This window comes from Pleurodeles waltl, chromosome 1_2 (genome assembly GCF_031143425.1).
Source record: "Pleurodeles waltl isolate 20211129_DDA chromosome 1_2, aPleWal1.hap1.20221129, whole genome shotgun sequence".
Lineage (NCBI taxonomy): Eukaryota > Metazoa > Chordata > Amphibia > Caudata > Salamandridae > Pleurodeles > Pleurodeles waltl.
Window position 1 is genome coordinate 476539998 of NC_090437.1, and position 72089 is coordinate 476612086.

Consider the following 72089-nt stretch of genomic DNA (forward strand, 5'->3'; position numbering starts at 1 on the left):
GACTGGAGAGATGGAGAGGAGGTACAGAGAAAGACAAAGAGGGGGGGAAGGGGAATGGAAGGCAAAGGAGAGGAGGGTCACAGGAGAGGTGACAGGATGGGAACATAGGGTAGGGGAGAGGAGGAGAGGGAAGAAAGGAGAGGGAAAGGGAAAGAGGAGGGTGAGTAGGGTTTAGATGTGGAGGGAGGGGAGAAAAGATGGGAGGGGTAGACAAAGGAATGGTGGGGACAGGCACTGGAGGGGTGGCGAGGAGAGGGGTAAGGTGGGTGGGGTGATGAGTTTGAAAGGATAGGATTAGGAGGAAGGACGGAGAGAGGAGAGGAGATAGGAGCAGGAGGGGGACAGAGATGGAGTTGGGAAGGGAAGGAGAGGAGAGGAGAGGAGAGGGGAGGGGAAGAAAAGGAAGAGGACAAGAGGGTCAAAGGAGAGAAGAGGAACAGGGAGAAGGGACAGAAGGGGAGGGGGGTCGAGAAGAGAGGAGAGGGGAAGGGAATGAGAAGAGAGGGAGAACAAAGGGCAGGGAGAGGAAGAGAGGGAAGGAGAGATGGGGAGGAGAGAAAAGGGAGGAAAGACGGGAGGGCAGGGTCAGAATAGAGGGGATAGGGAGAGGGTGAGTGGGGAGGGATGGAGATCAAGAGTGGAAGGGACGGGAAAGTAGAGGAGGGCGATGGGAGAGCGGCAGGGACATTGAGAGGAGAAGGATGAAGAGGAAGGATGGAGAGAGGAGATAGGGAGTGGGAGAGGGAGAGGGACAGAGGAGAAGGTAGGGAGAGGAGAAGAGGGTCATGGGAGACAGAAGAGACAGGGAGAAGGAAGATGAGAGGATTAAGAGGAAGAACGGAGTGAGGAGAGGATAGGAGTGGGAGAGGGATGAAGAGTGAGTGGGGACCGTAAGAAGAAGGGAGGAAAATGGAGTAGAGAAGAGGGTCAAAGGAGAGACAACGGACAGGGGGGTGGATTAGGAGGAAGGATGGAGAGAGGAGAGGAGATAGGAGTGGGAGAGGGAGAGGGACAGAGATTGAGTGGGGAGGGAAGGAGAGGGGAAGGAAAGGAAGAGGATAAGAGGGTCACAGGAGAGAGGATGGACAGGGAGAAGGGACAGGAGGGGAGGGGGTACATGAGGAGAGGGGAGGGGGATGGGAAGAAGAGGAGAGGGAGAGCAGAGGAATCGTGGCCAGGGAGAGGAGGGGAGGTGGGGAGAGAGAAGGGAGGAAAGATAGGAGGGGAGGGTCTGAAGAGAGGGGATAGGTAGAGGGATGGAGATAGAGCGGGGAAGGGAACGGAAAGTAGAGGAGGGTGATGGGAGAGGGGAGGGACATTGGGAGGAGATGTGAGGAGAGGAGAAGGAGAAGGAAGAGGAGAAGAAGGAGAAGGATGAAGAGGAAGGATAAGGATAAGGAAGGAGATAGGAGTGGAAGAGGGCAGAGGGAGTAAAGAGGATCATGGGAGAGAAAAGGGACAGGGAGGAGGGAGAGGAGAGGATTAAGAGGAAGAACAGAGAGAGGTGAAGAGATAAGAGTGGGAGAGGGACAAAGAGGGAGAGGGGATTGTAAGAAGAGTGGAGGGAAATGGAGAGGAGAAGAGGGTCACAGTAGAGAGGAGGGAAAGGGAGAATGGACAGGGAGGGGGTACGAGAGGAGAAGGAAAGGAGAGGAAAGGGAGAACAGAGGAATAGAGGGCAGGGAGGGGAGGTGAGGAGAGGAGAGATGGGGAGGAGAAGGGAGGAAAGATGGGAGGGGAGGGTCTGAAGAGATGGGATAGAGCGGGGAAGGGAAGGGAAGTAGAGGAGGGTGATGGGAGAGGGGACGGACGTTGGGAGGAGAGGTGAGGTGAGAGCTGGGAATGAAGGCAAAACCAGATGGGAGGAGGGAGGAGAGGCTCCCTTGGCAGGAACTTAGGGGCATATTTATACTCCGTTTGCGCCGATTGTGCGTCAAAAAATTTGACGCACAATCAGCGCAAACGTTGCCCCATATTTAAACTTTGAAGCCCGCGGACGTCAAAATTCCGCTGTGTGCGTCATTTCTTGGATGCGGCAACCCACCCTGCGTTAATGATATGCAGGGTAGGCGTTCCCGTCCAAAAAACGACGCAAACGGCCGTGCGTCATATTTATGCTTCCGGGCAAAAATGACTCTCGGCCGGGAGGCGGAGCAAAAAAATGACGCACAGCCCAATGTGTGTCAAAATTTAACGCCTGAGTCAGGGCAGGCGTTAAAATGGGGCAAACACACCTGTATTTAATCAGAACACACAGAACAAACAGCAGAGCAGCAACAGGGAGACATGGAGGTGATTCTTATCCAGCGTGCACGTAGACGCAGAGCCCAGCAGCAACAACATCGGCTACAACAACACCAGCAGGGACCCCAAAGGCAGCGCAGAAGGCAGGAGAGGATATTCCGCCCAAGAACAACCCTTCAGGGCCTCAGGGAACATGACATCATCCAGAGGTACCGGTTGAACTGGCAGGCCATCCAGCAGCTGCTGCGCAACATTGAACAGCAGTTGGCCCCCACTTTGGTGACACCCCGCACCATACCAACAGAAAAAAAGCCGCTTGCCGTACTTCACCTGCTGGCAAGTGGCTCATTTCAAACAACTGGTGCCCTGGTTGGTGGAATTTCACAACCATCATTCTCCGCATTTCTTCCAAAAGTACTGGATGCCATCATTCGCCTGACACCCCGCCACATCTGCTTCCCTAACACACTGCAGAAGCAGCAGGAAACTAAACAGGGGTTCTACGCAATCAGTGGCTTCCCACACGTCCTTGGTGCAATCGACTGCACACATGTACGCCTTGTGCCACCTGCTGCAACTGAACACCTCTACCGCAACAGGAAGCAAACACATTCAATCAATGTGCAGGCCATAGTTGATCACCAGGGATTGATCACCAACATCGTGGCTAAATATCCTGGGAGTGTCCATGACTCATTCATCTTCCGTCACTCTACCATCAACCAACACTTCCAGGATGGACGATATGGCAATGGACTACTTGTTGGTAAGTACAAAAACCGACTTATATACACACTGCACAGCAACCCTCTAGGACACACAACACATACACCACAACAGCAACATCTAGACAGGAACACACTGAGGTCCTGACATCACTAGCCATGTTTCTTAACTCACCATTGAACCTGTCACACATCGGAATTTACTGTACAGCCTAATGTGAAGACATTAATGAGTGTGGTTGCCTAAATGTCACCTTGCAAATTGTAAGTGTCACAATGACCTTTACATTAATACATTGCATAAGTCTAACGGTATGGGATGTCCAGGGTACTTTCATATGAACGTGTTAACAACACTTTCAATTTTAACTGTGCATGGAACTATCATCTCACCCTCAGTGAAGACACACGGACGCCTGTATCACAAGTCACAATGCTAGGGAGGGCACACTGTACTGAAAATCCCAAAACATACTGCTGACAAACGGTTAGCAGACAAACACTTGCTCAGCCAAGGAAACAACACAATGCAGATGGTATAGCCTACAAGTATAGGATGTCACAATAGTACACAAAAGAGTCACAGACAACACAAGACAACTACGGCCATTAAACGTCTTTCCAATAGTGCCAGCTACATCAACATGATCCCATTCTGTGTTTTTCTTTCAGCTGATCAGGGGTATGGCATCCAGCCATGGCTAATGACACCATTTGGGAACCCGAGTACTGCTGCAGAGCGGGCATACATCGACGCCCATAAGAGGACACGCAGCATTGTCGAGCGGACCTTCGGGATCCTCAAGTCAAGGTTCCGCTGCCTCGACATCACTGGCGGTAGCCTACTATATTCCCCCGAGATGGTCTGTAGGATCATACTCACATGTGCAATATTGCACAACATTTGTATAAAAAGGAACATTCCCCTCCTCGAACCAGACCCATACATGCCTGAAGACGAAGAAGAGGAGGAGGATGCTGGCCTGCAACAGGGGGGGGAACAACCAAACACGGCTGCTGGAGTGTGTAGGCGCCAACACATTGTAAATAATTTCTTTGCATAATTATCACCATCACCAATTAATAAACTATTGTAAATAAACACTGATAACAAACACCACATTATGGTTTGGACTATCCATTTCTGCCCACCTTTAGCTTTAAATATCTGAAGAAGAATGTTGTCTCATTGAGCAATAATGATATAACAATCATGACACAAAAAATGACACCACAAATGTAATGGCCACCATACAATGGTGACATACACACACAATGTAAATGACAGACATCCTGTACAGTTCACCTTTGAAGGGCAATAGCTGAGGACCACACATATGACACACATACATGTAGTAAACATGGATCATCGCAGCAGATGGCACACAACTAAAACACCATCACTCAACTAGGGGAAAACAGGCCTCATACATCAGGCAGTTCACATGCTAATGCTTCAGGAACAGGAATGTAGTACTAGACTCTTGCCAACAGTAATTCCAAGTACTTACTATCTTTGCAATGACTATCTGTCACTAGAGTTACACATAAGCAGAACAAACCCAGCACAAGTGCTACACCTATGACAAGCATCCAGCACATCACATCCCATCTACATGTCAGCCCTTTTCTAAAAACATTACACACACTTGCAGCTGGTCACACCCCACCTGTCTGAAGAGGTCCCTGGAATGCTGATTTGTGTACACTGAGATTCCCTCATCTACACACACACACACTCACAAGAGTCATCCAGGGTGCCACACCCTTTCCTATGCCTACCATTGTCATAGTACCATCTCACTGCATGGAACTCAGCTCATATAATAAACTGGCTTGGAGTTTTTAAGGCCTGGTATCACCTGTAGATTGGTTCTTCTGTGAAAGTACTGTAGGCTAATTTTCAGCAAATCCCATCTGACAGGACTAGTGAGACACTGATGGAGGCCACACCAGTGATCCCCTCCATGCACACCACCCAAATGTACATGCCCCGTCCCTGCTGATGCCTCCTACTGCATACATGTTGGAATTTGAGCTATTACATCATTAAGCATTGCTACTAATGTTGCAGTAGAACACTTTATCAGGGTTCATGTGTCACCTTCAAAACAACACAGGACATACACAGTGTGATATGTCAACTGTCTACTGCTCCCTCTGACCAGTCCTAGTCAGAACACTGATCATGTAATTACTGAAAGAACTTGTTCCTGATTGACCCAGCATCCTGTCAGCCTGACTGGCACCTGTCCGTGGGTCACTCTAAAGATACCTGGGTTCCATCTATGGACCACACGTGCTGTCCAAAACCTCTTGTACCTCAGACACTAATTTGTCATTAGCCTCATCAAAGTATACTCAAATACATAGTATTGCATCATCTGACTGTTATTTGTATCAGATTTGTGACAGTGCCCTTGAATAGCTAAATCTTGGCCCTTCCGTTGTCTGGCCCTCATTAATGCCTAAACTACAAAGTGTGACAGTGGACCTGGACCATAGTGTTTGATGGTGTAAGTGGCCTCCATACAAACCAGCAACCTCAGATAATGTCCATGAAAAGTCAACACATATGAGGACCCTGACTGTTCAAACGCTGAGTAACATTGTTCAAATAATAAAGATGAGTCGTGTGTGTTGAATACCAGCCATTTACTTCTGCACAGAGGCTATGATGTTTCCTGATACATTACCATCCACAGAGGCCAACTGGAGTACAAATGTTGCAATGACACATGCCGGATCCAGACACCTGAGACATTCTCTCACTCAGCACACCAAGGTTGCCCAGTTGAAAGTCTCATTACACATTTTCAGTGACAGGGTGGGACCATCCATGTGTAGGTGACCATGTCCTCAATGGCTTTTCTCAAATTTTGCTACAAACGATACCCAATAGAAACAAGATTAGCTGCCACTAACTCATGAGGAGACCTGGACGTTACAGTGACAACATACACCCTGACAGTTGATACTGGATCAATATTGGACCACACACATGTACATGTACCATCCAATCAACAAAATGTTTGCAAGCAGCCAATCACAGTAGTGTCCCAGTTGTAACCTAGCAGGAAGAATGAAACATGCCACTAAACCAGGTAATGCATAAAGGGCCACATACATCAACAACCTATTTGCTATCATGACATGAGGAACGTTGAGATTTTGCAAACAAATCAATGCAAAATGGTATGTCAGAATTCTCCAAAGAATCAATAGGGCAAACGTAAAATGGGCAAATGGGATTACAGAATAGACAGAATAGCAAACAGTGAATCATACCCTATTTGCTTCCATGGGCCTGCTGCTGAAGGTTTAGCATTTGGGAAACCCTTGAATAAAATTGCAAGTCTGGAAGAGCAAACCCTAGGGTGCTGGGGGCCTACGTCCACCTCTGCTGCCCCCCAAATATACATTATTTATGCACATGTGAAGCACACACATGCGTAAGGCGCATGTGTGCCCTACATGTCAAAAGTAAAACACATTTTAGATACATTAACTCGTAACTAGGACATGGTTACCCCCCAAAAAAATTAGGCGACAATTGCACTACCTATTTGGCCTTTATATAATTTTGATTAGCTTGATAAATGTGGACACATTTTTGCTAAGGAATACATCCTGGTATCCCATTCATATTTTGAAAATAGCCATCAGCAATTACCTACATATGTGTACAATTATGAGTAATATCCATTCTGGCCAATCATTACCATTGCACTGTGAATACCTTCTATACATCCTATAAGGGACATTTGCCATAGCTATCCCCAAATGTGTATCACTTAGCACCGTTTGGTCATGGCAAAATTCATTTCTCAATTTGACAAATGAAAGACATATTTGTCATAATGCGTCATATTTCCACGCATACAGCTTGTGCGTCATAATTTTTGACGCACAGGAGTGCAGATAATGCAGAGTCAAAAATTTATTTAAAAAATAGATATCATAATATCCTGCATAACATGGCCTCCATTTTTTTGCATTATGCGTCATATTTCCACGCATACAGCTTGTGCGTCATAATTTTTGACGCACAGGAGTGCAGATAATGCAGAGTCAAAAATAATTTTCATATTTAGATATCATATTTTCCAGCGGCTTAATATTCAACTCTAGAACTGTAAAATATTCCTCAAACAAATATATTCGACCAATGAAGATAATTTTTTTGACTCTGCATTATTTGCACTCCTATGCGTCAAAAAATATGACACACAAGCTGTATGCGTGAAAAAATGACGCATAGCATAAAAAAAACGGCGGCCATTTTATGCAGGATGTGATGTAATAGGATATCCTGTTTACAGAATCTGTACAGTGGGTGTACTTTCACTTTCACTTTGCAGTCTCAGATTATTCTAGACTGTGTGGCTGTGTGCAAAGTGTTGTCCTGTGTATTAGTGCTTTTGTGTCCAGTGTACCATCTCAATTGTGCTTTTGTCATCATTGTCTTGTTGTTGAATACTGTCTGAGTCTGTGTTGTATTATTTTGTCAAGTCCAGTGTTTTATTTATTGTCTGTGGGAGTCTGTTGTGGGTACTGTAATATAGGGGATAGTTGGGCTCTTCTTCTTAAGTTTTCTTTGTATTTTACCACTCTACCTTTCCCCATTTCCCCCTTTTCCTTTTTCTACAACTTTTTCCCCTTTGTCAGTGCTGACATGTCTGGTAGGCCACGGCTTTCCAGGATGGGTGAGGAGGGATTGGGGGGTTTATATGGCTTGTTTGCCATTTCCTCCCACTCATGCTGGAGGCTGGGGGTAGGGTGATACAGGGGTATCACACAGAGGCCCGTAAAGTCCGGTGGGGGAAGGTGCGCCATCACTTGGTCCATCTATATGGTAGCCAAAGGAATGACCATCAATTGAAGCACCGCTGGGCTGATCTGATATCCAGGGAGCAGGATCTGCTGGACCACCTGGGAATCAGGATTGGTGGCCATGTTGGTGAGTACAGATTAATTACATGTGCACAATTTAAAGCTGTGTGGTGACATGTGATGATTGTTACCCAATCTGCCAGATAATTAGCTGACTGTGTGTAATGCTAGGGAAACCTACTGGGTAATTGATGCACAATGTGAAGGAAGACAAATGCTAGCAGTCAGGTAGCTCATGTTTTCTACACATACCAGTTGCCTGTAGCAGAATGTAATGTAGTGCTGCCTTTGTGTCAGACAAGTGACACATTAATGACGCAATTAGGACTCTACAGGTCACAATAGCCAGTGAAAAGTGGATGTTGAAACATCATACCTACATATGTAGACGCCATAGCTAGACTGACATTTGTAAACCCTACATGATGCTGAAAATGAGTGCTGCCTTCACGGCAATTGAAGTTAGCAATGTTGTCCACACATATGTCACATGTATGTCTGGTTGGTGTATAAGGAAAATGTTCATGGAAATGCCATGCCTTGTTGTGATAAATGTGCTCCTTCACATCTAATTGTTACATGCCTGATCTGAGCATGAACCATATTTGTTAAGGACTCAGGTGCCCTCAGCTAACATATTAGACTGGTATTTATTGACACTTGTGCCCAAATCAGAATAGGGATTGCAGTCCAAAGGTATGGACTAGGGTACAAACATCTATGTTTGGTGCCAATCACTATTGTTAGGAAACATCAATGTATGAAACTGTAACAACATGAGGTATTGCCAAAGTACCTGGCCCTCTGTACCATGTACCTATCAGTCACATATGTGTCATGACCACATAGGCTGTTTGAGTTTGAGAGGTCAGGCAGTCCTCAAGTAACCAGCTTTTGGATGTCTCGCTTGGATGCACATGCTGAGATGAATGCACCCCTATATTGTTGCAGCATACTAATGGGGGTGCATCTTTGCCGCCACATGACTGTCCAGGCCACTGCATGTGTGTAGTAGGGTGTGTAACTGTAGCAGGAGACTCATCCGATGTAAATGTTGCGCATGAATAATTCCATGCAGTATGAGCATGTGTGAAAGGGTTTCATTACTCATGTCATATTCTCACATTGTCTTTGTAATTGCAATTGTTCGTCAGTGCACGGATTCTCAGTAAATTCTTCCTTCCATGCTTTACAGGTGGACCTGCACCGTACACAGTGGGAGAGGTGGCTCGTTTTGAGGACCCCGACACCTACAGTGACTGTTGCATGTGTGGTATTTTTATTGTTTGCTGGTGATGCATGATGGACTACTGTGTGTTCAACAGATTTCAAGGTTTGATGCGCTGCCCATTCATTAGTATTGTTCCATTATTGGGATTTCAGTTATCACTTCATTTTGAGTTGACCTATGCTTATCCATTTCTCTGATTTTGGGTCTGTAGGCCATTCCTGTAGGGCCCGCTATGGGGAATGGGGTGAGTCATGTGGAATACACTAGTTAATGTAAGAGTTGCTCTGGGACTTGTCTCGGACTGAGTATGCATTTCAGACTGACATTCTCCCAGATAGCTTCTGCAAATGGCTTGTCTGAAATCTGCTGCTTCCCTAGTTAACGATGGACTGAGTACACTGTAGGTTGGATCTTCCGGGGGCATGTACTTCCACAAGTTGTACTAGAAGTGTGTGGGACTAGAGTGCAACGGCCTAGGTGTACATGCTACTCATGATCATGGGTGTTCTTGCTCCTCTGTGTCTGTAGAAAAATATGCCTCACTGGTAGTATGTGATGTTGGCCTAAGTCAGTACATTTTGACATGTGTGGACCTTGGATAGGACAAGGTTTAGCTGACTCCGATTTGTTGATAGCCCTTCACTGGTGGTGTGTGTGTGGAGGCAAAAACATGTTCACCTTTCTATACACTCCTGGGTGTGCATTGATTATGGGATTGTTGGATGTTCTTCCCAACCCCCCCTCAAAGTCAGCCATGTGTTTGGGAATAGGGTACCTAGGACTGTAGCAACCAGTATGTTACACATACTTGTGACCATTTGAAACTTTGTTTTGAACCTAGTGTACACACTCGGTTATGGCACATGAGTTCTATACTAGCAAATCCAATTACAAATCGCAGATATTGAGGGTTGTGATTGTTATCACATACACTTACATATGTAGTCCAGGCAATAGGCGGAGGAGGTTTAGCCATAATGTCAACTGCATTAGTAATTTTTATGATGAGAAGTTTAGGCTGATGTCACCCATCATGTAGATAGTTGTATATGCTATGTGTGAGATGCCCTTTGTATGCAGGCTTCCCATGTACTTCCTCTGAGACTTTCAATGACCTATATGGTGATATGAGCTGTTACAACTACAGTAAAAGTAATTTCCAATTGACCCATTGTGCTATTCCACCCAATGCATTTCCTATGGTAAATAGTTGCCCTTTCTCTTCACAGCTGCAAACATGAGTGCCGCACAGAGGCATGAATTTGAGAGGCGGGCCATGAGGTACCGACACATCCTGCAGGTGCAGTCGGGGTTCCGACGGATGGCCCGAAAATACCAGGCGGATCAGGCCTCCGGAGCATGGTGGGCCTCACCACAGGGTGGCCCAACGTTGCCCACTACAGCCACCACCACCACAACCACCAGTTCTCCCCAAGTGGCCCCAGCAACGGCGGGGACAGTTGTCCCTGCCTCTGCAGCACGACCAGGACCCAGCAATATAAGAGCTGCAGGACAGTCCAGTGGACTACAATCAACTCCCACACAGAGCACCTTTGCCAGCACACAGACAGCAGCAGCACCTCCAATTGACCCTGCGGCATTCCAGGCTTCAGGCCGCAAAATGGACAAGTTCATTAGGAAGGTGGACAAGCTGAGCCAGGATGTGGCGTACATAAAGAAGCGGGTCAGGTCCATCAGGCGGACCCTACGGGGGGCCAACCTCTAGGACTTATATGGTCTATTTTAATTTATCCCTCCCCTCCCTCCTCTTTCCTTTTTATCATGATAGGTGGGTTTTGGGGATTAGTGTTAGGTTAGTATAGGTTGTTAGCTTAGTTAGTGTTAGGGAGGAGGGTGGGGGGTCCTTATTCTTTCTATTTTTCATTATTGAGTGTGTGGGTGGGTGGGTGGGTGGGGGTCAATGTTGGGGTTCCTGTCTGTTTAGAAAAAAAGAAAAAAGAAAAAAAACAAATATTAAAAAAAAAATACAAAAAAATATATGATTGTTTAGGATAGTATAGTATGTGTGTAGGTTAGTATGTGTTGTCCTGCATGTGTCCTGTCTCATAATGGTAGGTGGGGGTTGATGTTTAGATTGATTTGTTATATGTGTAGAGTAAGTTTAGCTTAGGTTAGTTAGGGACAGTTGTGGGTTAGGAGTAGTCAGGTTAGATTAGTGTAGGTATGACTTTTCCCTTAGTTGCCTCTGGTGTGAATACTTATGAATAAATATATAGTTAACCCTTTGCATTATGTGTTAACTGCTACTTGATCATGGCCTTGCCATCAGTGTAGGTGATTGTTGTTCTACGACATTTGTGTCCTATGATACAAACCAAAGAAATAAGAGGTTTAAAATGGCGCCTACCCCTGTGCTAACTTGGTAAGTATCCACCATTTGATAGAACCACCATTTGGAGTTTACATGGATCACAAAGGATATGTGTTGATGAGTATGTTTTCAACATCACATAGGGCCTGATTCTAACTTTGGAGGATGGTGTTAAACCGTCCCAAAAGTGGCAGATATACCACCTACCGTATTACGAGTTCCATAGGATATAATGGACTCGTAATACGGTAGGTGGTATATCCGCCACTTTTGGGACGGTTTAACACCGTCCTCCAAAGTTAGAATCAGGCCCATAGTGTGCTTCCAGACTTGGTATTGTGTGGAATTGTTTAGGTCGGACTGCAGTGTAATGTTCAGGGACATCTTTGTAGATGAGGTGTTGTTAACACTCTTGTCTTCTTGTCTTCATTACGGACATAGATCATGTGTGCAACAATTCAGCATGACTTCCCTTCTTGGAAGTTTACCCAGAAAGGGTAATTGATGCTGTATTTAGTTGTGTTTGCTTAGATTAGACTGCATAATTTAATGTTTTAGTATTGCATGGTGCCCACATTTATCAGCCACCACTAGTTGACTTTGATTGCTATTGATGAAGCATTATTCTGTCCAACACAGCATGATTGTGTGTGGTTTCTCGCTTCATCAGTTATTCTCCTCAGGATGGGCAGGCTATGATGCAATCCTGGCCACTGCACAGATGTATCTGACTACATGATGTCAGGACAGTTGTATTGAGAAGCTACATGGTTGTCACACAGGCACTTTTGAGTTATCTACTGCACAGTTGATGTGTCAAATTACACAGAGACATATTAGGTGTGCAAGTGCTATTTATTGATAGGTGCTGTAGTGCAAAATGTACATTGTCCATGTTTGCTGAGTCCGTTCTAGTGCAATCTTACATGGTGATCCTACAGAAGGGGTGTGGATGATGCTCCTGACATGCTGGGGTAATGTTACCAACAGTGCAGAGGGACAGGATTTGCCAATTAGTAGGAGAGAGACATTGACTGGCAATGCTGACAAGTCATACAGTGGTTAGCAGAACAGTCATTGAGTATAGTTGTAGTGAGACTGGCAATTGACAAAACGTAGGACCTTGGTCAAAGTAGGCCATGGTGCAGGGACTAGTGTTTCCGGGTACTCTTCCGTGTGAATGTGATCTGTTCCATGTCTTCTTCTTCTGATGTGTGTGTTGCCTGCTTTGTCCTTGTTGTTGTTGGTTGTGAAGGGGCAACACACACCTCAGTGTTAGAAGACGTGGAGTCAGACATCCCGGTCGCTGCTCCCTGTGAAGGTCTTAAGGGCAGTGCTGCAGCAAGGAGGGCCTGCTGGTTTTTGAGAATAGCAGCTACATCACGATGGTAGGCAGCCAGGTCGGCCCTGAGGAAGTCATGATTGCATTCGTGCATGCAGTGGAAAGTTTGGGGTGCGAGGTGTTGTGGCAACTCCCTTACTGCAGTGGTGAATTCCTTTACAGTTTCTTGTAGTCCTTGCAGTATGGATGTTAGGGCTTGCATAGCTGCTGCCTGATCTGCAGATGACATCATGCACGAGCACACCCCCTCAAGGCTGGCTGCCATATTTTGCATCCCCTCGCGCACCTCCTTGGCCAGCTCCCGCTGTACTCCAACTACGGTTCTTTCAAAGCTGGTGCCAGTGTTGTCAGAGTCCTCAGCTGTGTAGGAGCTGGCAGGTCTTGCAATTGGGGTGGTGGGTGGTTCTTCTGTGATAGCTGCTTGTTCTGTGCTACTCCTTGTGACTGAAGGTGGGGTCTGGAGGGTTTCAAGGACCTTTTGAATGGTCTCCTGGGGAATGTTTATGGGCTCGTCATCCATGTCATCAGGGAAATCAGGGACAGGCATATCGGCAGGAGATCCATGTTCCTCTGCAATGAAACAGGATACAATTAGTGTGTCTGTGTTGTGACAATTTTTACGTAACATGCCAGCCTTTTGATTAATTTACTTTGTGATCTTGTTTGGTATTGGTATCTGCTGTCCTTCAAATGGGCATTGTTATAGGCCTATGGCCCACCTGTGTGTCACATGTATGATATTGAGTTATCAGACTTGTCTGCCTAATCGCCTCTAGGTGTTGCTTTGTATCAAATAGGGAATAGCCATCTTTTTGTCCTACTCAACCCTCCGTGTATATCCATTCTTATGGTGAGACCTTTCACTGGCTGTGGGTGTTCTGACTGCCCTGGCAGCACACTTGCCTCTCAGGACCTGCCCCAATCCCTGATTGTCCACATTGACTTTAATGTAATTGACATGTGGCATATCCTATGCATGGCAATGTTATGATGTGATATGGATGTAGACATTGTTAATGTGTCTTGCTGATGTTGGGTAATGTGTGTTACATTGGATTGCCCTGATTATCGTATCAATGTCCTATTTGGTCCTCTGACTGTGCAGGTGTATTTAAGTGACCAGTTCCATGTGTCCCCTCCTCAATGCTGTTGTCTGAGCAGTATGACATTTGTGATGTTGCCTTGTTAGCCAGGCACGGGAAGGACCCTGACATATGCAGCATGTGTGTGTCCTTAGTGCTGTGTCGCTCCTATTGCTGTTTACTTTGGCTGATGTATGTGACAACTATGGGCATTGACATATAAGTGTACTGGGGCCTTTGTCTTGTTTCAGGAGATTGTTGCAGATGTCATCCTCACCCCCTAATTTAGGTATGTATGTTCCATGGGGAGGTTACTGCCATTGGCTACTATAGCTGCACAGAGATCAGAGGTCAACTGTCAACTGTTGTTGCAGTTACATTGCAGTTGTTGTTTTGGCTAGAGGATTGCTGATAGGGCCCTAGTTAATGTAGAAGATATTTTGGCTGACGAGTGCCAGGATGTAAGTTTGACGTAGTGGCCTTCCCTCCTGTCGAGACTTTCCCTTTGCTCCATTGTTGTCATGACAGGATGCCCCCATGGGACTGTTGTTGGTGTTGTGTTATGTTGTGCCCCAGCTTCTGTATGTGCAGGGCATGCCCCGCTGCCATACCCCTTTACCCTTGCCACTCCATGTATATGATGACTTACATGCAATGTGTAGTAGGTATTTCCCCCCCTGCTTACAGTCAACATTATTGTATTTTAAATCCCCATGTAACTTACCCTGCATGTGCATTGTCTCGTGGTAGTCTGCACTGTCCTGTCCTTGAATCCCTGTGACGATCTCCTCGGGGATGACGGCTGTGACCATCTCCTCCATGTGGTCCAGGGCCTCCTGGTGTGATGGACTCCCACCTCCTGTCTGCAGTGCTGCCTTCCTGTTCCTAGCCATTTTTTCCTTTGTCCCACGTTTGCAGTCATACCAGCGTTTCTTGCACTCGGTGACTGTTCTACGTACTTCAGCCACACTGTTGATCTTGTCAACAATTTGTTGCCATATGGCCTCTCTCCTACTAATTGGCAACTTAGAGGTGATGAACAGTTGGTGCTGGTGTTTTGTCACCTCTTTAACCAGGATTTCCTGCTCCTCTGCACTGAAGCAACACTTTCTTTTTTTTCTATATATGTCCTGGTTCTTGTATGGATCATCCTGGCTGGTTCCCGGTCTGCTGTCATCTTCCTGGGGTCTGTAGTGGCAACTGGGATCCATTTTGGCTCTCCTCTGCTGAAAGGGCAGTGTTCGCGGGTATTTTTGACTTTATTGCGTCAAAAAAAACGGCTCATATCCGGGTTGCAGTGTCGTAAATCGACCCACAGTCATTTACGTCGCGTTAACGTCGTTTTCCTTTACGACTTGACGCCACGATGTGCGTAAAAAAAATGACTCCCACCTGTTGATTGCGCCGCTGTGCGTCAAAGTATAAATTTGACACCCACACGGCGCATCGAAATGGCGTTAGCCGGCGGTAAAAAAAATTACGCAAAACTGCGGCGGCGCAGTTTTGCGTCAAAAAGTATAAATATGGCCCTAAGCACGCAAAGGAGGGATGTTTAACACAATGCACCAATAAAAGTGAAGCATTTAAAACATGCACAACAAAGACCGAATGGCATAGCGGACGTGGTAAAAGTCTGTATTGAATACAACACGTCTTGCAGAAGCTCAACCTAAAAAGAGGAAGAGAGAGGGAAAGAGCAAGGGAAGGCAAAGGAGAGGAGGGTCACAGGAGAGAGGAAGATCAGGGAGAGGAGAGACGAGGGGATCATAGAGGGAGAGGAGGGACAGCCGAGGAGCTTCATGGGAAAGAGAGGATGAATGGGAAGAGGAGCCTGGATGAGAACAAAGAAGAGGAGACTGGAGAGATGGAGAGGAGATACAGAGAAAGACAGAGGGGGGGAAGGGGAATGGAAGGCAAAGGAGAGGAGGGTCACAGGAGAGACGAGACAGGATGGGAACATAGGGGAGAGGAGAGGGACGAAATGAGAGGGAAAGGGAAAGAGGAGGGTGAGTAGGGTTTAGATGTGGAGGGAGGGGAGAGAAGATGGGAGGGGTAGACAAAGGAATGGTGTGGACAGGCACTGGAGGGGTGGCGAGGAGAGGGGTAAGGTGGGTGGGGTGATGAGTTTGAAAGGATAGGATTAGGAGGAAGGATGGAGAGCGGAGAGGAGATAGGAGCAGGAGAGGGACAGAGATGGAGTTGGGAAGGGAAGAAGAGGACAGGGGAAGAAAAGGAAGAGGACAAGAGGGTCAAAGGAGAGAAGAGGAACAGGGAGAAGGGACAGGAGGGGAGGGGGGTCGAGAAGAGAGGAGAGGGAAAGGGAAGGAGAAGAAAGGGAGAACAAAGGTCAGGGAGAGGAAGAGAGGAGAGGGGAAGGGAAGGAGAAGAGAGGGAGAACAAAGGGCAGGGAGAGGAAGAGAGGGAAGGAGAGATGGGCTAGGAGAGAAAAGGGAGGAAAGACAGGAGGGCAGGGTCAGAATAGAGGGATAGGGAGAGGGTGAGAGGGGAGGGATGGAGATCGAGAGTGGAAGGGACGGAAAAGTAGAGGAGGGTGATGGGAGAGCGGAGGGACATTGAGAGGAGAGGAGAAGGAGAAGGATGAAGAGGAAGGATGGAGAGAGGAGATAGGGAGTGGGAGAGGGAGAGGGACAGAGGAGAAGGTAAGAAGAGGGTCAGGAAAGGGAGAGGAGAAGAGGGTCATGGGAGACAGAAGGGACAGGGAGAAGGAAGAGGAGAGGATTAAGAGAAAGAACGGAGTGAGGAGAGGATAGGAGTGGGAGAGGGATGAAGAGTGAGTGAGGACCGTAAAAAGAAGGGAGGGAAATGGAGTAGAGAAGAGGGTCAAAGGAGAGAAAACGGACAGGGGGAGTGGATTAGGAGGAAGGATGGAGAGAGGAGAGGAGATAGGAGTGGGAGAGGGAGAGGGACAGAGATTGAGTGGGGAGGGAAGGAGAGGGGAAGGAAAGGAAGAGAGGATAAGAGGGTCACAGGACAGAGGATGGACAGGGAGAAGGGACAGGAGGGGGGTACGTGAGAAGAGGTAAAGGGGATGGGAAGGAGAGGAGAGGAAGAGCAAAGGAATCGTGGGCAGGGAGAGGAGGGGAGGTGGGGAGAGAGAAGGGAGGAAAGATCGGAGGGGAGGGTCTGAAGAGAGGGGATACGGAGAGGGATGGGGATAGAGTGGGGAAGGGAACGGAAAGTAGAGGAGGGTGATGAGAGAGGGGAGGGACATTGGGAGGAGATGTGAGGAGAAGAGAAGGAGAAGGAAGAGGATAAGAAGGAGAAGGATGAAGAGGAAGGATGAGGAAGGAGATAGGAGTGGGAGAGGGCAGAGGGAGTAAAGACGGTCATGGGAGAGAGAAGGGACAGGGAGGAGGGAGAGGAGAGGATTAAGAGGAAGAACAGAGAGAGGTGCAGAGATAGGAGGGGGAGAGGGACAAAGAGGGAGAGGGGATTGTAAGAAGAGTGGAGGGAAATGGAGAGAAGAGGGTCACAGTAGAGAGGAGGGAAAGGGAGAATGGACAGGGAGGGGGTTCGAGAGGAGAAGGAAAGGAGAGGATAGGGAGAACAGAGGAATAGAGGGAAGGGAGGGGAGGTGAGGAGAGGAGAGATGGGGAGGAGAAGGGAGGAAAGATGGGAGGGGAGGGTCTGAAGAGAGGGGATAGAGCGGGGAAGGGAAGGGAAGTAGAGGAGGGTGGTGGGAGAGGGGACGGACGTTAGGAGGAGAGGTGAGGAAAAGAAGAAGGACAAGATGAAGAAGAAGGATGGAGAAAGGAGATAGGAGTGGGAGAGTGATGGAGAGAGGGGGAAGGTAAGAAGAGGGGAGGAAAATGGAGAGGAGAAGAGGGTCATGGGAGTAAAAAGGGACAGGAAGAAGGGACAGGAGGAGAGGAACAATAGAGAGGTGTGGAAATGGAGGAGAAGGGAGGAGAGAAAGAAAGGAGTGAAGGTGCGAGTGGAGCATCAGAAGAGGAGGTGAGAGAGGCTAGGGAGGTAGAGAGGAGAAGAGACAGGGAGTGGGAGAGGGAGAGAGACTGAGTGGGGAAGGAAGGACGGGAAGGGAATGAAGAGGGTCATAGGAGAGAGGAGGGACAGGATGGGAGCATAGGGGAGGAGAGGGTAAGGGAGGAGAGGGGAGGAGGAGAGCGTAAGCGAGGAAAGGAGAAGAAAGGAGAGGGGGAGGAGCATAGGAGATAGTGAGTGAGAGAGGGACAGAGAGGGAGTGGGGAAGCGAAGGAGAGGGGAAGGAAAGGGAGAGGAGAGGGTCACTGGAAAGGAGATCGGTGGAAGAGAAGGGAGGGAATGGGAAGGGAGGGTCAGAGGAAATGAGAGGAGGAGAGAGTGACAATGTGAGGGGAGGGTCAGAAGAGAGGTGTGTGGATAGTGAGAGAGAGTAGGAGAGGGAGGGAGAGGAAGGAAGACAGAGCAGAAGAGGGAGGAAGGAGAGGGCAGAGAGGGAAGGGTAGGGGGAGGAGAGAAGAGGAAACTAAAGTGACTGAGAGGAGATGAAACTGAAGGGATGAAGGTAAGAGAGGAATGAGAGGAGAGGGATGGGGAAAGAGGTGGGGAGGACAGAAAGAAAAGGGGGAAAATAGGAGGAGAGGGTCAGAGGGGAGGTGAAGGTATATGGAAAGGGAGAGAGAGAAGAAGCAGGGGGAGAGGGGCAAAGGGGGAAGGGCAGAGAAGGGTACGGGAAGAGGAGAGGAGATGAGAGGACAGGAGAGGGCAAGAGGGATGAGAGAGGGAAACAGTAGCAGAGGGAAAGGAAAAGAGATGGGAAGGGAGTCAATGGAGCAGACAAGGGAGAGGAGAGGAGATAGAGAGGGACAGAGAGGGAGAGGGGAAGGAAAGAGGGAAGGAGATGTTGATTACAGGAGAGAGGAGAGGAGAGGAAAGGAGAGGGGAAGGGATAGAGAGGGGAAGGGAGTAGAAAGAAGAGGAGGGTCACAGGAGAGGGGAGAGACAGAGGGCATGAGAGGAGAGAAGTTGAGACTGGAGGGATGAAGAGAAGAGGGAAGGGAGGGAGGAGAGGAGAAGAGAGAAGAGAGAGAGAGAGAGAGAGAGGGAAGGGATAGAAGAGAGGAGATGAGAGGAAATAGGGAAAGGTAGTGGGAGCGAGGGGTATGGTGATCAGAAGATGGAGAGAGGAGAGGAAAGGAAAGGAGAAGAGTGGAGGTGGGGTTCAAGAGCATAAAGAATGGATGAGAAAGAGTTTTGTAGGGAAAGGGGTTGGGCTTGGTAGAGGTATAAAGAACAATGCAGTATACCGCAGGGTAGGGAAGCAAACAGAGAGGTAAAGTGGAATGGGAAATAAATAAAATAAGGACACAAAGCAGAGACTGAAGAAAGATTGAAGAGTTAGATACGGATAAATCAGGGGCAAGGAAGAAAATGTGGATGGGGTAAGGGTGATGTTTGATATAAAAGGGAAGGGACAGAAGCAGAGAAGAGAGAGGAGTGGACAGGCTGAATATTGAAATATTGGAGAAGGAAGTGGGAGAGTAGTATTAAGGGAAGAGAGTAAAGAGCATCAATGTTGAATGAAGAAGTGAATGGAAAGGAATTGGCGAGCATGTGTGGAGAAAGAAGGGGAGAGGAAGAAATTGGGCAAGGATGGGAAGATGGAAGGAAAATGAAGAAGATGGAAGGTAAGGGAGATAACTGAAGAGGAAGTGATGGTAAAAGATGGAAAGTGAAGGGAAGGAAAAGTGTGATATGAAAGAGGGGACAAAAAGAAGTTAGATTAAGACGCGAGTATAATATGAATGAATGTGTGGTGTTGGGAGATAAGTGAATGGACTGGAAGAGGAGACCAGGAAAGGTGGAGGGTGGGAGAGAGAAGCAGAGAGGTGTTGTAGGGAATAAAAGGGACAGGAGAGAAAGCAGGGAAGAGATTAGAAAAAAAGAAGGATTATATTGAGAAAGGATGGATTGAGTTGGAGAGGCTATGGTTGGAAGAATGGGGGTGAAGAAATTATTGATTAAGGTAAACTGGCATTTAAAGTCCGTTTCAAGTTAGTTTAAGTTTGGTTTCGAGTTTAAATTTAATTTTTCTTTTTAGTTCAGTTTGGTTTTCAGTTCAATTTTTATTCAGCTAATTTACTCACTTTGTTCTTTGCACCCACCTTCTGCTCCCTTTTTTTAGAGCCTGCTCAGCCCCTGCAGCTTCTCAGTGTACTCAGCTACAGTCACCAGCAGCGGTCCTCTCGGTCCGGTGTCCTTGTCTGCAATGCTGCTTCACCCTGGATACCAGCCTTTCATTCCAGGGGCCACGTCACAATGTGTCCATTACATAACGTCGTCATACATCACAACTCTGGACGATACCACGTTTTCCATGTTTACAAGGGTGTCAGGGCAAACTAAGATCCGATTCTTTTACTAGATCTATCTTGTCACTATATTGATCCAGCCATGAAGCTGAAATGAAGACTCCTATGCTATCAGCCATTACGCCCCCAACATGTGTTCTCTTCTTGTCAGTCTGCAGCAGAGAAGGCCTCCCCTCCCGAGGCGCATGTAACCGGGGCCTCCAGAACTACCTTCAGAATCTGTGATATCATGGGTCTTCTGTTCACTGGTACGGACACCTTCAAATGAATGAACTTGGAAAAGACGTTATTCTCAGTCGCTGTTTAAAAATACATTTCTATTTCCATCATAATGTTAATCTTAAAACATGTCTGCGCAGGGTTCTTTTGATTTAGTTATAAATATCTTTTCACCGAACCACATCCACAGCTGTACATCTGCCCTCATCCTCTCTATTAATGCCCAGTATCTCCACTCAGTCCTTTCAATGAGTAGAAATATTGATGAATTCTAGATTTTAGGAAAGCTAAATATCAAGGGTATCAAACTGTGATTCTTTCATCGGCTGTGAGACTCACCTTGAGAGGCCTGTAGAAGCGCGAACCTGCCTCGTGTTAGTAGCTGCTTGAATCGACCCTTGTGTTTCCGGAGAAGTGGCCTCTGTGGTTGTTCTTGGTGCCATATTGTGACCTGACGACCTCTGGCTACCCCTTATGTCTGGTGCTGTTATTTTGTGCTTAGCAAATTTGCATTTTTAAAAAAAAAATCTGCAAACATATGTAAGAGGCATTGAAGTTATAAAGAGTTACGATTTTAGAACTTGTCTAAGTCTTGATTGCTGAAAGGTGATTTCTCAAAACGTATTGTAAGGTTCCTAATTGACATACATATGTTCTCAAAACCCAGTAAACATGTATTTACAAGGGCAAAAATAATAAGAAGTAAAAATGAAACCATCTTAAGGTACCATAGATACGTTGGAAAAAATACACATTGAAAAATAAAAAAATAAAAAATGAAAGCAGAACTTAAGGCAGAAAGTGGCCTCATACCCTTACACCGACGGACGACTACTTTTAGGTGGACGTGCACAGGCAAAGTGCTTTCGCTCAGAGTGGACAGTTAATGACCCAAGTGTTCAGAACCATTACCTTTTGCGGTATGCTATGGTGGGCGGAAGCAAAACGTGACTGATAATTACACAGAGTAGGGGGAGAAGAGGACTCACCTAAAAGACCATGTGTGCCTTTAGGCATGTATACATTTTTAACATTTTTTTTATTATAAAACGAAGCCTATGGGAAAGCGAAAGCCATCTCTAATGAACCTACTGACCCAATGAGTTTAAGGGCACATTTAACCACTTGTACGGCCCGCCCTGTGATTAGATACCCTTAATATTGTAAACTGGCTGTAGTACACAGACACCATCTTCCTTATTGTTAATTGGTATGTATATGGCACACAATGTATGTGCCATTAGTATGCCAACGTAGTTCTTTAGACAGCCTGGAGATTACTTTGAAAGTGGTTCCGAGCTTGCACTTGAAGACCGGACTCTGAATCATTTTGTATGTGTTTTTGCATTGAGTGGAGTGAATTGGGTTGTACCTCTTTCAAGAATGTGTCAGCTTTAAGAACTTGTGAGTTGGAAGGGCACCTTCTCAATCAACCCACATGCCTATTGCCCAGCAGGGAATGTGTGTGGTAGGCAGCTTTTCCAAAGTATGTTATTGTTGGACCTGGCCTTTTTTGCTGGGTCATCCCCAAATATTTGACCGCCTCTTTCCTATGTTTTTTTGACCAGTTTGTGTTGGCTTTAGGACTCTGGGAACTTTACCTGTGCTAAAATGAATATGTACTCTGTATAAACAGTCTCCTTGGCTAGAGTGGGGAGGGAGGAGCTGACACCTGTACCTGAAAGAGCTGTGCCTGTTCTCACACAATGCAGTCCCCAACACCCTGGTGTGTGTCTGAAGCCAGGCCTGGGCAAGGCAGGATCTTGTCAACAACAGAGACTTTCCTGTGAAGTTTACATATTTCAAAGGCAGAAATTGGTATAAGTAGTGGACACAAAACCCCAGACTTTTAGAACACTTTTGGATCAAGAGGGACCTCTGCCAAGTAGAAGACCTGAGGAGCTGGAGGAGGAGTACTGCCCCTTTGCTGTGTGTGCTTTGCTGGTTTGGCTTGCAGTTACTGCTTCTGCCTTAGAGAGGACAAAGACTGGGCTTTGCTGTGTATCTTGCTTGTGAACGTTCCCCAAAGACTTCACCTACCAGCCTCTGGGTTCACTTGCTTTGGACCTTAACTCGCCAGGTGATGCCTATTCCAGTTTCTGGGCCCTGGGGGTGAAAGCTGGACAAAAAAACAAGAAAAACTAAGTGCACCGACTCCGAACGACGCCAGGAGTAATGCTGCTGCCTGACTCCATGATGCCGCATGCACCTGAAGCCATGGTCCCCGCTGGAGTGCGACAACTGCGACTGACGCGGCAGGCCCAATGATGCCGCCGCCCCGCTGACGTCCTGTGACTTCATGAGTCCCGAGTGCTGTGCCACTGACGTCCATGACCCCCGACTCTGCCCCAGAGCCTGTGGCCCCTTGGCATGATCATGACCCCGAGAGGTTGTCCCACCGCATCTTGAACCACCCATCAACCCCACCAGAGCATAAGGAACTGATGCTTTGCACCAATGATGCATCATCTCCACTGATCCGCAGTAATGAACCGATGCTGCACCAGATTCAGCAATGCCTCGCCTCTCCTACTCCGTGCACGCCTTGTTTCCTCATTTTGAAAAGGTACTGCATCAGGGGTTGGTGCGACTCCATGACTGGTGCCATTGGTGTCTGATTGTTGGGAACGACTCCATCACGACGCCATGATAACACCAAATTGAATCATTTGTGTTTCTAAGCGCTATATTGAAGTTTAATCTTTGAAAATCCATAACTTTGCTTGTGTATGTTGAATTGTTGTCATTTTGGTCTTGTTTTACTCAGATAAACATTGGCTATTCTTCTAAACTGTGATGTTTTCACTGTGTAACTGTGTGTGTTTTGACAAATATATTACACATTACCTCTGAGATAAGCCTGACTGCGTGTGCCAAGCTACCAAGGAGGTGAGCAGGGGTTATCTAGGTGTATATCTCCCTTACCCTGACTAGAGTGAGGGTCCATGTTTGGACAGAGTGCAAACTGACTGATAACCATAGACCCCATTTCTAACAGTTTTGTTATTTTGATTTGAATAGCGCACTAATCTCCTGCGAGGGAATTCAGTCACTTACGCCGCTGTGTAGGCATGTGGTCCCAGTGGAGTTTTTTGAAGATCCAGGTTTTCAGCTTCTTGAGGAACTCCTGAAGTAAGGAGTAGGCTCTGATGTGTTCTGGGAGGTTATTCTCTGTTTTGGGTGTGATGCTGGAGATCGAACGACCTCCTGCTGTATTTTTGTGAATGCAGGCAGTGGGTGTGAGCTAGTGTAAGGTTGAAAATAGGTGTCTGGTAGGCTGGAGAAAGTGTATACAGTTGTTCAGGTATGCTGGCCCAGTACTGAGCAAGGCTTTTCAAGTATGGGTGAGGAGTTTGAATTGGTTGTGTTTGTAAATGGGCAGCCAGTGGAGGAATCTGAGGTGGGGTGAGATGTGGGTGTGGCATGGTAGATTGAGTATGAGTCTTGTGGCAGAGTTCTGGATGGTTTGTAATCTGTGTAGTAGTTGCTTGGAGATTCCGGTGTAGAGTGTGTTGTCATAGTCAAGTCTGTTTGTGATGAGTACTTGTGTGATGATACGTCTGGTGTTCTGTGGCAGCCACTCGAAGATCTACATAGTACACATCGGATGTGTATGCAGGTGCGCTCACGGTGTTGACTTCTGCTGTCATCTTGAGCTTGTCATCCAGGTTTATCCTCAGATATCTGGTGGAGTCGTGGGTGTTGGTCCTAGCTCTGTTGTCCGCCAGGTGGCGTCCCAAGTGCAGGTCCTGTTTCCAAGGTTCTTGTTGGAGTTGAGCTTCAAGCAGTAGGCTCTCATCCATTCTGCTACCACAGTCAGTTAGTGAAGTTAACTCTGATGGTGGTCCATTAGTGAGAGGATGAGTTAGGTGTCATCGACATTGGAGGTAAGGGTGGTGCCTTTGGATTGGATGATGTTGGTGAAAAGAGTCATGTAGAAGTTGAACAGGGTCAGGATGAGAGATGATCCCTAGGGGAGTGTGCCGATCAGGCTCTTGGTCTCTAATGTGAAGGTTGGCAGTCTGACTTTTTGGGTTCTTCCCGTGAGGAAGGAGCAGATCCCCTTGACTGCAGGTCCTTGCGTGCTGAGCTCATAAAGTCTTTTGATGAGTGTGTTGTGGGAGACTGTGTTGAGTGCCTCTGAGAAGTCGAGCAAGATGAGGACAGCTGTTTTTCCTTGGTCCAGGATGGTCTGGATGTGGTCAGTGACTGTGAAGAGTGCTGTTTCATTGCTATGGTTTAATCCTGATTGAGTGTTACTGAGCAGGTGGTGGTGTTTAAGGTAGGTTGTAAATTGCTTGTTGATGGCCTTCTCTATCACTTTGGCTGGTTAGGTGAGCAGGGAGATAGGATGGAAGTTGTTCAGTTGGCTGGGTTCAGCCAACTGCTTCTTGAGGAGGGCGCTGACCTCTGCATAGTTCCATTCTTTCAGGAATGTGGCAGATGTGATGGAGGTACTGATGATGTGGGTGAGGGTGGTGCCGATAGGTGATGCTCCAAGGTTGTAAATGTGGTGTGGCATGGGTCTGTTGGGCTTCTGAGTGGATGGTCTGCATTATCGTCACTGTACCTTCTCTCATTAGAGTTTTCCATTACTTTGATGGCCATCTTGTTTGGTGATGTTTTGTAGCAGTGCAGCACTTTTGAAAGCACCTGTTGCAGAGTTCCTTGTATATCCAGTAATTTTCAGGCAACAATAAAAGTGACAAAATCACTAGTGATTAAGGTTCCTGCTGGAGAGAGATGGGAGTTTTGTCTAGTGGCAGTTTTGACTCTTCCAAGCTAGTGATGATGCTCGGACCCATATTCTTGCTTCTCTTCTTCTGACAGACCTTTTTAGGAGTCTCAAGGGGTAAAGGGTTGTTAAAATTGACACTTCAAATCAATTGACAGTATATCCTATTTGTTCACACATCAAATCCAGGAGGAATAAAGTTCAAAAGTTTATTACTAACTAAGGGCCAAAATAATGTAAATGAATCGCAAAAAATACTGTATAAGAACAAAATCACCAAAGGTGAAGTGAACCATCAAATAAGTTAAATTGAATGAGCATAAGGCATACAAGAATTTCAGTTGAAGCAATACAAAAGATTAGAAATAAGATCTGATGATCTGTAAACAAATAACAGTCCTCTTGTCTAATCATTGGAGAAACTAAGTTAATCTAAGTACCGTAATCTAAATTAAACAAATCCTAGTTGATTTTCAGGAAATATAGGAAAGTGTCAGCATAACAGAAGCCTCAGCAGAAGTTCTGACAGAGAGATGATACATAGCATAAAGCTCAGCAAAGAATAAAGGTAGAGAGGTCTGCATCTCTCCAAGGTATGTGCCCTCATCAAAGGCTAAAGAGAATCTGTTCTCATCTAACTAGGTGAATACCAATTAAACCTACAGAAAATTTGAAACATTCACACCATCAACACTAGTAGTTTTCCATCTTCAGTGCACAGTTGAATTTGAGAACTCCAATTGAATCTCACATCCCACGATTTGGACACCAGGATGGCCTTGAATGTCTCCTGGTCATGGGTACACAAACAAGAATCCTTTCTTTTCAGTTCATTAACGCCCCTTTGTCCTTGCCAAAGTATCCTCCCATACCCCCACAATCTTTCACACACAACATGCCCTTCATTAACTGTAGACTCACATGAACACATCTGCAAAGAAAGAATATTGCAACACAGGTAAAGCTCCATGTTGAAGATTAGACATTAGATATCAAATTTTTCAGGCCTTTGGTTACGCTAACTTAATATGGCATTGGATGCACATTTCGAATACATGATTAGAAGTGCTTCTTACAATTATAAATAAATACACAAATTATAAATGAAACGTGTTTATATGCGGTTACACTATAGTTCCATAGCCAAAATACATGAATTTAAATGTGCAGGAGTTCTACAATTCAACCTGTTAAAATCAATCATTAGAACACACATATATATTCTCTGCAGTGAATGAACCTCTGATAATACGAATTAAGTGCTCCACTTTACATTAGTAAAGTTATGACACACAATGTATGCATTATATTATGGATTACATTGTTATGTCACTCCGGTAACGCATGATAGTGCACCCAAAATTCTGCATCACCAATAACACAGAGGCTTAATACGCCTGATGCAAAAGACTGTGCCATGCATATCACAGAACAGTATTTTATGCTCATAGTTCAGTGGGTTACTGCTTTTGTCACAGTTACTCTTTTGTTACTGTGCAGTTCACAAATTACAGTCATAATCTAGCACACTGAGCTATGAAGTGTCATCAAAGAGCAGCATGCTAGGTGGGCCAGGTTGTGCCAGTGCTCAGTACCAGCAGTTCTAAAAGGCAGGTGCTGAGACGGGTCCCTATCAAGCTCTCAATTATTGCTCTCAACCTCAGGATGAAAAAAATCTTAATTTGGCAGCAGTAGCACCCTTCACTGCCTTTAATTTAATTTCAAAGAGACTTGTTAAAGTTATTTCACAATATCATCATCTCAGAACTGAAGCATTTTCAATATTTTATACATCAAAGCCATTGTTGTACTTGTTTATCTTATGCAACTTACAACCATTGACAAAGCCAATAGTCCTGGTTTGTTTTAGGCACATTATCAGTTGTTGTATTATATATCTGGATGCAATGACAGAAAGAAGCAGCAAAATACTAGTTGGGCAGCACATTATGGTAAGCACAGATTTTTAGCTTAGATGTTTAAGCCACTCCCTTAATTATATAGGCCTACCTCCATTGAGAGACACCCCCCTCCAGTTTTTTCATCCCACTGAAAGCCCTGAGAGGATCTAATAGGGAAAGGAAGGAGGACTCAAAAAGTAAGGAAGGACCTGAAGGGAGTAGAGATACCCAGGCTGCAGTGGACGGAGGACTCGTAGTTCTGCCAGGAATGTACATTTTCATTCTTATGGTTTTTGTGTCTTTGGACCTTGATCTCTGGCTTCTGTAATGGGACCATAAACATTCACAATGCACTAACCCCCTTGGCAGAAGTGTTATTCGTTTCGATAGTTTAATATTAGGGGATCTCACCCTTCCTATCCCTTCACAACCATTGTCAAATGTCTACAGGGTCTCTTCCTGCACAGTCCTACCCCTAGTGCATTGGCGCTAGGCAGCACACAATGCGCCAGTGTGAGGATATGTCTAGCAATGCATGCACTGGTCACAGCAGAGCTGGGAAACACAAAGAGGTAATTTCTGCCCTTTGTTTCTGAGCTCTGCAGTCCATGTACTAACTCAGAGATTTTTTTAGTTAATCTTTGCACTGTAGATTGAGAAAAGAAAAATACTCATCCCTCCAGCATCAGTATAGTGCACTGCACAGGATCATGATACGGCTGCAGAGTTTAAAAAAAAAAAATTGTTTTTTAAAGCTATGTTAGTGCATAGCTCATTGGGCAGACGAGCTGCACTTGATAATACAGAGGACAATACCATGGTGCATAAAGAACTTTGAGCCAGACACATGAATGTTTAGCGGTTTGTTAACCAGTTGTTAACTGGGTATTGTATATGAAATGTGATTTACTAATTTAGCCACCCCAAATAGCGAATCACTATTATGGATTTCCTTGTAGCATTTCATAATTATTATGGCTGAAATGTTTGCAAATTGCAACTACTCCAGAATGTGGATTTAGCATGTCAACGTGCCACGGGGTATTAATCTGTTTCCAACCTATATAAAGAGCCCCAGAATGCATCAGGCCCTTTCACAATGGCTGCTTTGTATGTGGCGGCGAGGAGGACGAAGAGGAGGAGACAAGAAAGCATTTTTAGGGTTAGGATAGCACTTATTCAGCAAACCGGTTAGACTTATTTGCTGGGCTTAAACCTCTCTGAGAAAGAAAGACAGAGAAGCAATGCTATACCAACTCATTTCCGAGTACTCTGTCCACCACACCTGTTAGCTTCTGGAAGTTACCAGGGAGTAATTACAGTAGGAGGAGGAATTTCATAAAGTGTTTTTTTTGTTTTTCAGAAGGATTTTGAATGTTAAGTTAGAAAACAAATAATAAAGATATTTTCCTAATGCACAGCAGGACATGGAGCAGACAAAATGTTTGTTTTGCCACATTGCTGAATTCCCATGTTATTGGTTGTGTAGATGGACCTCGAGCTGCAACATGCACACCATATGCAAATTGTTTTTTTACCCCGCAATCAGGAAAATGCTCACTCCTTAAATGTACAGGTTGAATGTGACACTTCCTGTGCTATTGCTGACCTTGGTGCACGTTTTCCCTGCAGGACACACAACTCCTACATGTTCCACCACAGTGGGATTTATAGTCGACTATGTAGAGGACGCTTTAGGGATGTTTTTTTGCCTGTTAACCTCTTAGCTGCTGGGCCTTCTCCCCCCCCCCCCAGTGCTGAGCCCTTTTTTGGCTATTTGGGGTAGTTTGCGCTTAGGCCTTCATAACTTTTTGTCCACATAAACTATCCACTCCAAATTTGCGTCCTTTTTTTTCCAACATCCTAGGGATTCTAATGATACCCAGAGTTTGTGGTTTCCCTTGGAGGAGACCAAGAAATTAGCCAAAATACAGTGAAAATGTTGTTTTTTTTAAAAAAATTAGAAAAAAGGGGTGCTGAAGAAGGCTTGTGGTTTTTTCCCTGAAAATGGCATCAACAACGGGTTTCTGGTGCTAAAATCACCATCTTCCCACCTTTCAGGAACAGGCAGACTTAAATCAGAAAACCACATTTTTCAACACAATTTTGGCATTTTACTGGGACGTACCCCATTTTTACTATTTTTGGTGCTTTCAGCCTCCTTCCAGTTAGTGACGGGAATGGGTGTGAAACCAATGCTGAATCCTGGAAAGCTAAACATTTCTGAAAAGTAGACAAAATTCTGAATTCAGCAAGGGGTTATTTGTGTAGATCCTATAAGGTTTTCCTACAGAAAATAACAGCTGAAATAAAAAAATATTGAAATTGAGCTGAAAAAACCGGCCATTTTTCTCCACGTTTTACTCTGTAACTTTTTCCTGCAATGTCAGATTTTTTAAAGCAATATACCGTTACATCTGCTGGACTCTTCTGGTTGCGAGGATATATAGGGCGTGTAGGTTTATCAAGATCCCTAGGTACCCAGAGCCAATAAATGAGGTGCACCTTGCAATGGGTTTTCATTCTATACCGGGTATACAGCAATTCATTTGCTGAAATATAAAGAGTGAAAAATAGGTATCAAGAAAACCTTCGTATTTCCAAAATGGGCATAAGATAAGGTGTTGAGAAGCAGTGGTTATTTGCACATCTCTGAATTCCGGGGTGCCCATATGTGAATTACAGACCATTTCTCAAATTGACGTCTTTTTTACACACTGTTTTACATTTGGAAGGAAAAAATGTAGAGAAAGACAAGGGGCAATAACACTTGTTTTGCTATTCTGTGTTCCCCCAAGTCTCCCGATAAAAATGGTACCTCACTTGCGTGGGTAGGCCTAATGCTTGCGACAGGAAACGCAACATGGACACATCACATTTTTACATTGAAATCTGACGTGTTTTTTGCAAAGTGCCTAGCTGTAGATTTTGGCCTCTAGCTCAGTCGGCACCTAGGGAAGCCTACCAAACCTGTGCATTTTTTAAAACCAGACACCTAGGGGGAATCCAGGATGGGGAGACTTGTGGGGCTCTCACCAGGTTCTGTTACCCAGAATCCTTTGCAAACCTCAAAATTTGGCCAAAAAAACACTTTTTCCTCACATTTCGGTGACAGAAAGTTCTGGAATCTGAGAAGAGCCACAAATTTCCTTCCAACCAGCGCTCCCCCAAGTCTCTCGATAAAAATGGTACCTCACTTGTGTGGGTAGGCCTAGCGCCCGCGACAGGTTATGCCCCAAAACACAGCGTGGACACATCACATTTTCCCAAAGAAAACAGACCTGTTTTTTGCAAAGTGCCTAGCTGTGGATTTTGGCCTCTAGCTCAGCCGGCACCTGGGGAAACCTAGCAAACCAGTGCATTTTTTAAAACTAGACACCTAGGGGAATCCACGATGAGGTGACTTGTGGGGCTCTGGCCAGGTTCTGTTACCCAGAATCCTTTGCAAACCTCAAAATCTGACAAAAAAAATCACTTTTTCCTCTCATTTCGGTGACCGAAAGTTCTGGAATCTGAGAGGAGCCACAAATTTCCTTCCACCCAGCATTCCCCCAAGTCACCTGATAAAACTGGTGCCTCACTTGTGTGGGTAGGCCTGGTGCCCGCGACAGGAATAAATCACACAACGGTCAATGTTGGTCCTTACATGAGGCAGCTGTTGACCTTGGGGTGATCCATTCCTGACGCAGGCACTAGGTATAGGCACTCAAGTGGGGTAGTGTTTTTATCAGGACAGGTGAGGAATCACTGGGTGGTAGGAATTTTGTGGATCCCAGCATATTTCTGTAGTTTGTGTGACAGAAATGCGAGAAAAATAGAGTTTTTATTCAACATTTCAGCTTTGCAGGGTATTCTGGGTAATAAAACTTTGGGGAACCCACACAAGTCACACCTCTGTGGACTCCCCCGGATGCCTAGTTTCCAGAAATGTTTGGGTTTAGTATGTTTCTCTATATGGCCGCCGAACCCAGGACCAAAAACACAGGTGCCTGCCTTACAAAACCAGTTTGTTTTGTGATAGATAATTTTGATGTCTCCACAATACGATTTGGGCAGTGGAATTTGGGGCTGAACTAAATTAGGGAGCTCCCAAGAGAGCACTCTCTCTCTCTCTGCTTGCCGCCGCATTCACCTGCTCTCTGGGTTGGGCTAAGCCACTATTAACCCGTTGCACAGACTGTGCTTGCGAAGGGACAGCAGGACTGTCCTCATCACTTCCCTCATAATTTACTGGAAGAGGAGTTATCGAATGGGACTCCTCCGACTGAAAAATCACTCCCAGTGTCTGCGCCATTGTCCTATCCCTCAGACGCTGTCTCAGTATCTGATGTCTCAGTCTCTGATCCTATGTCAGAGCTGTCCTCTATAACCCGAGTGACGGCAGCAGTCATCCATCAAGATGCCATCTCTGCTATTGGCTAAACTGTTGCTCTAAAACACTAGCCTACGTAGACAGTCACAAAATCGATGGTGTGTGTGTGATACTTGCAACAGTAGAGGCCACCTTACCTGCGCTTCTTCCCTCAATCAGCACGTTCTTTCAAGACACTCAAAAAACACCTTGTCACATACCATTCGTCACAGTCTTTAGCACCTCCTGCACCCAGTCCAACAATCATTATTGGTGCTCCCACTCCCTCCTCCTCGGATTCCCTCATTCCCACCCAGCAAAAGTGTCCTTCATCTCTCCATAGCCACCCCCCACCCCGCACATACACTTCATTTGTATTATAGCGCAGGTAATGGCTGACTTTACAAATGAACTCAGCTATTTACATAAAATACAGATTTGCTCTTTGCAGTAGGCATATAAACCTTCTGCGCTTCTTTATGGCACTAAAACTGCCGCTAGACAAAAGTCTGATCCTTTTGTAGCAGAAACATAATCACAATACTTACTTGAATTTTTTATTGCTGCCTAAAAGCTACAGTTGAAATGCGTCAGTTGAAGTATGTGCATTGCTTTGAAGACGCAAGCTGCAACTGCAAGACAACTGGTGGCAAATATATATATATATATATATATAGATCACTTTTATATGTGGGTCTGGTTTTTCTGGGGGCCAATCGCAGCCCCCAGGGAAAGCACACATGTATTGACAACAGTGATATAGATCTATCTCTATATAGATATATCTATCTACATAGATATCTATAGATATATCCATGTAGATAGATATATCTACATAGATATATCTATATATATAGATCTATATTTTTTTTAGTAGTTGAATGGTTTCCTTAGGGAAACCCTACAACTACTAAAAAACAATGTTGCCCCCACAGGGGGTCGCCCTGGCCAGGGGCGACCCCCTGTCAATTTTTTTCAATTATTTTAATTTTTAAAGTGGCGCGAACAAAAGCGATTGCACCCCCCCAGGGAACACCTACCTTTTTTTTTTTAAATATGCCCCGGGGGGGCGGGTGGCCTGTTTTCCGAGGGGGCCGACCTCCCCCCTCAAGTGAAAAGCCTGGTGTCTAGTGGTGTTTCCTGGCCCCCGATCGCAGCTGTGCTGCGATCGGGGGCCAGGAAACTCTTTCAGCAAGGCCTCGTAAGAAAGGGGAGAGTCTCCCCTTTTTTACGAGGCTTTCCTGAACGTGGGGTAGGCCGTTTGGGGCAGTTTTCCCCATCGGAGCAGGAAGCGGCCGTAAACAAGGTGACGTCGCAAAGTGGCGGGTGGGGGGCGGGGGGAGACACGGAAAAGCTTCAGTGTCTCCCAGGTATTAAAAAAAAAAAAAAAAGATTTATTATCCCCCTCCCTGGTGTTGGCCACTGGTTGTGACCCTCACCAGGGAGGTAGTGTGGGCGTCGGCCAGTGGCCGACACCCGCATTTAAATGGTTAAATGTGTTTAATAGTTTACATACATAGGAAGATGGGCATATTTAGATGTTTACAAATAGTAAAATGTTTTTTTGTAGGAGACAGTGACTATGCTTTACATCCATGGACATTGATACTTTCTCTGAATGCAACTACTAAGGGTGGGCGCATGTACAACAGAGTTCATAAGTGCACATGCTCTGTAATAGAGCACACATTTGAACTTTTAAAAGGAATATTTTGATTACTTCACAAGAGTGGTGGTGCGATCCAATATAGGCCAAACATTTGCTGCAGGGTATTCTCAACCTGCGCCACACTACTCAATCTAGCTACATAGAGGAATTCCCTGTTCTACAACCTGACACAGAGTCGGTTACTGAAGAGGGCAATCCACTACCCCATCTAACCAAAGCAGCTGAAGGCAGAGCTCGTTGTGCAGACATGACAACCCAGTATTTTTACGGTAAGCTAAAAAGGTACTTTTAACAAAACACATAACCAGTGCTTTAAATGGGAAAAAATAAGTGCAGGTAGTCATTATCATTAGCTAGTAGTGTGGTGGGTGGGGCTATGGGCGGGGCTGACAGCAAGATAACTCGTTATACAAAATGAAAGCGATACATGATATTTTAACATTTCTTTTGCTTTGTAATATTTGCAGCTTCTTAATGCCATACTGTTATTTGTTGTCGTTTTGCACAATAATGTAGATTTTCCTAGTCCCATGACGGAAAGTCTTAATTATATTAAAGACATGGAAGCTAGTATTATGCGTTTCTTTTCTTACTTTTAATAAACAGCAGCAGTCAAGAAACGTACTACGATTCCCAGAAGGCAAGAGAACAAGAGCCAATGGGAATAAAAATGTAGTCAGAGCAGTGTACACCAATCACAATACATGCAAGGGTATGATGACATCACTTGACTGCGAACAGCCCTCTTTTCTTGCGAGAGAGTCAGTTAGAATTAAACAATGGAAAAATAGCAAACAAAATAAGAATTGCCATGAGGAAGGATAAAACATCAGAACAAAAGTTCAAAATCCGAGGCAACCAAGGAGGATCCTGGTAATTAACTTTGGTGGGAAGTCCAGCCTTGAACGGTGTCATGGAAGTTTGAAGAGTGGAAATCCAAGATGAAGGAAATGTCTTAAGTGGAAGGTTGAGTGATAGCCAATGGTGCTAAAAAAGGGGGGGAAAAATGAACAAAGTTAAAAAAAGTGGAGGGATAATACTTGCCTCCGTGTCTTTACTAAAATTAAGACTTTCCGTCATGGGACTAGGAAAATCTACATTTTATGACAAGACCGGAGGCTCCTATTATGCGAGTATAAAGCATATTAATTACATTCAATGAGACATTATCGACAGGTTTACAATAAAAAACTCTAAATATATTGTCGTTAGACCAATCTGCAGATTTTAGAATTTCCTCTAAACGGGGCCTGCCCAGAAAGCTTTGGAAGCCATGGCTCCTCGGGAAGAATGAGCTCCAAGCATAGAAGTATCTATACCCGCCAAAGACATCAGCCATTTAACCCACCGAGCTAGAGTAGCAGCACAAATAGGTTTGTGGGGTTTCCTAAATGAAACCCCACAATGGGAATTGGAAGGAGTTCTTAAATCTGCAGTCTTTAGTTCATACACTTTTAAACATTGTCCAACACAAAGTTTCGGATGGTCAGGCAAATATGGATAGAAAACTGAGGATAAAATGGTTTTGGTTTGACGAACCACAGTAAACAAAACTCCAGATGGTGTAAACTGACGGTTGGAAATATCCAGTGCTTTAACATCTGAGAGACGTTTGATAGAAACAAGGCACAATACCATAGTTAATTTTGCAGATAACATTTTTAGAGAAAGCATGAGATTATCAAGCTATGACAATAGAAATTTCAAAACAATGTTAACATCCCATAGCTGACTATATTTAGGCAAAGGAGGATTGGACAACTTTACTCCCTTTATTAAGCGGCAAATTAGAGGATGCTCTCCAACTGGTTTCCCATTGACAAGAGAATGATTGGAAGAAATAGCAGATCTGTATAAGTTGTTAGTACGGAAAGCCTTACCTTTGCTGGCTTCTGCCGCCAAAAAATTGACTATAAAGGTCACATCTGCTGAAAAGGAATCAATGTGTTTTCCCAAACACCAGCTGTGCCAAATAGACCAGGCTGATTTGTAAGCTTTCTTTGTGCCTGGGGCCCAAGACTGTGAGATGTATTGTGAAGCTTCTGCCGAAATGCAAGGGAGAGATTAGGACTGCCCGAGGCTTTCCATGCGGATAGAGTTAGTAAATTGTCCAAAATGAGGGGATGAGGACGACCTAGGGGGTCCAGCAACAGATTCAGGAAAGAATGAATTAGAACAGGGAATTCTATTGAGAGTTCTAATAGAGTTGGGAACCAGGATTGGGATTGCCAAAAGGGAGTTATGAGTACTAAAGAGGCTTGTTGTCGTCTGAGTTGGGCAAGTACTCTGCTGATCATGAGGAAAGGAGGAAATGCGTAATTGAGGGAAGGAGACCAGTCCTGTAAGAAGGCATCGGATGCTAAGGCCAATGGATCTGGACGCCAACTGTAGAATTGTGGAAGCTGAGTATTGAGTTGTGATGCAAAAAGGTCGATTACTAAAGGGCCCCATTTGCTCTGAATGTCTTGAAAGATTGAAGGGTGAAGTTTCCAATCGCTTGAATCTCGAAGGTAGCGAGAATGCCAATCCCTTACCGAATTGAGAGATCCTGGAAGGTACTCTGCATGAACTAAAATGTGGTTTAAAAGGCAAAATTTCCAAAAGCCTTTGGCTAATTCCGCCAAGGGTTTGGACTTTGTGCCCCCGAGATGATTTATATAACGAGCCGCCGAGATGTTGTCCATTCTGAGGAGGATGGCACAGCGAACCCTGTTTTTTGCAAGGCTTCTCATCACAAAGGAGCCGGCAAGCATCTCTAAACAGTTGATATGCATTTTGGACTCCTCTAACGACCATGTCCCTCCAGTCGAGATTGGTCCACATCGGGCCCCCCAGCCGGACCTGCTTGCATCTGATTCTAATACTAGATCTGGGGCTGACACAAAGATAGTCCTTCCGTTCCAAGCGTCTAAATGGTCTATCCACCATTGAAGCTCTGTGCGTGAGTTGAAGTCTAAAGGGATGTTGTCTGAGTAAGAAAGACCTTTCCTTAAATGACGAATTTTCAATCTCTGAAGTGCTCTGTAATGAAGGGGCCCTGGGAATATCGCTTGGATAGATGAGGAGAGGAGACCCACTATTCTTGCTAAAGTTCTTAGGGAAATTTAAGAACTGCGTAGAATTTGCAGAATTTCTGACTTGATTGTCTTCATCTTTGACGAAGGAAGTATAAGAGTGGCTGAAATTGAATTTATTTGGAAACCTAATAATTCTATGGTTTGAGATGGGATTAGAATGGATTTGTCTCTGTTGATGATGAACCCTAGACTTGACAGAAGGGAACATGTGAGGGATAGATGAGACAAGAGCGATTGTGGAGATTGCCTCATTATGAGAATGTCATCGAGGTAAATGATGAGTCTTACTCCTTGAGCCCTAAGAAAGGCTACAACTGGTTTCATGAGCTTGGTGAAACACCTTGGGGCCGATCATAGACCGAAGGGTAGAGAGGTAAAGTGAGAATACTGGTTTGGCCACTGAAATTGGAGAAACTTTCTGAAATGAGGGTGGATTGGGACAACTAGATATGCATCTTGAAGATCCAAACGAGCCATCCAATCCTGTTGGAGGAACGTATCTCTGAGATGGAGTATGGTTTCCATCTTGAAATGATGATAGACTACAAAGTGATTGAAACCCTTGAGGTCTATTACAGGGCGCATCTTTTTGTTTTTCTTCTGAACCAAGAAAATGGAACTGGTAAACCTTTTTGATCGGGACGGCTAGGAGCGATTGCTTGTTTTTGCAAGTGGGAGTGCACTTCTGCAGAAATAAGGTGTGCCATGTCTGTGGAAAAACAAGGAAGAGGGGGGTGCTGTGATTGAACGGGAATTGAATAGAGTTCTATTGAGTAGCCTTGGACAGTGTTCAGAATCCAAGGGTCTGCAGTGATTTCCAGCCATTTTGACAGGAAAAAACGGAGACGCCCTCCTATAGGTATGGAAGGAAAAGGAAAACTTAGCATTTCCCAGAAGGCAGAAGGTGCGCTGTACCCATAGGGTGAGTTCCTCTGGGTCAATGAAGGAGTCATCAATTCTGGCCGCCTCGGCGAGGTCAAAAATGTGGGTGAGAAGCCCAAGAATGTGAAGCAATTTGTCCTGACAAGCGGACCACGCCTTATCCACTCCATTGCGTGAATCCTTGCCCAGTTTTGTAAAAAATTTCAGCAGAGGTTGGTCGATAGAGGGTGTAACAAAAATGTTATGGGAGAGAGAGGGGCGAGGACATTACAACTTTAATTTGGCCCTAGTTTATTTGTCCAAAGGACAGTTAATTTTGGCGGAAACGTATTGAGCAACATGGTCAGCAGGTACCCACTCAGTAGAGTTGGGATGAAGGATATGGGAAGGGTCAAACATCGGCAAACCTTCAGGGTCAAGAAGGGGAATAGGATTTGAAACGTCCAAGGAGGATAACCTGGGTTTCTTTACAGGAGGGGGAGAGAAAGAACTATTGTCTTCGTTGTCAGACAAATTGGAATCAGAGTACAAATCAGGAATGTCGTCATCCGTGTCAGGGATGGACGAAATAATCAAAGGGGAGATAATATTTTTTGATTTAGTTTTGTGTTTTAAACTAGGTTTCCCGTTGTCCAAATTTTTATACTCCTTGGTGGAAGCCTTATGAGGAACCGCGTCCTCTGCCACATGTGAGGAAACCTCACTTTTCTTTTGCGCCAGTTTTCTTAGTTTTTCGTTTTTTTTATGGGGAGAAAGGCGCTGACTGCATTCCCCCGCAGCCTGGGCCGACATAGATCTGGAAATCATGTCTGAAAACAATGATTCCAGGTTCTTGGAAAACTTTTGGATAGAAGAGGATATTGCCTGCTGAACAGAGGATTTAATAAAGGCAGTGATCTCCTGCCTGATATCCTCAGCAGCATTATGTTGTAATGGAGAATTATTTGTCTCCATAATAAAGGATAAACCAGGTTAGTAAAGGGTTAAAAAAATCAACAACAGGCTAGAACAGCCCAAGCCCCGCCTGTGGGCGTCGCCTGAGAGCAGGAGCTGTGTGTGGCAGACGGCCGTGGAGCGGACGGGAGAAAGGCAGAAACACCAAAATGTGTTTTTAAAATAGGAGGAAATATACAATAAAATGTGAGGTAACTATAGCAGAAAACCATATATTAGAATAAATAACGAATATAAAGTGACATATAAGCAGAAAGGGTACTTAACTTGACTGTGAGCAGCAAGAAAAGAGGGCTGTTCGCAGTCAAGTGATGTCATAATACCCTTGTATGCATTGTTATTGGTGTACACTGTTCTGACTAAGTTTTTATTCCCATTGGCTCTTGTTCTCTTGCCTTCTGGGAATCGTAGTATGTTTCATGACTGCTGCTGTTTATTAAAAGTAAGAAAAGAAACGCATAATAGGAGCCTCCGTTCTTGTCATAAAATATATATTCTTTAACGTGCACGCACAGAAAGAAACAAGCAGGCCCGCACACACAAAGCATTCTACACAGTCCTCCTTAAAGTGTTCTGATTCTCTTCCTCTTTCATTCACTTTTCTCTCACACAAAAACACACACATACAAGCAGGCAAACACACATGCATAAGCAGACCCTCATTCAAAAGACTCAGGTGGGATTAAAGCCATTTTAAACTTCTTTCCTCCCATGGCTTTCTTAGTTGTCACTGTCAGCGGCTGCCTCTATTCCTGTGATTGCACAAATGCTCATGATAGTGTAAATGTGATTGACAGCACAGGGCCTGAATAGACCCTGTTCTGTCAAACACAGCGTGATGGTGAATACCCAGACATGAGGCGCATAATCCCTGCTGAATAGCTCAGCGGGGTCAGCTCAGGGCTACAGAAGCACCTTAGCTGTCAGAGGGAGGTTCAGCTCTGACAGCCTAGTGCTCACCGCCACTAGCAGCTAATGAGCCTACCTTTCATGAGTACTGGTACTCTCCTTGGGAGCAGAGAAGTGCTGGTACTCAGAGTGAGAAAAATAAGACGTGCCAGTACTCAGTACCTGTGAGTACCGGCACATTTAAAGCACTGCACATAACAATATTTCTGAAAGTAAAAGAAACAAAAAAACACTGTTTATTCTTTTTTTAGAACAGAAACTGTTTGTGTTTTTACCAAAAAAACCTACAGCAACATTTTAGCAGTTTAACAAAATCTACATTTGTGAATATTGTTGTTTGTTGAAAAGGGCACAACAAATAGTACTTTCCTTTTCAGTGTTTGAACAGTTAGAGTTGTACACACATCAGAACCTGCAGCTTTTCTGCAAGTGTGTCTCACACTCACCTTATGACCCCAAGAGGATACTGAGGCTTGCAGCCTTTACACTTTCCCCTACTTAAATCCCCAGTTGAAGAAATTTGGGTGGTTTGGATATTTTCCAAAGCATTGTAGAACATCTCCATTATAGTGCCCTATCTCCATCTGCAAGTTCATCCTGCAACTAGATAAAGTGGCTGGAGCATGTGCCAGACAGTGTATAGGCCTGCTGGAGACGTGCTGATGATGCCTGCCTCTCTGAGGGATATTTTCTTGCTGCAGAATGGTGCACAATGTTACAGCCTCAGTTGATCAAATTTGTCAGCTATGACTCTTTGACCCTCCTCTACCATGTCTTTCAGATTTTCCGAACCATCTATCATAAGTGCAATCTTCTGATTCATGGCGAATAACTGTCTGTTCAAAAACAGTAAGGTGATGGATGGGATGCCTAAATTCATCTCAGCCACTGGCAATCACTCTGCCCGTATCCCAGTCCATCGATTTTTTGCACACCATGCCACGTCAGTTTGTTCGCAGCCACGTGCAAATCAGTCTTGACCCCGCTCCTCATGGGAATAGTCCAGCCCAAACTGCCAGGCCAGCAAGCAACCAAGGACTGGTTTCACCATACTTAGTGCTCCTCAATAACTGTATTGACTTCTGTTATGTCTTTATTTTGTAGGTGCTGCACTGCCAACATTGAAGCCTCTAAGTCACCAAACAACACCAATTTTTTTGATGGATACATCTACCAGTGGATTCCTCACCCTTTGATTATCCCAATGTGGCATCATTCCACAGAAACTTTATTTCATAACTCTCCACGACAACGAGGACGTCATAATGCCACGGCTCCACATGTGACTCCATGTGTTGTCATTTAAGCCATAAGAAGCCTTTGCCAGTATGCTGCCATCAGTTTCCTGTTTTCTGCGCCTTCAACATGTGATGGTTTTTTCATCTCTCCCTTAGGTGACTGCTGGCAACAGTGTGTTAGGTTAGAAAAACAGTAGAGGCTGTTTTTCTGCTACAGTGCCTCTGCCAAGAAAGTCCAGATTCTAGCCCAGCCGGGAATGTGAGGATCAGATGTCAATCACTGATCCTCATGATGACTGTCTCTGGTGTCACAGCACCACGATGTTGACATCTGTTCTTCATGTCAAAAGATGAACCTGAAGGCTTTGAAAGAGAGAGAGGCAAAGCTCTTCATGGCCAAGCCAAGGAAGGAGAACAGAAGACATCGGAAGTCTCAACCTCGTTTGGAGTCGAAGGGTCCTCACTTCTCGAAGTTACCCAAGAGGAAGCACAAAAAGAAGCAGCGTCCATTCTCAATCATCAAGAGATGTATCTCCGATGTTGATGTCTCTATGCCTGAAGTCGACTGAAGGCTCCCCATCTTGATCTCCTGTAGCCTGTCCAGCATCACCTTTGAGTCTAGTAAGCCCTCCGACTTCACCTGTGTGTCCTGATCTGGAGCCAGATGTAGTCCTTCCGCCTCTAGTTCTTCCTCTACCTCCTCAAAAGGAACAAGCGTATCTAGCTTTCCCTGCTTTTGGAACAGATCCTTCTAGCTTTCTAAATGCAATGTACAGCATTTTAGCAAGGCAATGAGTCCAAATGGTGTCCCTATGTGCCCCATGGGTCTGATGTCATATGCCCTGGGAGGCTTCGCAGCGCAGTATTAGGAGGTGCCATTCCTGCCATTCATGACGATGGCCCAGGTGCCCTGGTCTTCTCCAGCGCTGAGGAAGGTGTCTTCTTCACCAACTGAAACTCAGCAGGACTCAGTGGCACAGTCTGTGCCCTCACTGATGTCAGAAGGCTCCACGCAGACGTCGCATCATTCAACTCCAGTTCCTGTGGTTTCAGTGGTTCCGGTGCTGAAATCTCCTGCACTGATACCAGCGTTGCTGGTGCTGATTCAGTCTCCTCTGGTGCCGGTGCTGGATTTGAGGCAGAGATCCCATAGGGAAGCTCAGTGCCTTTTAGAGGAGGAGCAGTATATTTTTGTACCCACCAAGATCTTGAGCTGGAAGAAGGTGAAATTCTTTCACGTGATCCAGATTTTGAGGGATTGGATGTTGCAAGTGGCTTGGATATTTCCCCAGAATGGGAATTATTGCTACAAAAGGGCATGCCTCCTTCCGATATCACATCATATTATGCAGTGATAAGGAAGGCTGTAGACATGTTGGAGATGAGATCAACAGATTAGGCTTACGTTCTGCTGTAGGAAGGGGCAACTCCTTCCTACAGCAGAACGTAAGACTAATCTGTTGACAGAAATACTGCACTCTGCTTCCTCTGTGTCAGAACCAATATTGCCTTTTAATGAGGCCTTCATTGAGCCTCTGGTGGTCATTTGGCAGAAACCTTTGTCAACTCTTGCAGTGTCTCAACCCACTGCCAGAAGGTACAAGACTGCTCCAGGGAATTTTGTTTTTGAGTAGTTATCCATCACCCGAACGTTTAGTGGTTCAGGCTTCCTGTTCCTGGAAGTTGACCCCAGGGTCCTTTCAAACTTCTCCAGCAGACAGGGAGTCTAAGAAACTGGACTCATTCCAACACAGGACCTCGCATCACACCTTGGAACTATCACTGCACTGCACAGCGCCCCACATCAAGGACATAAGGTACAATTCTCAGTGGGCCTAACCTGGTACCTGTAACCGGCTTGCGCTCCATCATGGTTGGCCTGAACTTGTGACTTTGTCGTGGTCTAGTGTCATAGATTAACCACAGGTGGTATTTTGTGCTGTTAAGCACTATCTTCACCTAAAAATCTAACCTTCAAAAGTAAAGTGCATATCTCCAGTTCTACTAATTGGATTTTGGTCGTTTTGGTGAAAAATAATGCTTTCAAATTTACTTTATTGTTCTAAATTAGTGTGGGATTTTTCTTGTGATGTGTTTAATTTTATTACTGTTTGTGTGTTGCATAAATACTTTACACATTGCCTTTAAGTTAAGTCTGACTGCTTTTGCGCCAAGCTATCAGAGGGTTAAGCACAGGTTAATTTAGTGACTTTCGTGGTTCACCCTGATGAGGATTGTGGCTGTTGCCTGGGAAGGGCTTATATACTCCTCAGCCAACAATCCAATTTCTCATGATAATGAATACCTAATCACAAACTGCAATTTGGCTACAATCGCATTTGCAATTCATTATTATGGAGCTTCGTACACCTGGCCCGATGTGTGAACTCGTATGGGGTATTCAACAGGGGCCATATCATGATTTAATTGTTTGCAATTTTTAAACACAAAATGGATCTGTGTCTTTCTGTTTTCTATGTTCAGAGCTTATTTGAACTAAAAAAATCTCATAGTTGTTTGTTGTCTACAGTCAATGCCTATGGAGATGAGTTTGATTGCCAGCTTATATTTTGTGCTGCACAGTGTATGGCATGGTCAGTTATAAAGCACCCTGCTGGCACTTGCAGGTGCAGGATGAACTGTCGGGTTAGTTTCAAGCATCCACAATTCACTCAGAGCTGCATAGTGCACTATACTAATTACGTATAAATCCCCAGGGGCTTTATCATTGGCTGCCTTTGCTCACTGCAGATCAGAGTGCCTGTTTTTATATGTCTGCACTGTGTAAAGTGTTTTCCTTTAGTCCAATATTTCTCTTTATTAGGGAATTATTTTAGCTCAGAAAGAGGGAAAGAAGACTCACTGTTTTTTAGATATGCTTCCTGAAGTTCAAGCGCAAACTCAGAGAATATAGCGATGAATGTATTCACATTATACACTGTAGGTGCATAAAAACTGGCTCTCAGCTTCCATAGAAAATGCCTTTATTTGGTTTGCTAATAACTTTGATGCCGTTTGGCAAATATTCGCAAAACTTACCAGAAAACTGCTCTCTTTGGTCTAGTTTCTTCATTAAAAGTTTTGGGGTGATCTGTCAAGCGCAGGCCAAAAAAACAGGAGGGGGGCCCAAAACACACAATCCCCATTTTGAACAGTGAAATAGCCAAAACAGATAAACTGAATTTGGCAGGAAGATAGTGCTTGCTCCAGAAAGCAAGATTTTTGTATTTTGGTATAAATCTGTTCAGTAGTTTTAGAGACATTAGGGCTCACATATATTTGTATACTGGAATGGTTAGACTTGACAGACTCTTGCGAAAGTCCTGCAAGCACAACTTCAACAACTAGAGCATTCTGATTGACCTAGGGCTGTGGCTCTTAACCTTTTGGCTTCTGAAGACCTTTACTTAATCTTTACTGGAAACCGGCAACCCCACTGAATCATTATTGGATTTGGGGACCCCCACTGAGAAGCTGGGGAACCTGGCCTAAGGATTTTCGAAGATTTGAACTGCTAAACGATACATAAACAATACAGCAACAAGCACTCCTCAAACAAATACACAAATGATGAAATAATTTATTTAATTCACAATCAAATATAACAAAAATCAAAATTGTAATATCTGATAGATACTTCTAGCTGCAGATTCTTTCCTTTTGAATTTCCCAGGTGAATGCTGGATCTGGAAACGTTTGTGTGAGTAGTACCCCTGTGCATTGTTCGGTTCTGCATGGCATCATTGGTGCCGGAAGTGATGTCGCGGTCACCTATATAGGTCCCACCCAGGCACAAAGGTGTCAGTTCTTGTCTGTCTGCACCAGTTAGGACTAATCCGGAGAAGAGCTACCCCTCTGTCACTTTTTGACAGATTTTTTCAACATTTTGTCAAATATTTTTTCTTGTGTGTCAAGAATGTCATCCACAAATGTAGGGTTTAAGCTCTCGCATAGGCTCTCATTATTCTAATGAGACTACTGGATTTTGAGTGGCAGAATCACCTCCGGTGTGTGAGACTGAGTCTGACCCACTACAGGTGACACCTGTTGCCTCAATCCAGGTTTTGCTCCGGCTATCTTGCAGTGCTCATCTCTACCTAAGGGCAGGGATGATTGGGCAGCCGAGCGCATGACATAATTGATTTCTCAGGTAAACCGTGGTCACTCAGGTCTCATCCGTTTCTCTCACTTACATTAGTCTCACATACACAATGACGAACAGAGGCAGTATATATTTCAATACGATTTTAATGAAGCTACTGCTATTATGTCGGTTACGGACCCGCATCTTGTGTGCTTGTGGTGTCTCGAGTGTGACCACGACTCAAAGTTGTGCTCAGACTGCCAGGCCATAGCTCTGAAAGCTTTGAGGGAACAGTCCCTAAAGCTGCTTGTGGCCATCGAGCGTGAATCCTACGAAGTCTTGGTCCCTATCGAGAAGAAGATCGCTGGACCACTCCAGGAGCTCCAAGTCCTCTTCATCACACTTGAGGTCATTAGGACACTCGGGAAGAGGTACAAGAAGAAGAAGTCTAAACGGGCTTCGACTTAACCTCGTCCATCAACTGATGAGATGATTGGGGAACAATGGCATTCCAGTCATGGCTCTGTGGAGCCAACACCACGCCTCCCCCTGTATCTGGGAGTGGGAGCGACCCCCACTCAAATGAAGGAGTGATATGAGGCCATGCACTGAATATCCGAGTGGGCCGACCCCTCCAGAGTGCATTGGGCCCGTGGGTTTTGAGGAGGTGCCATCAGGTTCCACGCCAACAGCTCTGGCCTCAGCTCCATAGAGGTCTGACGGATCCAATCTCAGATCCGGATCAGTGCTAGGCATGCCAACGCAACCTTCTCTGGCACCGATCCTGGCGCTGATGCACCCAGTGACTCTGGTGCCCACCAGAGGTTCCAGCCCCATTCTCATCCCCGACAACTCTGAGTCAGAATGGTGCAGATCAACGCAGATTCTGGTGCCAGTAGTGGCCATTGGTTGTGGTCATTGCCTGAGCATTTTGTGGAGCAGTCAGGCATGGTGGAAGAGTGGGAGGAGTCACTGGACCCTCTAGAATACCAGTTAGAGACCCCAACAACATTGGAATGGTATGTGGAGCTAGGAGATGCCAGTGGACTGGACACTTCTCCAGATACTAGCTTGCTCTCTCCACCCACAGTGGCTACAGAGGAGGGAGCATTTTACACAATGGTGGTGAGGAGGGCAGCGGAGGTCCTTGACCTCAAACTTCCCTTGATGGAGGTCAAGACTGACCTCTTGACCGAAATGCTTCAGCTTAGGGCTTCTTCATCTGAACCACTATTACCCTTTAATGAAGCACTGACCTATAACCTTCTGGCAACAAGCCCATCACAGATGCTCCTGTGAACAGGACCATTGCCCAGGCTAATCCTAGGTTGGTGAACACCACATGCATGTTAGGCGGTTATTATTTGGGATACAGTTGCACAAGTGCTGCCACAAGGCCCGGAGTAGGCCTGGGTCATCATCTCCCAAGCATTGAAAGACGGGAGGGACGCAGCGAAGTTCACCATTAGGTGTGGTCTGGTCTGTAGACTGACTCGTTGGACAGAATGGTTTAGTTGACTGTGGCCTTCTATTAAAGAACAAGATACATACCTTTGGTAATGCATTATCTGGTAGAGACTATATCTAGCTGCAGATTCCTGACACCCACCCATGCCTCCCCACTCTATTGACAGATTTCTAGGGTAAGGGATGATGCCTTCCCCATCAAGGCTCTAGTTTGGACACACATTCGTCAGTTCACTTCATGGCTTTGCGCTCCTGGCGTACAAAGTCATGAAAAGTAACTGACGTCTGCGTCTCTGGGTGGCACCTATATAGGTGACCGCAACATCACTTCCAGCATCAACAAACCAGACAATGCCGCACTTAACAAAGACCCCGAAGGCGCACAGGGGAACTGCTCACTCAAACGTTTTCGGATACAGTCTGGTGCCTGGGAAATTCAAAGGTAAGAAATCTGCAACTAGAAATAGTCTCTACCAGATAATGCATTACCAAAGTTACGTATCTTGTTCTTTAATAGGAGGGTTGGAGCATTTCTATATTCAAATGAGGGCACTCATCACCCATACTCTATTCTGTATGATCCACTTGTACTGCTCTCACAAATCAATCCGAGGACTTAATTTTAGCCTCAAATTACAAATTTCTTCACATTTACAGAACAGTTTTAACTTTGAAATTGTACATTTAACTTCTTTATTCATATACACTTTTTAAATCAGTTAATGCTATTGTCAGAGTCACCAGATCCTCGGGGTCTGTGCACGTTCCCAAAACTTCCACTGCAAGACAGCTCAAATACACTGATTAGTTTTGTCACAAAGTCTAAGAGAGTCCAAGTGGGGAAAACGGGATTAGGAAGGGAACAGCTTGGAAGGAGACCTGCAGGAAGCAAAAGGTTAAAACACAAAAACATCAAAATTACCTCTCATGAAATCAGTACCATGCTACAACTCCAAGCTTTGTCATTTCTGAAAACATAAACAACCCTAGAATAGTTCTAAAACTGACTAAGCTTTAGATGACCGAATACCTGAGGAGGAAACAAGAAAAGTTAAATAGAACTTTCAGATTCAAGTACTTTCTTTAGCATGAGAATCATAAAAAACACTCTGAGCAATTTCTAAACAATCATATGAATCTCCATTTAAGAATACATATCAGTAACACGCAGCATTACATCTAGAACTCTGGTCTTGTTGTGTTCTTCTCAAAAACACATTGGAAAGTAAATTGAGCACATAGCAGATCTTCATATGTGTACTGAACACCATAAAGGATTGTGCACCAGCAAATCACACAACGTAGATTCAAGAAATAAATCACGCAACTTATTAATTCGAAAATGCGACCAAGGAACTGACTTAGAATGGTAGCGCACAGTAATTTACATTATTTATACACAAGGAAAGAATCGCGCGTCTTGCGGATTCGAACACCACCGTTACACTGCCAAGAAATGGTAGCGCGCAATGAATATTATGAATTAACCACAAAGAAAGAATCGCGCATCTTGCCGATTTGAATGCCACCATGAAAATGCCTCAGAAATGGTAGCGTACAATGAATTTCAAGAATCGCACACAGGGAAAGAATCGCGCGTATTGCCGATTCGAAAGCTACCATGAAAATGCCAAGAAATGGTAGCGCACAATGAATAACATGAAAAGCACTCAAGAAAAGAATTGCGCGTCTTGCCGATTCGAATGCCACCATTAATTTGCCTCGGAAATGGTAGCATACAATGAATATCAAGGATCAAACATAAGGAAGGAATCGCGTGTGTTTCAGATTCGAATGCCACCATGAAACTGTCCAGAAAAGATAGCGCACAATGAATAACATGAAAAGCACTCAAGGAAAAGAATCGTGCGTCTTGCCGATTCGAATGCCACCATTAATTTGCCTCGGAAATGGTAGCGTACTATGAATATCAAGAATTTCACACGAGGATATAATCGCACATGTTGCCGATTCGGATGTCACCATGAAACTGCCAAGAAAATGGTAGCGTACAGTGAATATCAAGAATTACACACCAAGAAAGAATCGCGCGCGTTGCAGATTCGAATGCTACCATGAAACTGTCAAGGAATGGTAGAGCACAATGGATAACATGAATTACTCTCAAGGAAAGAATCGCATGTGTTGGCGATTCGAATGCGTGCATAAAAATGCCACAAAAGTTTTTAAATGCACAATTGCACTCGCATGAACAAAATGTTGTTAACGTCTGGAATTAGGCCCAAGAATTAGAGCGCCATCGAATACGGGGTCGGGGCCCATCCCAACCTCCGCCTTACCGGCCTAAGAATCACCACTGAAGAACGAAGCACAGAGGCCTGGAAGGTCAAGGTAGGCCACCGGAACAGGAGCTCAGAAAGTTGCTGCTGCTCTGCACCAGGACCTCTGAATAGTGAGCATGTGGAGCTGGGCTGACTCCCTTTTATAGAGTTTTGGCCTAGCCCACAGCCACACCAGAGCATGCTGCAAGGAAAGCTTCTAGAAGGCCCTGGAAAGGGACCACACCCTGACTCACTGAAATCCTGCAGCAATACATTGCAAATGTACAGTACTTATAAGCACCTTAAAAATGAATCTTTTGGATTGAATTCTGCAATGCAAAAGGTTATACAATAACACATCATTACAATGCATAGATTACATAATCTTGAGAGTGTTTGTTTTTTGCATTCTAGACGCCCGTAGAGCGCGCACTGTCCTGGTGTTGACAGTACTCCCCTCTCCCAGGCGCGCTCTAGGGGCTGGCTTGTCTGGATTGAGACGGTGAAAGCGTCTCACAAGTACTGGAGCATGAACATCAGATGCAGAAACCCATGAATTACTTTCAGGGCCATAACCTTTCCATGAGATTAAGTACCATAGATTACGTCCTCTCAGTTTCGAGTCCAACACTTTCTTGACTTCGTATTCTTCTTCCCCATGTACCAGAACAGGAGCTGGATGAGGGCGGATTTTTGGGACAGCCTTTTTTAAGAGGGAAGTATGGAACACTGGATGAATCTGTAATGATTTTGGCAATTGCAGTTTATAGGTCACAGGATTGATTTGCTGAAGAACAGTGTAAGGACCTATAAATTTAGGATTGAACATGTGTTTCTCTTAAAGTCTATAATTTTTGTGGAAAGCCACACTTTGTCACCTGGTTGATACTGCGGTCCCTCACAATGTTTCTTGTCATAATGCTTTTTGTATTTTTGTTTGGCTTTTTCTAAATGCTGTTGAATCGATTTCTGAGTTTGATGCAAATGTTGAATTGTTTCTGACACAGCTGGAGTGAGAGAGCTTTCTTGAGGAATTGTGATGGGCAAAGTGTGAGGATGGTAGCCAAACAACCCAAAGAAAGGTGTAACGCCAGTAGAAGTGTGGAAAGAGTTGTTGTAGGCTAACTCAGCTAACCAGAGCATTGATGTCCAAGAATGAAGTGCTTTTTCAGCGTAAGCATGTAGGTATTGCTTTAAAGTCTGATTTAGTCTCTCCGTTTGACCATCTGTTTGAGGATGGTGGCTCGTAGATAGGGTAGATGTCACTTGGAGTGTTTTACACCATGTCTTCCAGACGTTGGAGGCAAATTGCGACCCCAGATCGGAGAGGATCACTTTTGGCAGTCCATGATAACGAACCACTCTATTAAGTAAGATAGTTGCCAGTTCACTAGAGGTAGGTAATTTCTTACAGGCAATGAAATGTTCATATTTTGTGAGACTATCTACTACCACCAGAATGACTGAATGCTGTTGAACCACTGGCAGACCTGTAATAAAGTCTAAAGAGATGTACTCCCACAGACGACTTGGGGTTGGGAGTGGGTGTAACAACCCTTTCGGTTTTGAATGACTTGTTTTAGTGTGAGCACAGACTTCGCAGTTGTTTACCATCATTTTTACATCCTTTGTTAAGGTAGGCCTCCAAAAATAGCGTTGGATTAATTCAAGAGTTTTAGGAGTACCTGGGTGACCTGCCGTAGGTATAACGTGCAACCAATGAAACACTATCTTGCGAAGTTTGGTAGTTGGCACGAACAAAGGGGCGTCATGAAAGGGTAATCCTTGTTTGATCAACCTTTTTTGATCTGCTTGGGCCCATGTCTGCCATTTTTCAACAGTGAATGAATTGCGGATGTCTTCAAAGAAATCTTCTGTTTTTATGATACATAGGACCTTGTCAGGAGCAATGATAGCTCTGGAGGGTTGAACTGCAGGCAATGTGGTAGACTCTTGGCGGGACAAGGCGTCAGCTTTGCGATTATCTTTACCAGGATGGAAAGTTATCACAAAATCAAACTCGGCAAAAAACAGCATCCAGCGTAATTGCCGAGGAGTCAAAAGTCTGGCGGAACTCATGAATTGAAGATTACGGTGATCAGTATATACTGTGACAGTATATTTGGCTCCCAACAAATGATGTCTCCATTCTTTAAAGGCGTCACCAATCGCCAGAAGCTCTTTTTCAGCAATGACATAGTTCCGTTCAGCTTTGTTCAACTTCCGAGACATGTAAGCTACAGGATGAAGCTGACCAGTGTCTTTGTTTGGTTGTGACAAAATGGCTCCTATCGCCACATCTGAAGCATCAGCTTCCACTATGAAAGGTCGATCCGCGTCTGGATGAGTCAAAACTGGGGCAGTGGAAAAAGCTTCTTTCAAAGTTAAAAAGGCTTGATCGGCTTCTGGGGACCATACAAATTTCTCTTTCTTTCTTAATAGCTTAGTAATTAGAGCTACTGTCTGGGAGAAATGGTTGATGAACCTCCGGTAAAAATTTGTAAAGCCCAAGAAACATTGTACATCACGAACAGTCTTTGGGATGGGCCAATCTGCTGCGGCTTTTACTTTCTTTTCTGCCATCACCATACCTTGAGGGGTAAGGATGACCCCTAGAAACCGAACTGTGGTAACATGAAACTCACACTTGGTTAGCTTGCAATATAAATGCTGTTTACGAAGGGCTGACAACATTTTCTTGACATGTTGAACATGTTCGTTATCATTGTCTGAGTTGATCAAAATGTCATCAATGTAGACTATGGCAAAGATATCGAGGTACTCTCTAAGGACGTCATTTAACAAAAATTGAGATGCTGGTGGTGCATTGCACAGACCAAAAGGCATGACGGTGCACTCAAAAAGGCCATATCTTGTTTTGAATGCCGTTTTCCATTCGTCACCCTCTCTCATTCTGACCAAATGGTAAGCACCTCGAAGATCAAGCTTCGTGTATATTTTTGCTTTCTTTACTTGTTCCAGTAAGACCGGAATTAGAGGCAAAGGATATTTGTTCTTTCGAACCCCTATAGTCGATACAAGTTCGAAGCTCTCCATTCGCTTTTGCAACAAAAAACAAAGGAGAAGCTGTGGGAGACTTAGAGGGGCGGATTAAACCATTCTCTAAGAATTAATCCAAGTATTTTCGTAAATGTTAATTTTCATGTTCTTACACAGCATACACACGACAGTTGAGAAGTATCGCACCTGGGACTAGATCAATTTGACAGTCATAAGATCTATGAGGAGGTAAGTTCTCTGCTTCCTTCTCATCAAATACATCTTCATAAGATGAATACTGTTTGGGCAACTGCCCTTCTTTCTCTGCGTCGGTAGCTATCTAAGACTTGCGATCTTCCGATTCTTGAGTCCTTTGGAGACATTGTTCTTTACATAGCACTGATGAGAACACGATCTTTCGTTCTGCCCAATTAATCTCTGGATTGTGATGAGTTAACCATGACAAACCAAGAATGATCCCATACTGGGGAGCATGGATCACGTCAAGGACAAGTTTCTCTTTAAGTTTCTTTCTTTGATTTTTACCTTCACAAATTACTGTCAAGGGGACAGTCTGAAAAGTTACCGGACCTCCAGTTAAGAGTTTTCCATCAACTGCCTGAATGATTTCTGGGGTCTTCTTTTCAATACATGGGATCCCACATCCACGAACCAACTGGGCGTCAACAAAGTTTCCGGTAGCCCCAGAGTCGACTAGAGCCTTCTTGAAGTAGGTCTTTTTCTTGACCTGAACTCTTATTCCCAATTTGAGATGTCTGGATTGTGAAGGGTCCACAGTGACACCCAAGAGCAACCCTTCTCTGCATCTTGGGTGTTTTAGTTTTAGTTTTCCGACTCGACTGATGCATTGGCTGCAACCTTCTGAACTGGACCTTGTTTGTTCTTTGGTTTGATCGAACAGTCTTTTCTGCATAGGTCCTTTTCATCTTTGGTCAAAGGTTTCCTGATGGTTCCAATCTCCATCGGTTCAGGCGTTCTTTCTTTCAGATTTCTTGAGTCTCTGTTATCGTGAACACGCCAGGAATATTTTTCCGTCTTTTTACGCGTTCCTCTTCGCTCAGTTAAATGATGGTCAAGCCTCAAGACACGGTTTATTAATTCTTGACAGTCTGTAGGTTGCGGGTCGATTTGCGCCAAGATATCTTTTAACTCTTCTTTGAGTCCCTTGTAAAACAAGGCCGCTTGTTTTTCCTCTGGCCAGGATGTCTCAGCGACCAGCCGATTAAAGATGGCTAAATATGACACTAAGGCCCTCATTACAACATTGGCAGTAAAAGCCGCTTATCACCGTGCAGAAGACCGCCAACACACCGCCGCGGCAGCGGAAAACCACCACAGCTATTATGACCCACAACACGGAATCCGCCAAAATTCAGACACCCACACCAGCCGCCACACCAAAGGTCAGTGATAAACTGGCGAAAACAAAACCTCCACCGTCACGCCAACAGAAATACGCCCACACTATCACGACACACGAATCCACGCAGTGGTCTTTCAACCGCGGTATTCCATTGGCGGTACACACCGCTGCGCTCAAAATACACACACTCTTAGAAACACTACCACATTGGACAATTCCAAATACACACACCTGATACACATACACACACCACTCCCACACACCCAATACAATATAAAACACACACCCACATCACCCACAAACCCCCACGACCAGAATCACCGAGAGAAGGCCAGAGAGAGACACCACCATCAACAAACTAGCATCCACAGGCACACAACACCATCACCCACACAACTTCCACGCACCTCACACAACACACCACTACATATCACCACACTTATCACCACACACTCCACCCCACACATCACCTACACCACCCCATGGCAAGGCAAAGGCACCCCAGGTTCTCGGAGGAGGAGCTCAGGGTCATCGTTGAGGAAATCGTCCGGTTAGAGCCACAGCTATTCGGAGCACAGGTGCAGCACACCTCCATTGCAAGGAAGATGGAGCTATGGCGATGAATAGTGGACAGGGTCAACGCAGTGGGACAGCACCCAAGAAATCGGGAGGACATCAGGAAGCGGTGGAACGACCTACGGGGGAAGGTGCGTTCTGTGGTCTCAAGACACCACCTGGCGGTTCAGCGGACTGGCGGCGGACACCCACCTCCTCCCCCACAACTAACAACATGGGAGGAGCAGGTCTTGGTGATTCTGCATCCTGAGGGCCTCGCAGGAGTAGGTGGAGGAATGGACTCTGGTAAGTCAAATCTCAATTATTACATCTCCCACCCTACCTGCATGCTATCACATATCCCCACCCTCACCCCCAGCACCCCAACTCCTCACATATGTCCCAACATCACAAACCACCCATCCCAACACCAAGCCCTGCATGCAACAACAAAGCATGGACACTCATCACTAAAGCATGCCCACTGCACATACCCATACACCCCCCTAAACCACCATCACACAAGCTCCCACACAGGAATGCAAGCACTGGGGTACACGGTCACCCACCCATTGCACACCATGACACACATAGATGTAATAACCATCCTTTAATACCCCTGCAGGACCCCTACCCAACGTCACCGGACAGGAGGGTCCACACATGTCCACACCACCAACAGAAGAGGCCCACAGTGATGACAGCAGCTCTGTCCAACTGGAGCTAGATGACCAGCCTGGCCCATCGGGGACCTCGGGACAGTTGGTTCCCATCACACAGTCACAGGCCACTACAGACATTCCCCCCTCTGGAAACACCAGCATAGCACCCACCCAGCGGGCCCATACCTCCGTCCCCAGGACACGTCAATCAGCTGTGTGTCCACCACTACAGGGAACCCACGATAACCCACCACCCCAACAACAACAGGGACCTGGGGGCAGTGGTAGTGTGCACACGGTCCAGGGGACGGAGGCCCAGGAACACAGGGGAACTGGGAGGGCTGCTGTGCAACAGGGGGCAGACAGGCCAAGGGAACCCACTCTCCACGAGGCCCTCTCCTCCATCATGGGAGCCTACCACCACTCCCAGGAGACAATGGCAATGGTACTGGCCAAGTTTCAGGAGACCCAGCGCCTGCAGGAGGAACAGTATATGGGCTTCAGGGAGGAACTCAGAACCATCAGCTCTACCCTGGGCACCATCGTAGGGGTGCTGAAGGAACTTGTGAACACCAGGAGGGACACTGTGGCACTACAAGGGGCCCCTGACACTAGCATGGACGATGAACTGCCCACCACCTCCACCGGCGCTAGTGGACAGGATGCCCCGCCACAGGACCACCACACCAGCACCCCACCCCCTGCAGAGGGAGAACCACCCCGCAAACGGTCCCTGAGATCCAGGACAAAGACAGAGAACGATGCCAAGACCCCCGCCAAGAAATGAGACCACCCTGATTGTCATCCTACTGTCCCACTTTGTCACCCTGTCCATACTTTAACTGCCCCAACTCCACTTCTTATGCCCATATGGGCAATGCACCTGTGAGACTAATAGACTGGATTCTGCCATGGACATTCCTCCGCCATCACCCCTCACCATTTCACTACCCCCTCCAATATTGAGCACTTAAATAAACACACCTAAAGCACAAAACAATCTGGAGTCTGTCTGTGATTTTGAAATAGTGTATTAGCAATTACAGTGACAAAATGCATTTTTAAATAGTAATGTCAACATACCTATGTCACACATCTCTAGTCCATGAGGAATCTAAGCAGATGTCACACAGTGGGGGCCCACATCTGTGGAATCGTAAGGGGAAGTGACAACTCAGTGACCATACACTGGGTGAAAATGACAGACAGTAGAGAGGTAGTAGTGTTAAAGTACATGTAGTATGCAGGTTTGTATTCTTACCTGTGTCTCACTGGAAATATTGCAGGATCACTGAGTCCCTGTTGTGCATGTCTTCTTCCTCTGCTTCCTCGTCTTCACTGTCCATAGGCTCCACAGCTGCCACAACACTGCCATCTGGACCATCCTCCTGCAGAAAAGACACCTGTTGTCGCAAAGCCAAGTTGTCGCAAAGCCAAGTTATGAAGCATACAGCAGGCCACGATGATCTGGCACACCTTCTTTGGTGAGTAGAAAAGGGATCCACCTGTCATTTGGAGGCACCTGAACCTTGCCTTCAGGATCCCGAAGGTCCGCTCGATCACCCTCTTAGTTCGCCCATGGGCCTCATTGTAGCGTTCCTCTGCCCTTGTCCTGGGATTCCTCACTGGGGTCAGTAGCCATGACAGGTTGGGGTAACCAGAGTCACCTGCAAATGGTGAGGGACAACTGTTAGACACACACTAACCTGTAGGGATATCCCCAGACCCAGACAATCATTCCCACTGACTTGCTTCCAGGTGCTCACCTAATAGCCACACACAGTGCCTCTGGAGTTGACCCATCACATAAGGGATGCTGCTATTCCGCAGGATGTAGGCGTCATGCACTGAGCCAGGGAACATGGCATTCACATGGGAGATGTACTGGTCGGCCAAACATACCATCTGTACATTCATGGATTGATAACTCTTCCGGTTTCTGTACACCTGTTCACTCCTGTGGGGGGGGGGACCAAAGCCACATGGGTCCCATCAATGGCACCTATGATGTTGGGGATATGTCCCAGGGCATAGAAATCACCTTTCACTGTAGGCAAATCCTCCACCTGAGGAAAAACGATGTAGCTCCGCATGTGTTTCAGAAGGGCAGACAACACTCTAGACAATACGTTGGAAAACCTAGGCTGGGACATCCCTGATGCCATGGCCATTGTTGTTTGAAATGAGCACTTGCAAGGAAATGGAGCACTGACAGCACCTGCACTTGAGGGGGGATTCCTGTGGGATGGCGGATTGCTGACATCAGGTCTGGCTCCAACTGGGTACACAGTTCCTGGATTGTGGCACTGTCAAGCCTGTATGTGATAATCAAATGTCGCTCCTCCATTGTCGACAGGTCCACCAATGGTCGGTACACCGGAGGATGCCGCCATCTCCTCACATGTCCCAGCGGACAGTGCCTATGAAGGACAACAGCGAGCACAGAGTCAAACAACTCAGAGGTACGTACCCACAGTTTACACAGAACACCATTCATATACAAAAGGTGGCCTGTATGTGTGTTGAGTCTAGGCCTAGGTCTGTGTGACGCAGTTGAAAATGAAGCCATGTGGACCCCTGAAATGGCGGCTGCCTGACCTGTAAAGTGGGACAATGGGATGTGAGGTAACTGCGCTGGCGTACACTCGTGTGGTAGGCGGCCGAAGACCGCGGCGCAATGCTGCATTGGTTAACATTGGACCCTATGGGTCCCAGGAGCCAATGACGATGTACGCCGGCGGTGACAGTACACACCGCCGCGGACGTGACTGCCATTTTCTATCACTTCAATCACTCGATACCTGATCTTCGACAGGAGAGGACCTACACTGCAAGTGCTGCTGTGACCTCGGTCTGGAAGAGACAATGGCTCGAGTGTCTGGGGAAAGGGCCCCTGCATTCACATCGGAGGAGTTGGAGAAACTCGTTGATGGGGTCCTCCCCCAGAACAAGCTACTCTATGGTCCTCCAGACAAACAGCTAAGTACACAAGGAGCATATTGTATGGGCTATGCCTGTGTGGAGAGGGCTGGATGTAAGAAGGAAGGGGGCAGAGTGCTGCTTGCATGAAAGAAGGTGAATGCATGTGCCATATGGCAAGGGTAGGGATGGGGGCCAATCAGTTTGACGGTGCAGTTGGTAATAACTTCTCTTTTTCCCCTGTACATTTCATGTAGGTCAGCGCCCACCAGAAGAAAGATATTTGGCGTGCCATCGCCAAGGACGTCCGGACCCTGGGGGGTCTACCACAGACGGAGCACCGACTGCCGGAAAAGATGGGAGGACATTCGCCGCTGGAGCAAGAAGACGGCGGAGGCTCAGCTGGGGATGGCCTCCCAACGTGGGAGGGGTGCCCGTCGCACCATGACCCCCCTGATGTTCAGGATCCTGGCGGTGGCCTACCCGGAGTTGGATGGGCGCTTGAGGGCTTCACAGCAGAAAGAAGGGGGTGAGTACACTCTCGTTCAGCTGACTTTGCAGGCATTACGAGGTGTTTGGGTGGGGGAGGTGAGCTGTGGGTTTCCCTAGTCCAGGGCGAGTTCCGTAGGCAAGGCCCCTCTGTAAGGCAGGCCATGTTGCACCCCACCCCACCTCTGTAGAGTGCCAAGTACAGCTATTCATGCCCCTGTGTCATCTATGTGTGCAGATGTCGTCCATAGCCTTGTAGGCCATTTCCCAGGAATTGAACAGTGGACCCCAAGAGCGCGGAGTAGTGCAGGGGGCTTCTGTGTCTGTCGTGTCCGCCAACGGTAGCGGTAATGCATGCACTCAACATGTCTTTCTTCTGTCTTCCCCCCCATTTTTGTAGTCTCCCTGTTCTTGTGTGCGTTAGCATCATAAGGCGGAGGAGCAGTGGCACTGGAGCACGAGGGAGCTGCATCCCACATGGCCCTGAAGGGCGACACTGCGGAGTCAGAATTCACCAGTTGGACGGAGAGCAAGGGGAGCTCCATGGCGGGGACAGGAGCTGAGACCAGCGACACGGACTTGTCCTCTGATGGGAGCTCTCTTGTGGTGGCGGCAACATCTGTGCCCCCCGCATCTATAGGTACAGCCGCCACCCCCCCTACCAGCACCGCCCTCCCAGCAGCCCCTCAGACTTTGCCCCGTGCCCGCTCACCCAGGAGGGTGGGCATCACCTTTGCAACAGGCACCTCAGCCCCTGCCCCTGTCACCCCTGCTGCCCTCAGTGAGGAGGCCATTGACCTCCTCAGGTCCCTCACTGTTGGGCAGTCTACCATTTTAAATGCCATCCAGGGTGTAGAGAGGCAGTTGCAACAAACAAATGCATTCCTGGAGGGCTTTCATTCTGGTCAGACGGCCCTTCACCGAGCTTTTCAGACTCTGGCCTAGGCACTGATGGCAACCATTGTCCCCGTCTCTAGCCTCCCCCCTCCAACTTCCTCCACCCGACCCAATCCCCTGTACCTCTGCCTATCCCAAGCACACCTACAGACCAACATGCACACACGTCAACACACAAGGGTAGCTCTAGCAAACATAAGCACCACACATCCCACAGGCACTCACGCAAGCATCACACACATGCAGACACACCATCATCCACTGCCTCCACTGTGTCCCCCTCCTCCTCATCTCCCTCCTCCCTCCCAGTCTCATCTACACTCACAAATGCATGCACTACCTCTACAGCCACTACGTCCCTCTCTAGCACACCCACCACCACACCTCTCTCACGTACAGTCACCACCCCCACTACCATTCACATGTCCCCTGTGTGCTCTCCCAGTGTGTCTGTGAAGCCCCCTCCCAAGATACACAAATGCAGGCACACACCCACCCAACAGCCATCCACCTCACAACAGCCTCCAGCGCATGCACCTTCACCCAAAGTCACCAAACGTACACCTCCTACAGCCACCACCTCTTCCTCCACTCCCAAACCCCCTCCAGCTACCCATCCCAGTGTGTCCCAAAAACTTTTCCTGTCAACCCTTGACCTCTTTCCCACACCTCCGCCACCCTGTCCATCTCATAGGTCCTGAAGTAACAACTCAGCCACAACATCTCCGGGACCAGTGGTGCCTGTAGTCACCGGAATGTGGAGTGCACCGGCCACCAGGGCAGCCAGTGTGGCACAGAGCCACAGCACAGACAGTCTCCCACCTGTGAAGCATCAGAAGTTGGCCAGTGCCCAGCAGGAGAGGGGCAAGACTCCAGCCACCAAAGCCGCTCCCAGGGAGTCTGGAGACAGCTGTGACACCTTCCAAGGTGGGGAAGGGTCACAAGAAACCCAGCAAGTCTGGCAAGAGCAGCACGGTGGAGAAGACCGCCATCATCCCCGCAGCCCAGGAGGCCAACGCCAGCCCCATCCCGTCAGCCCCATCCCAGCTGCCCAGGAGGCCACCGCCAGCCCCAGCCCAGCTGCCCAGGAGGCCACTGCCAGCCCCAGCCCGGCTGTCCAGGAGGCCACTGCCAGCACCAGCCCAGCTGGGCGATGAAGGACCGACAGCAAAAGGCCCGTTGGGCCATGAAGGACCGCCAGCAAAAGGCCCGTTGGGACTTGAAGGACCGCCAGCAGCTGAGACCCAGGAATGTAGACCGCCATCTGAAGCACCGCTGAACAGGGCACCGCCATCTGAAGCACCGCTGAACAGGGCACCGCCATCTGAAGCAAGGCTAGCCCATGAGCGGCAGGGGCCCTGACGCAACTGGGTCCGTCACGGGGTGAATGATGCACTCTGGGCACCAGTCCCCCTCCAGAACCAGTGGAGACTGTCATCCACTACCTCCGTCCTTAACAAGATGAAGCACTCTGGGCACCCGTCCCCCTCCAGAACCAGTGGAGACTGTCATCCACTACCTCTGTCCTTAACAGGATGAAGCACTCTGGGCACCAGTCCCCCTCCAGAACCAGTGTAGAGATCCATCCACTACCTCTGTCCTTAACAGGATGAAGCACTCTGGGCACCATGCCCCCTCCAGAACCAGTGGAGACTGTCATCCACTACCTCTGTCCTTAACAGGATGAAGCACTCAGGGCACCAGTCCCCCTCCAGAACCAGTGGAGAGATCCATCCACTACCTCTGTCCTTAACAGGATGAAGCACTCTGGGCACCATGCCCCCTCCAGAACCTGTGGAGACTGTCATCCACTTGTGAGACTGTGGCTTTGCACTCCCAGGAATGGACAGTGGGCAGACCACTCACTGTATAGACTTGTGAGACTGTGGCTTTGCACTCCCCAGGATTGAACAGTGGGCAATCCACCCACTGTATAGACTTGTGAGACTGTGGCTTTGCACTCCCCAGGATTGAACAGTGGGCAAACCACCCACTGTATAGACTTGTGAGACTGTGGCTTTGCACTCCCCAGGATAGAACAGTGGGCATGTGGCCCCCTCGTGGATTTGGCATTGTGCACTCAAGCGGCTGAGGTGCCCCTCTTTCCCTCCCCCTGAGGTTTCTGTTTTATTGGTATCTGATGCCCCTGCAGTGTTCTCTCTGTCATGGTCGGGGATCTTGTGTGGGCCTCGCCCATACCGTGTGGTCCCAGTGTTCCACGGACTTTCTTTGTGCAGTACCTGGACTACTATGCCTGGTATTTATTTTGTACTTTGTGTATATATATATATTTCTGCCTACTTGTTTTTTATATATTCCGATGGTTACACTCATTTGCTTTTGTCTTTGCATTCTTCCAGGGGGGTTGGGGGGTGTAACTATATTGTATCATGATGTATTAGTGTGTGTGTTGTGGTGGGTGAGGGTGGGGTGGGGTTGTTGCGTGTGTGTGTCCCTGTTTTTTCCCTCCCCCCTCCCCTGTGTCGTAGGTGCAGTACTCACCGTGGTCTACGCCGCTGGCGTTCGTGCTCCTGGTAGAGGAGCAGGAAGACTGTCGCAGGTAGGATTTGGAGTTCCTGTTCCATGGTGTCCTCGTGGAGTGTGTAGAGGTGAGCGTTTTCCCTTCGAAATTCCTGTTTCTGCTATGTTTTTATCCGTGGTGAATCCGCCCCGGAAAAGGTGGCGGATTGGCCTGTCATAATAGTGTGGGCGGTACATTGTCTTCCGCCTGTCTGTTGGCGGTGACCGCCGTGCTGTTTGTTTGTACTGCCGTGGCGGTCGGAGTGTTAAAGTGGCTGTCTTTGTTGGCGGTTTCCGCCACGGTCGTAATTGCTAATTATTTACCGCCGGCCTGTTGGCGGTCTTACTGCCGCTTTAACACCGTCCGCCAGGGTTATAATGACCACCTAAGTCCTGATTCCCCTGACGTAAGTCTAATAGTTCACGATCTGCTGACAGTGTTACAGTTCTACGATCAAAAACTCGCTCAAATTCAAGAACAAAATTTCTCCAGTTGTACAACAGGGGACTATCTTTGCGCACAAGAGGAATAGCCCAAGTAGCTGCATCTCCAGACAGATATGACAACAAGAAAGCCACTTTGGACGGGGCATCGGGAAAAGTATGTGGTCTGCAGGTGAAGTGTAATTCCACTTGAACCAGGAAAGATTGCGCTTTCAAGGGATCACTTGAGAAACCTTCTGGGGGAGCTAAAGGAATAGCTGAAGGAACATTGAGGGAAATGTTAGTCGGATTACCTCCAGAAGTCTGAGAAGAAGTACCTGGCCAAGACACACCTGTGGGACTTTGTTCTTTCTTCTCTACCTTATCCTGTAACTGGCTTACTCTCTCAGCTAGTCTATTTGTTAAATCTTTTGATGATACCACTTCTGACTGGAGCTGGGTGATAACTTTGACTAGCTCGTCCAGTGTGGCCATGCTGAGAACATACACAAACCAGGAGGATAATAATTTGTGGGCTCACTATTCTGTTAGAGCCACCAGATCCTCGGGGTCTGTGCACGTTCCCAACACTTCCACCACAAGACAGCTCCAATACTCTGATTAGTTTTGTCACAGAGTCTAAGAGAGTCTAAGTGGGGAAAACAGGATTAGGAAGGGAACAGCTGGGAAGGAGACCTGCAGGAAGCAAAAGGTTAAAACACAAAAACATCAAAACTACATCTCATGAAATCAGTACCATGCTACAACTCTAAGCTTTGTCATTTCTGAAAACATAAACAACCCTAGAATAGTTCTAAAACTGACTAATCTTTAGATGACTGAATACCTGAGGAGGAAACAAGAAAAGTTAAATAGAACTTTCAGATTCAAGTACTTTCTTTAGCATGAGAATCATAAAAAACACTCTGAGCAATTTCTAAACAATCATATGAATCTCCATTTAAGAATACATATCAGTAACACGCAGCATTACATCTAGAACTCTGGTCTTGTTGTGTTGTTCTCAAAAACACATTGGAAAGTAAATTGAGCACATAGCAGATCTTCATATGTGTACTGAACACCATAAAGGATTGTGCACCAGAAAATCACACAACGTAGATTCAAGGAATAAATCACGCAACTTATTAATTCGAAAATGCTACCAAGGAACTGACTTAGAATGGTAGTGCAAAGTAATTTACATTATTTATACACAAGGAAAGAATTGCGTGTTTTGCCGATTCAAACACCACCGTTACACTGCCAAGAAATGGTAGCGCGCAATGAATATAATGAATTAACCACAAAGAAAGAATCGCGCATCTTGCCGATTCGAATGCCACCATTAAAATGCCTTGGAAATGGTAGCGAACAATGAATTTCAAGAATCACACACAGGGAAAGAATCGCACGTATTGCCGATTCGAAAGCTACCATGAAAATGCCAAGAAATGGTAGCGCACAGTGAATAACATGAAAAGCACTCAAGAAAAGAATTGCGCGTCTTGCCTATTCGAATACCACCATTAATTTGCCTCGGAAATGGTAGTGTACAATGAATATCAAGAATCACACATAAGGAAGGAATCGGGCGTGTTGCCGATTCGAATGCCACCATGAAACTGTCCAGAAATGCCTCGGAAATGGTAGCTTACAATGAATATCAAGAATTTCACACAAGGTTAGAATCGCACATGTTGCCAATTCGGATGTCACCATGAAACTGCCAAAAAAATGGTAGCGTACAGTGAATATCAAGAATTACACACGAAGCAAGAATCACGCGCGTTGCCGATTCGAATGCTACCATGAAACTGCCAATGAATGGTAGCGCACAATGAATAACATGAATTAATCTCAAGGAAAGAATCGCCCGTGTTGCCGATTCGAATGCGTGCATAAAAAGGCCACGAAAGTTTTTAAATGCACAATTACACTCGCATGAACAAAATGTTGTTAATGTCTGGAATTAGACCCAAGAATTAGAGCGTCATTGAATACGGGGTCGGGGGCCTAGTGAGTACTAACTAAATGACCAACAGGAGCCACTCATTTATTATGCACTGCTCCTTGAAGAGGCGCCCCATAATGCCCTGTAGGGGCTTTTTACATTTACTTTTGGCTTGATGATATCCCTAGAAGGAGCAGGTGCATGACCAACCATTTTTTTATTTTGTTTGAGGGCTGCTGGGAGTGCAGCAGCCCCCTGAGACATTAAAAAAACAGTAAGTCTCCTGGGTCATTAAATCCATGAGATTAATATATTTTTCTTAAAGACTCCTAGATGGAGCTCTAAGTTCTTAGCTCTTCCTCTAGAGTGCAAAGCTCTCACATGGTTGATTTTACGTTTATGTTTTGTGGACTGTAGAGTGTTAAAAGAAAGACTCAGAGACATGTTTGGAAAAAAACAACATCTCTGAGTCTTTCTATTAACATTTTTCAGCCTACAAAATGCAGTCATCAAAACCAACCTAAAAGAAAGACTCACAAACATGTTGGTTTTATCTTTTTAATTAAAACTTTATTATTTTTTTTTTAATATTCACTGTTATTAAACATTGCATTGTGTGAATTACTGGAATATACGTTTGATTAAAAATACTGGTGATTTTTTAACAAAGATGATAGATTTGCTTTATATGTATTGATATGCTCTCGCCTTGATAAAGACAATAGCTCCACCTTTATAGTTTGGTGTTGTGACTCTTTGGCAAAGTCAGTAGGTCTTCTTGAGTGCAGCCAGGACCTGCAATACCAACTGCACGTCATACATGCCAAAAGGCTGTGTGATGCGGGATGTAGGCTAGTGCACAGCATGGGGTTTGCTACCCCTCAGGGACTGGATGCAAGGCCTGGTTGCAGGACAGACCCTGTGGCCCGCCCCATGCCACCCATGGCCAAATGATGTGCATGCGCTTTGGTGGCATTGTGTATGGTAATAAAATACTACTATCCGCAAAAAAAAACCATAGAAATCCACATAAAAAACAAAGGTTAAAGTGACGTTATAATTAGGAATTGTAACTATATCTTACTTTACACTAAAAAAAATGTAGAAACTCACAAAAAGTCTAAAGCAACGTTATAGTTAGGTGAAATTTCAGTGAAATTGTAATGTTGTAAATGACAAAAAACACTGGAGTTCATCAGCTATAGTTATCTAGCTATATTTATTAGGGTGTGAGTTATAGTTACTTTAAATAACTCTTTAACAGCTGAATTTCTCTGAATTTGTGTGAGTAAATTCAGAAACAAACTATAACGTCCCTGTAACCTTTGGTTTTTTAAGTGAATGTGTGGGCTGAGAATTATAGTTCCCCTTAGGGCACGAGTTCTGGTTACTTGAAAGAACCCTAACATTGAACTGCTGAATTTCCATGGTTTTATACCAGTAAATTCAGACCCTAACTATAGCCTCCCTGTAACCTTTGTTTTTTCAGTAAATATATATAAATAAATAAATATATATATATATATATATATATATATATATATATATATATATATATATATATATATATATTTATTTATTTATATATATATGTATATATATATATAGATATATATAAATATATAAAATATGTTATACAAATATCACTGTGGCATCAGATAACATTACCCTACAGGTAGTTTGTCGAACTGGTATTTCTCATAATGTCTGAATTAAACTCCAACAAAAATTCCAATAGATGAGACGGAAGAGAGTGTCTAATTTTGTTTTTGGGTCCAATCACACTGCACTTCACCAAAACCTACAAAATAACGTGCAGAAGACTACTATAGCTTCCCTTGGTCCCATGGTGAACAGCTATAGACCTTTTTTGTAGGGTTGCAGCGTTGCTTACCATAAGTCCTATTGGGATCTGCTACCGCAGTTCCTTCCAAATGTAATAGTTCCTCTGCAAAAGCGAATGCCCTGGAAAATTTGAAGAGGACTTAGATAGATACTCTGGCTACACATCCAGAGAAGAGACTGAAGAAGATGCACCAGAGAGTATAATATCCTTCCATGGTGGCTGTGGGGGTGATATAGACTCAGATGCCTCTGAAGGGAAAGAAATTTGCTCTTGGCTCCCAGCCCCAAAAAAGAGGCAGCATGAGTCCCTGGATCTAGAAGAGGCCCCTCTGGGTCTCGATCTCATAGCCCTTTACTGTGTGACACATTTGATCCAGAGTGGATCCCTTCCCCGAAGATGGCCTCATATGTCCAGAGCAAGCCTCGCAAGTCCTTCCCAAAAGTAGTCTGTACATTACTAACAGCCGAGCCCCCAAGACCTTTCCTCGGTGCAAAATCACCAAGACTCTGGACATCGATCCCATCAAGTGCAGAGGGTCATAGATTGATCCTGGAATGCATGCCACGAAAAGCTTTTAGACTTAGTACGACCATTCACTAAGATTTTAGAAATGGCTTTTACAGCAAAACATCAGGGCAATTTGAAAGATCTGGAAATCTTAGCAGAATGGGCTCAACAGCTACGTATCTATTAGGAAATGCAAATTGTGCCCTGTCCTCAGAGCGCAGATGTTCTGTTCATCTCAGAATAGATCCTAAATTATGTAAGAAGACATCTAATGAAGCGTGCCCTTCAGGAGACAGCATATTATTTTGGGATCCATTGGTAAACAGGTGACACGTTTGACCTCTTCAGACAAGGCACAGTCTATTTTAAAAACGTTTTTCAAATCTTACATTTTCACCCGGACTAGAAGAAGCAGAGACTGCTCTACCAGCCATGTTTCCTATCAGGCCCCCAAAGCCCCCTCATTCAGATGAGAGCCCTGTCAGAAAACCTCCTGGAATGACTCACAGAGGGGATCCCCCTTCTTTCGCTCAAGTGCTAGAGGTTACAAGGGACGCCTCCAACGCAGCTTCTTCCGTGAGACATACTCCACAGGGAGGCCCCCCCCCCCACACGGGTTAGTTTGGGGAATGGAGAAGCCCAGGGCTGCACATTGGGCTTTAGGGCTAGCGTTGGGTTACATTCGGCACAAGGGTATATAGGTGGCCATTTTTGGGCACCTGCCACTATTTTAGGTAAATCGCTTGTCTGGCGTTTTTTCATTAGGTATTCTAACGGTCAGTGCGGGCTTCAGTTTGCAGGCTATAAATTATAATTTAGCAGCAATAGAATAGAGTGCTTACTGTGATGGCCATTGTAGGCGATACACAAGTGGCACAGGCCTCGGAGCTCCTTAAGGAGGCGGAATGCCTAGACCTCTTGATTGGGAGCCCCGGGGACACAGGCCACCTGACGAGGAAGGCCTCCGCAGGGGTAGCGGAGGCGGTGCGGGCGTGTTCCCCGCTGCACCACCCCGATGCTGGGGGAATGAGGTGAGTGTACAAGGCCACGCAGCGCTAGGCCTTTTAAGGTTTGACAGCAGAGTAGTTGCGAAACGGGAGGCCTGGGGGCGGAGCCTCGTGATGAAAGTACAGCGGGGATGGCTCCTGGCGGGGAAAAGTGGCAACAGGCGACGAGCAGCACGCTATTGAAATTGAAGGTGTGTATGGATGGGGGGCCGGAGAGCAGCCAGGAATACCACGGACAGGCTCCCCAGGGGTAGGGAGACAGTAGGGGCAGGCAGGAGGGGGAGCAGGAAGGAGGGATAATGCAGGGATTTTATGCAGTGGAGAGGGAGGATTATCAACAGGAAAGTAGTTGGAAGGGGCAGGTAGAGGGGTTTTATAGGGCAGGGGAAAGGGTGGATACAGCTATGGGGGTGGGGGCCTGCAAAGCGATGAGGAGGAGGCTGCGGAGCTGGGAGAGGTGAGCATGTTGAGCGGGGAGGGATGCCTAGATAGGGTGCTGGGGGGAGCAAGGGAGCACCTGCCCTTAAACATATTGCAAATGCCTGGGAATACATACCCTGGCAGTGGGGTGCAAGGATATATATAGGCATTGGAGTGAAGTGACAAAGAGGAAGGAGAAGTGAGGGGGAATCAGCGTCTGAGTGTTGAACTGGGTATGAGAACAGGGGAAGACAGTGAAAAGGGGATAAAACTGTTGAAAGTTTACGCAAAGAGGTAAGAGGTGCGGCCCCATAGTTGTGGCGGGGGTAGATGCGATGGGTAGAGCTCTACCCAGTGAGGGATCGCAGGAAGGGGCACACCCTACATTGGCGCAAAACAACAGCCAGTACAATAGATCTGATGCATGTTTTTCAGACACTGGAAAGCAACCAAGTCAAGGACTCGGGGGCACCCAGTACGGCCCCAAGACCCGGAGGGGAAGAGAAGGTGTGGCCCAGGATGGCCAGCCAGACAGTAGTGATGGACGTCAATATTGCTTGCGCAGGAAGGCCTAGTACGACCTCAGCAGCGCACCGGATCAGGAAGCAAGGTACAGCTCCTGGCCAGGAGTATCACCTTACACCCCTGCAGGTGCCAGGGGACAGGGAAGGAGGGCATGGTACGGCCCACCCCCATGAGGAGACTGACAGAGAGAGAAGCATGTTATACCCAAGGCTGCAGTGGCAAGCAGCACATTCTGCCACAGTTGCAACTTATGAAATAGAAGGGGACAGAGTCAGTCCAGCTTGACTATGAGGAGGACAGTCTGGAGGAGGGTGAATTGGTTGAGGATGAACGACAGGAAGGAGAAGAAGAAGAACAATGGTGGGCACAAGGAGGGGAAGGGAAGGGAGGCTATTTTCATGGCTCTTCAGTTCCTATTTTTCAGGGTTGGCAGGTGTCAGAGGCAGCAACACAGGAGTGCATAAGGTACGCTATAGCAATACAGGTGGCGAGGAAGAGGGCTCCAGCACGGGTGCCGATTCTGAGGCCAGGTAGGACCGGTGCGGGGGCGCCAGAATGGGTGATCATGGTTTTAGTGGAGGTGGACACGGCAGAGTGGCAAGAACGACGATTGAGATTGCATGGTGGGAAGTATGTACAAGTCTCCGGGGTAGGCACGGAAATGCAAGACAATCAGATGATAGAAACAGAGGCAAATGGTCAAGATGACAAAATAGATGACAGTTTGGCGACAGAGGAGATGGGGGCAGGGGACACAAGCAACGGAAATGTCTCACAACAAATTGGAAGGGAAGGTTACGGAGAGCGATGGGGGACAGGAACAGAGATGATTTGGCAGTGCCCAAGGAAAACAAAGAGCTTAAGGTTAAAAGGCTGCCGTACATGGGGGTTTCAAAGCCACTAGGGGCTCGTCTTATGCAGGCGACAAGGGAAGTAATTGGGAATGGGGAGTACGTGGAGATGATTAAGCTTCTACACAGGGAACTGAGGGTAAAAGAAGGATCAGAAGAGGAGGAATATGAGTTGGCCAAATGTCCGAAGGTTCCCCTGATGATCAAGAATTGGACGGTGGCCTTTCTGATTAATGCAAGCGTATATTGTGAGAAACATCCAGAGAGAAGTGTAGCAATTTTTAAATATATGGATACTATCAGGAAAGTGAAGATTAATTATGGGGATTACGCCTGGGCGCAATATGATGATGAATTTTGCGTGCGAAGGGTGGCAGAATTAGGGGGTAGAATCTGTCATTTTTACCACATCTGGCAAATAATAACATAATATACCTAAGTGCTTCAGACAATGTTGGGGTCCCACTTGGACCTTTACATGACGCTGCTGGTAACTTTTAATAATCCTAACCACTGTTTTTTGTACTTTTGACCATACACTTTTAATTGTTTTTATATTATCTATGCAGCTGAATCAAGGCTTCCTGATCTTTTTAGTATTTCCAGCTTTGTCTATTGTCTGTGCTGCCTCAAAGTCGTATTTTTGGTTGGCGGACTAGTTGTTTGTCCCAGGCTCAGTATTTAATGAGCCTTAGGATGTTGGCGCACAGTCTACTAGACTGATTGTGCTCCTAACGCTGCTTCATGCAACTGCAATTAACTCTGCTGGTAGTTTTAATAATCTTAACCACTGCTTTTTTGTTTTTTTAGCTGAGGCTTTTAATTGTTTTTATATTATTTACGTGGCTGAATCAGGACTTCCTGACCCTTTTAGTATTTCTGTCCATGTCTAGTGCGGGAGCCAACGCGAAATCGTCATTTAGGTCAGCGGAATAGTTGTTTGTCCCAGACTCAGTATATAATGAGTCTGTGTATGCGGGTGCGCAGCAGATGTGCACAGCTGTCACGCCAATGGCACACCGAAGGTATGCCAAAGGAAAGCCTGTTTGTGCCCGTCCATGCCCACCCGCACCAAGTCTGGGTCCAGGGCTGGGAACACTGGTCAAAATGGGATTCATAGGTATTCTAGGACCCACGTGTTGAAACTAAATTTGGGTAAGTCTTGTTTGTGCAATACTTCTGACCCTAGTCATGATGTTGAGGTCCTCCATTGCGTTCACTGCAGTGTAATGTTCCATAGAAGTACAGTGGTGTTGTCATTTTCCCCCGTGTGTCGTGTCTTTTATTTCTTCCCTCGGCCTTCCCTCATGTGTCTGTGTGCGCGGCTGACGCTTGGTTGGGGGGTTTTGGAATGTTGGGGGGAGGGAGAGGGGGAGAACGACGGTTGTGGACATTCATGTGAGGAAATCAATAAAGAAGGAGATGTTTACCTCACTTTCCGTCTCCTCATCATTAAACAAGGAAATGTTTGCGACGAGGAACGGGATCAAGTAGCAAAATCCATTCAACGAGGTGCAGGCTGTGTTCACCATTCTGGACAGGCTTATCCAGTGCATTCTTCTAGTTTAAGTCATGTGAAGAGCCCGAGGTGTGTCAGCTCTTATCCACTCAGGCATCTGAATTCTTGCCAGCAAGTTATGACCTCTTGACCCTGATATTCTGGCTTCTGAGAGGACTTTGTGAGCTGAACTGTGAGTGATTAACCCTTTACATGCCCTGAATTAATTAATGTGCTATACCTGAAACTGCCACAGGAGGGAGACAGATCCTAAAAAGTGATATTTGTAGTTAAACGAAGGGATTGTACAATCTAAACTTGAGGAGTTAAACAATTTGATAGATCATTACCTATAAATTATAAATAAAACCCCAGAAAATTAACATTATAATGGCTGGCATAATGGATGCAGTGGCAATGCCAAGTATCTTTTTAGATGTTCCAGGACCCCCGGCAGAAAGCTGGACACAATGGATCAATTGTTCTGAAAAACATTTGGAGGCTATCGATGGAACCAAGTATGATCCAGCCAGAAAACAAGCCGTGATGTATAACTGTCTGGGGGTAGAAGGAAGTAGGTTGTTTGATCACATAGCTCCTGTTGAGAAAGAGGAGGAGGAAGATCAAGAATGGGATGTGTTAACTGTAGCCAAGGCAAGAATGAAAAACTACTTTGATACAACTATGAGCGTTATTATGGAAAGATATCATTTCTATTACCGTTACCAAGCTCCAGGAGAGTCAATTGAGTCATATGTCGCAACCTTGAGGATGTTAGCTACAACATGCTCATTCAGAGACATGGATGAGATGATCCGCGATCAGGTAGTTATGCGTACCACTTGTATTAAAGCGCAAGAAAAACTGTTGTGCCATCGCAACCCCAGCCTGGAGAAGGTGGTATCAACCATTAAAAGTATGGAAAGATCTGCAAAGGGAATAAAAGTGTTGCGCAAACCTGATAACCATTCAGCAGATGTCAATCTGATCTGCAAGGAAAGTGAATCATCTACAAGTCAAGTAAGGAAAAGCAATAAAAAATTCAAATTCAAGCAGCAACAAGATGACATGTTATCACTGCGGATCCAGTACCCATTTAGCATCCAGCAGAGGATGTCCTGCCATCGGCAAAACTTGCAAAGGATGTGAAAAGGTTGGACACTTCCTTAAAGTTTGCAAGTCTTCCCATGTGAAGAAAGTCTTCAAGGTGGAAGAATATAAAACAGACGAAGACTCAGATGACAATGAAATGATGGAGAATTTAGTGTTGCTTGTGGCCATCATCAGTAAGGAAGACTTACATAATCAACCCAAATGAAACATCCATGTAAATGGGGAGAGTGTGGAAATGCTAGTTGATACTGGATCCAAAATTACTATCTTGTCAAAGAACACTTATGAGACCTTAAGATGTAAAGCACCACTACAGGTTAGCAAGGTTATTCCAGGAGCCTATGGAGGTCTCAAAATAAAGCTAGAAGGAGTATTTAATGCTGATCTGAAGTTCAAGGGCAAAAGTACATCCTCAAAGGTGTTCGTGGTTGACTACAATGTCAACATTCTTGGTTGGTTGGAGCAACAGAGCCTGTGGATGTTGATCAACCCATGTCAACCGCCCTACGTGTTCAGTATTAAAAAATACAGTTTGGAAAACATTCTTGAGGAATACAAGGAAGTATTCAGTGGAAAACTGGGATGCCTAAAGAATTTCAAACATAAAATAATTTTGAAGGAAGACGTGCAACCCGTGAAACAATGTGTAAGAAACATACCTTTGTCTGCCCGCTCTGAGGTCAAGGCTATTCTAAAGAATTGGTGTGATGAGGGAATAATAGAACACATCAATGCATCTGAGTGGTTGTCGCCCGTGGTCCTGGCTAAGAAAAGGAATGTCTCAATCCATTTATGCATTGACCTTCGCCAACTCAACAATCACGTGGTAGCTGATTGTCAACCATTGCCTCTGATAAATGAGATGGTGATGACTTTGCATCAAGCAAAGTTCTTCACTACTCTGGACTTCAGTTCAGCTTATCATCAAGTTCAGTTGGAGGAAGGTTCAAAGAGTTACACAACATTCATCACTCCTGAAGGAGCTTACCAATTCTGTAGATTACCTTTCGGGCTGTGTTCGGCATCTGCGGTCTTCCAACGAGTAATGAATCAACTTTGTTCAGATATGGAAGGTGTAAGGTCATTTCAGGATGACATACTAGTCTACAGTAAAACAGAGGAAGAACACCTGTCTATTTTAAAAAAAGTATTACAGAGAATTCAAGACAGTAGTCTAACGCTACAAAAAGACAAATGTAAATTTTTCAAAGGAACAGTAGAGTACCTTGGGCACCTAATTGATGAACAAGGTGTTCGACCAAAGCCATCCCTAATATCTGCAATTTCAAACTCACCAACCCCAAGTAACAAGGAAGAACTTGCATCATTTTTAGGAATGTGTGAATTTCACTCTTAATTCATAAAGAATTATGCTACAAAAGTGGAACCACTTCGGAAGCTAACAAAGAAGGATGCAGAGTTCATATGGGTTGAGACATGTGAAGAAAGCATGAAAAACATAAAAAAAGAACTTCAGCTAGCACCTTCCTTGCAGTCTTTCAGTGAAAAACTACAGAGCATAGTAACCACTGATGCTAGTCAGGTTGGACTGGGGGCGGTGCTAAGCCAG